The sequence below is a fragment of the Triticum aestivum genome, chromosome 7D (assembly GCF_018294505.1).
Source record: "Triticum aestivum cultivar Chinese Spring chromosome 7D, IWGSC CS RefSeq v2.1, whole genome shotgun sequence".
Taxonomy (NCBI): Eukaryota; Viridiplantae; Streptophyta; class Magnoliopsida; order Poales; family Poaceae; genus Triticum; species Triticum aestivum.
The window spans coordinates 522,950,033-523,022,121 of NC_057814.1; positions in this window are offsets into that span (position 1 = coordinate 522,950,033).

Genomic DNA, 72,089 nt, shown 5'->3' on the forward strand with positions numbered 1-72,089 from the left:
ATTCGAAATTTTGGTGGAAGCGCGCCAGGTGGAACGCGCCGTGGAAAGCGGAGTAGATAAGTAGGGCGTTTCGATTTCCGCGCCACCTTTTTCGCCACGTATCCCATGTGCAACTGTTAAGGGATTTGACAGGATCGCCCGGACCCACGCGTCAGCCACTCGGAAGTAGGCCCTTAAAAGCGGCGAGGCCGAGGCATCCACACTGTGTGTGCTCATTCTCCTTCTTCTTCCTCTTGCTCCTTTACCTCGCTCGGCTTCTCCACCCTCGACGCCGCCGCTCCGCCGCCATGGGGAAGGAGAAAACAGCAGCGCTGGAACGCGCGAAGAAGACGAATCGGGGATCTTCATCGCGCTCGGGGCTGCCGTCGGGTTGGATCCAGGGAGATTGGATCCGATCCTCACTTCAGCAGGAAGACTTGGATGATATGGCCGAGCTAGGGCTGATCGTCCATGAGTCTGCGCGGCTGCCGGAGGGGGAAACGGAGCCACATCCGCGACCGGGTGAGTGTGTTCTGCTCGCCACTCATGTCGACCGCGGCTTCTCGCTTCCTCCACACCCCTTCTTTCGAGGTTCCTTGAATTTCTTCGGGGCTCAACTCCATCATTTCACTCCCAACACCATCACTTATCTTGCCGCATTCGTGTCCATGTGCGAGAATTTCCTGGGATGTCGACCGCACTGGGTCTTTTCAAGCACATTTTCACTATCCGCTCCCAAACAGTGAAGAAAGCGAACTCGAACACCGAGAAAACCCATGTTATCCAGATGTGTGGGGGTCTGGGTATTCAAAAGAGGAAGAGGAGTTCCTTCCCCTTGATGACTCTTCCTGAGCCGGTCAGGGGCTGGCAGTCGACCTGGTTCTATTGCCAGGATATCGCGACCCCAGGTCACTCGACTGGACTTCCCCCTTTCTCTTTTGATCATGTTCAGACTCCATCTTCGTCGAAAGTAACCGCCGCGGAGAAGGCGGGGACGGGCATGTTGGTCGAGAGGGTAGTTCAACTGATCAACCAAGGTGTCACCGGCATGGATCTGCTGGAGGTTTTCCTCAGTCGGTGCATTCAACCACTCCAAGCTCGTGACCACTCCATGTGGATGTACTCCGGGGCTGGTGATACCGCTCGGGTTCATCCGGAGGAGGTGACGGCCAAAATAGTGGCCGAGTGGCTGAGCGGCATCACCGGGAACAAGGACAACCCCAGGGGCGCCAGGAGAGTCAAACCTTTCAGCGACAGCAACCAGCCAGACAAGGTTTGGCCATTACAACTGATTGAATTTGGATGTGTTTTCTGACTGTTTGTTGATCCGACTGATTTCCACTCGGCTCCCTGTTTTGTAGATTTATACAGAGATGTACTCAATGCCCAATGGCGAACAAGCTCTGGAGCAGTACCATGAAGGCGAGGACAGCGCGGAGGAGAGCGGCGAGTGGGAGTCACCAACCGACGATGATGAAGATGAGAGTGATGAGTCGGACGGCGAGGAGGTAGCCGACTCACCACCTCGTTCTGAACGTCGATCCAAGCAGCACCATGATCCCGCGGGCAGGCGCGGCAAGGTTGTGGCCTCGAGCGCTCCATCTAAAAGGCGCGCTCGGTCTTCGACTCCAGAATTGGCTGAGAAGGTCACGAAGCAGCCCAAGATCAATCCTTTGAACGCTCGGAAGACCTTGCCTAGAATCAAGATGGACGTTCCTGTTGCTTCTAGGTAAATGTTCTCCCCGTATTTTCTTGTTCTGACCGATCCTCTTGTACTGACCGAGTGGATGATGAACCTTTACAGCCCGGCCTCGGCCGCGACTGATATGGATATCGACAAGACCCCAGACAACAAGGAAACCGACGTCGCAGCTACCTCCAAAGCCAGTAAGTCTACCCGATTTGAGTTTATTTGGACGACTGGATTGTTTGTCAGCTATCTCCTTGACTTTCTCTCTTTGTTGCAGCGCCACGGGACGTTGTTGTGCTCCCGGACGATGAAGAAGAAGTACCGCTGAGGGGAAGGAGGAGGAGGGACAAGGAACTGAGCGGGAAAGTGCCTGAGGCCCAGGTTCCTCAGTCGACTGAGATGCCTGGGACGGCAGTCGAGCGATCGTCAGATCCGGCACATACCAACGTCACTTTCGCTATCCCGCTATCGACTGATTGCCCATCAGGATCAACTGCTCAGACTTCTGCTGTACCAATACAACCCCACGCATCAGACCCAGCGGTTGCTCCGACTGCTCTGCCATCATCGCTTTTCACTGCGTATCAAACCCCGGACGACCCACCGTCTGCCGCCAAGGAAGCTCTTCTTCAGTTGAACCTTGTGATGGGGCAAATGAAAGTGGTGCATGAGGCCAGTCAGGTGGCCTTCAACGCCGGAGCTGCTCTGCAGACCAATGTCCAGGTTAGTTGATTTCCGATTGATCATATTTCTCGTCCGATCACCCACTGGGGTGTGACTGTTTTGAAGTTGCACGAGTCAATTTGAGTCGTCTTGGATTGAATCTTTGAACTAGTGGGGGCACTCTTAGTGCACCCACTGGGTGTAGTCCCCGAGACCATAGTTGACTGCGGGCAGTCGACTGTGGTCTGAGAAGCCGAATTTTGTCACTCGGTCTGGACTGGCCAGGTCGAATGACACCAGAGCCAGTGGGGGCACGCTAAGTGCACCCACTGGGTGTAGTCCCCGAGACCGTGGTTGACTGCGGGCAGTCGACTATGGTCTGAGAACTGTTTTTTTACTCTCGCACTGGGCAGACCATGTCGAGTGTTTATTCAAACCAGTGGGGGCACGCCAAGTGCACCCACTGGGTGTAGTCCCCGAGACTGCCGTTGAATGTTTGATTCGGCGGTAGTCTTAGAGTAGCTATCACTGTGATGTCTTTTTATCTCGGTCAACTGATATGGCTTAAACTGCAGAAATCTTGTGATCTTGGGGCTCAGCTTTCCGCAATGAACAAGCAGCAAATCAGCCTCAACCTTGATCTGGAATTGGCCCAGAAGAATCTCAAGACTGCTCGTGATGAAGTAGCTGCCATGGGAGGTAACCAATCGTCAACTGTCTTTCTCACTGCCGGCCCTTTTCCTTTCCATTTTTGAACCGAGTGACTCCACTCGAGCAGATGTATGTAGTGAAAACCGTCAACTCCAAGCCCGTCTGAAGAATGTTATTTCTTTAGAGAAAATGAAGCAGGCTTTGGAGAAGAAGGATCTGGATCTTGCTGCTGCACAGAAGGAAGCACGAGAGAAAACGACACTTGCTGACAAGAAGCTTGCTTCAGTCGGCAAGTTAGAAGAGGAGAACTCCAAATTGAAGACTGCTATCTCTGACGCTAATCAGGAGGTCGAGCGACTGAAGAAAGACAAGGACAGGCTGACTGACGAGCTTGGGAGCCTCCAGGCCAAGAAGGGTGAGTTGGAGTCTTATCTGGGCCAGCTTGCTGCAAAGCTGGTCCTAAAACTTGAAGGTACTGATGATTGACTGGCTTATTACGGTCGACTGTCCAGCTTGATTATATCGTCGATCTCATCATTTACTTGACTGTGTAGAGCTTTGCCAAGACTTTGAAGCAGAAACTGGGTGGGTCGAGATGGGTCTCGATCCCATAAATTGTCCAGTCAAGGATGATGTTGCGATGAATGTGCTGCGGTTGGAATCTCGCATGGATAGCGCGGTTGCTTATCTTGCTCGCCTGAAGGCAGCGATGACTCGGGTTGATGCTGAACTCTGGCCTCAGGCGGAACTGTCTCAAGACCTCGAGTCTCTGATGGCTCGACTGAATCAAATACCTGACCGAGTGCAAGATTGGAAGAAGTCATCTGCTCGCTGTGGCGCTGATGTTGCGTTGTCCTTGGTCCGAGTGCACTGCAAAAGATGTCAAAGAAGACAAGCTGGTGGAGCTCAAGGTTGCTAACACAAAGAGGCACACCTTCCAATCCTTCATGGACACTTTCCTTGACGCTGCTACTCGCATTGCAGACAGCATAGACCTTGACAGTTTCTGCGACCCAGCCAGTCCTTCTCCTGATGCGTGACCGAAAAACATTATGCTCCACCTTTATTTGCCTCGGAATGCTGAGTGATTGTGTAATCATTAAACTTCTTCGGGCTTGATGCTTGAATACTTTTGATCCGTCGTCCGGAACTTTACGATTTATCTGAACTTGGTTTATCTCTGAATATGCTTGTGTTTGCCTTCGAGTGGATTTTGCTTCTTCAATTGGAACAATCTTTGTACTTGAAATGCAGCTATTGTACTTAAGGCGCAGCTCCAAAGGAGAAGGTCGCAGTCGACCTGCACCTCGTCGTCCTTGCGGATAGGGAGGGAGCACACATTGTACTTGTGGCGCAGCTCTGAAGGAGAAGGTTACAGTCGACCTGTACCTCGTCGTCCTTGCGGATAGGGATGGAGCGCACATTGTACTTGTGGCCCAGCTCCGAAGGAGAAGGTTGCAGTCGACCTGCACCTCGTCGTCCTTGCAGATAGGGATGGAGCGCACATTGTACTTGTGGCGCAACTCCGAAGGAGAAGGTTGCAGTTGACCTGCACCTCGTCGTCCTTGCGGATAGGGATGGAGCGCACATTGTAATTGTGGCGCAGCTCCGAAGGATAAGGTTGCAGTCGACCTGCACCTCGTCGTCCTTGCGGATGGGGATGGACTTCAAACTTAGGCGAGTACTAGACTGCAGCTAAGCCCCCGAGTGGGAGGGTTGCTCATCACTCGGTAGGATTTTACAAACATAGGCGAGTACTGGACTGCAGCTAAGCCCCCGAGTGGGAGGGTTGCTCACCACTCGGTAGGATTTTACAAACTTAGGCGAGTACTGGACTTCAGTTGAGCCCCCGAGTGGGAGGGTTTCTCACCACGCGGTAGGATTTTACAAACTTAGGCGAGTACTAGACTGCAGCTCAGCCCCCGAGTGGGAGGGTTGCTCACCACTCGGTAGGATTTTACAAACTTAGGCGAGTACTGGACTGGAGCTAAGCCCCCGAGTGGGAGGGTTGGTCACCACTCGATAGGATTTTACAAACTTAGGCGAGTACTGGACTGCAGCTAAGCCCCCGAGTGGGAGGGTTGCTCACCACTCGGTAGGATTTTACAAACTTAGGCGAGTACTGGACTGGAGCTAAGCCCCCGAGTGGGAGGGTTGCTCACCAATCGATAGGATTTTACAAACTTAGGCGAGTACTGGACTGCAGCTAAGCCCCCGAGTGGGAGGGTTGCTCACCACTCGTAGGATTTACAACATAGGCGAGTACTGGACTGCAGCTAAGCCCCCGAGTGGGAGGGTTGCTCACCACTCGGTAGGATTTTACAAACATAGGCGAGTACTGGACTGCAGCTAAGCCCCCGAGTGGGAGGGTTGCTCACCACTCGGTAGGATTTTACAAACTTAGGCGAGTACTGGACTTCAGTTGAGCCCCCGAGTGGGAGGGTTTCTCACCACGCGGTAGGATTTTACAAACTTAGGCGAGTACTGGACTGCAGCTCAGCCCCCGAGTGGGAGGGTTGCTCACCACTCGGTAGGATTTTACAAACTTAGGCGAGTACTGGACTGGAGCTAAGCCCCCGAGTGGGAGGGTTGCTCACCACTCGATAGGATTTTACAAACTTAGGCGAGTACTGGACTGCAGCTAAGCCCCCGAGTGGGAGGGTTGCTCACCACTCGATAGGATTTTACAAACTTAGGCGAGTACTGGACTGCAGCTAATTCTGAGTGGGAGGGTTGCTCACCACTCGGTAGGATTTTACAAACTTAGGGGAGTACGGGACTGCAGCTAAGTCCCCGAGTGGGAGGCTTGCTCACCACTCGATAGGATTTTACAAACTTAGCGGTACTGGACTGCAACTAAGCCCCGGGGGGGCCCCCGGTAGATTAACGTAGGGGTACGGACTACAACTAAGCCCCGGGTGAGAGCTTGCTCACCACTCGGTAGGATTTTTCAAACTTAGGCGAATACTGGACTGCAGCTAAGCCCCCGAGTGAGAGGCTTGCTCACCACTCGGTAGGATTTTTCAAACTTAGGCGAGTACTGGACTGCAACTATGCCCCCGAGTGCGAGGGTTGCTCACCACTCGGTAGGATTTTACAAACTTAGGCGAGTACTGGACTGTAGCTAAGCCCCTGAGTGGGAGGGTTGCTCACCACTCCGTAGGATTTTACAAACTTAGGCGAGTACTGGACTGCAGCTAAGCCTCCGAGTGGGAGGCTTGCTCACCACTCGGTAGGATTTTTCAAACTTAGGCGAGTACTGGACTGCAGCTAAGCCCCCGAGTGGGAGGGTTGCTCACCACTCGGTAGGATTTTACAAACTTAGGTGAGTACTGGACTGCAGCTAAGCCCCCGAGTGAGAGGCTTGCTCACCACTCGGTAGGATTTTTCAGACTTAGGCGAAACGGATTCGCGGCAAAGACACCCACTTGGGGATTTCAGACGCAAACAAAATTAACAACAACCATTTAGGAAGACTGTAAAGCTCTTGTCTTTGATAAAAAAACTACAAAGGTATTTCTTATTACATCTCATCCGAATGAGTACTTAAGTAAAAAAGGGGTGGAGCAGCTCCGCGTTCCAAGCCCGTGGCTCGTCTTTCTGATGCTCGACATTGTAAAGAAGGTATGCTCCATTGTGGAGAACTCTGGTGATAATGAAGGGACCTTCCCAAGCAGGGCCGAGCTTGTGTGGTTTCTACTGATCCACTCGAAGAACCAAGTCTCCCTCTTGAAAGGCCCGACCCCTCACGTTTCTGGCGTGGAATCGACGCAAGTCTTGCTGATAAATGGTCGACTGGATTAAGGCCATCTCTCTGTCCTCCTCTAGGACATCGACTGCGTCTTGTCGGGCCTGTTCTGCTTCTTCCTCAGAGAAGAGCTCGACTCGGGGTGCATTGTGAAGCAAGTCACTCAGAAGGACAGCTTCAGCTCCATAAACCAAGAAGAATGGAGTTCGGCCAGTCGACCGATTGGGAGTTGTCCTCAATCCCCAAAGAACTAATGGAAGTTCATCAACCGAGGCGCCTGCTGTGTGCTTGAGATCACGCATCAGTCCGGGTTTCAGTCCTTTGAGAATCAAGCCATTTGCTCTTTCTGCTTGTCCATTCGACTAGGGGTGGGTGACTGAAGCATAGTCGACTCGTGTGCCTTGGGAAGCACAGAAGGCTCTGAACTCATCAGAATCGAAGTTCGACCCGTTGTCAGTGATGATGCTGTGCGGAACTCCATATCTGAATGTCGATTCTCCGATGAAGTGGACGGCAATACTGGCTTCAAGATTCTTGATAGGCTTGGCTTCAATCCATTTGGTAAACTTGTCGATTGCTACAAGCACATGAGTGAAGCCGCTCCTACCAGTCCTCTGGGGTCCAACCATATCCAATCCCCAAACAGCAAAGGGCCAGACGAGTGGAATAGTCTTCAGGGCTGACGTAGGCTTGTGGGAAATATTGGAGTAAAACTGGCAGCCTTCACATTTGTCGACTATATCTTTCGCCATTTCATTTGCTCGTGGCCAATAAAATCTGGCTCGGTATGCTTTGGCCACAATGGTCCGAGAGGACGCATGGTGACCACAGGTCCCCGAGTGGATGTCGTTGAGGATCACTCGACCTTCTTTTGGTGTGATGCATTTCTGGCTAACTCCGGTTACACTTTCCCTAAACAGTTGTCCTTTTATCACAGTAAAGGCTTTGGATCGACAGACGATCTGTCGAGCCTCTTCTTCATCCTCTGGGAGTTCTTTCCTAAGGATATACGCAATGTATGGCACTGTCCAATCAGGAGTGATGACCAAAACCTCCATGATCAGGTCGACCATGGCTGGGACTTCGACTTCAGTTGGATCTGTGGCGCTCTTAGGCTGCGGGGGCTCTTCAGTGAAAGGATCTTCTTGAACTGAAGGTGTATGAATGTGTTCCAAAAACACATTGCTGGGAATGGCTTCCCTCTTGGAACCTATCTTTGCTAGATCATCGGCTGCTGGATTTTTCAGTCGGGGTATATGATGGAGCTCTAACCCCTCAAATTTGTTTTCCATCTTCCTCACCGCATTGCAGTAACCAGTCATAGCTGGGCTTCTGACGTCCCACTCCTTCATCACTTGATTGACTACCAAATCTTAGTCCCCATAGACCATGAGGCGACGGATGCCGAGTGAGATGGCCATACGTAACCCATATAAGAGTGCTTCATATTCTGCTTCGTTATTGGAGGAATCAAAGTGAATCCGGAGAACATATCTGAGCTTGTCTCCTCGGGGAGATACCAGTACCACCCCAGCACTGGAACCATTCAGCATCTTGGAACCATCAAAGAACATGGTCCAGTGCTCCGAGTGGACTTGAGTCGGCAGTTGCTGTTTGATCCACTCGGCGAGGAAATCTGCTGTTGCTTGGGACTTGATAGCTTTATTTGCCTCAAACTTGATATCCAAGGGAAGAAGTTCAATCGCCCACTTTGCCACTCGACTAGTTGCATCTCTGTTGTTCAGAATCTCTGATAATCACTACTAGGAAAAGGCCTGCTAGTGGCGCACCTGTGTTGCCTACTAATGGCGCACTACAGGTGCGCCACTAGCATCACACCATTAGAATTTTTTACTAATGGCGCACCACAGGTGCGCCATTAGTATCTGGTATACTAATGGCGCACCAGGCAGTGCGCCATTAGTACATCACACAGTGCGCCATTACTATCTGACTTAGTAATGGCGCACCACATAGAAGTGCGCCATTACTAACATTTTTTTTCATTTTTTTTCATTCTTTTCTTAATCTCGGGTCACTATGGCTTAATCTCGGGTCAATATGCTTAATCTCAAGTCAAATCGCACTCCGTGGTCAAACTTCCCAAAAGATCACCCATCCTCACACTACTCCAGCCCAAGCATGCTTAACTTCAGAGTTCTATCCAACCCCAGCACCAGCTCACTTAACACGCACTATCCCCTGGTGCGCCATTACTAGTTTTGAAAAAAAAAATTAAAAAATTTGTTAGTAGTGGCGCACCGTGGATGTGGTGCGCCATTAGTATTTGGACACTAATGGCGTGCCAACACATGGTGCGCCATTAGTATATAGTAGTGGCGCACCACATGTGTGGTGCGCCATTAGTGTCCATATTATCTATAGCCCTTTTCCTAGTAGTGAATGGAGCGTCGCTGATGACTGTAATGGAGTGGTCAGAGAAATAATGTGCAACCTTCTTCGTGGTCATATAAATCCCATAAACAAGCTTATGATAATGTGGATATCTTTGCTTTGATGGAGTCAAAACTTCAGAAACATAATATACTGGGCGCTGAACTTTATAGGCTATTCCTTCTTCTTCCCGCTCGACCGTAAGTACTGTACTAACGACTTGTCCAGTGGCTGCAATGTAAAGCAGTAAAGGCTCTTTGCTGATTGGGGCAGCAAGCACCGGCTGGGTGGAAAGCAGGGCTTTGAGCTCTGCAAATGCTGCATCGGCTTCAAGAGTCCACTCGAACTTATCAGACTTCTTCATCAGTCGCTAAAGAGGCAATGCCTTTTCACCGAGGCGAGAAATGAATCGACTTAAGGTGGCCAAACAACCTGTAAGCTTCTGAACATCGTGCACACGCACAGGGTGTTTCATTCGGAGAATGGCACCAACTTTCTCTGGGTTAGCGTCGATCCCTTGTTCGGAAACGAGAAAACCGAGTAATTTTCCGCCCGGAACTCTGAATGTGCACTTTGATGGATTAAGCTTGATATCATACCTTCTGAGGTTGGCAAAAGTTTCAGCAAGTTCAGCCGGCAGGTCGAAACCTTTACGTGACTTGACCACAATCTCATCCATGTACGCTTCCACATTCCGACTGATTTGAGTGAGTAAACACTTCTGAATATTCCTCATAAATGTGGCTCCAACATTCTTCAGGCCTAATGGCATGGTGACATAACAGAAGCACCCAAATGGAGTGATGAAAGCTTTTTTTATCTCATCGGGTCCATACAGTCGGATCTGATGATACCCGAAATAAGCGTCCAAAAAGGACAAGCGCTCACACCCTGTAGTCGAGTCGACTATTTGATCGATGCGGGGGAGAGGAAAGTGATCTTTCGGGCAGGCCCGATTGATATGCTTGAAGTCAATGCACATGCGAAGTGAGTCGTCCTTCTTGGGGACCATGACAACATTGGCTAGCCACTCGGAGTGGTAAATTTCTCGGATAAACTCAGCTGCTAGGAGCCGAGCTACTTCTTCACCGATCGCTTTTCTCTTCTGTACGGCGGACCGTCGAAGATGTTCTTTGACTGGTTTCACTTTTGGGTCGACTCGCAAACGGTGCTCAGCCAGCCCCCCGGGAACACCTGGCATGTCAGAAGGTTTCCATGCAAAGATGTCCCAGTTCTCATGGAGGAACTGGATGAGCACTTTTTCCTATTTGGAGTCGAGCGTTGTCGAAATGTGAGTCGGAGCAGCATTGGGATCAGTCGGGTGAATACGAATCGGCTTCATTTCACCAGACGACTGAAATGCTGAATCGGTGGCAGGCTTCTTAGCTCGCAACAAATCTCTCGGATCTGCATTCTTTTGATACTCCTGCAATTCCACTACTGCCATTTGTGCATCGGCGATCTTTGAGCCCTTCTGGAAGCACTCTTCTGCCTTCTTCTGATTGCCAGTGATAGTGATCACTCCTTTGAGACCAGGCATCTTCAATTTGAGGTACACGTAGCATGGTCGAGCCATAAAACGTGCATAAGCCGGCCTGCCTAGAATAGCATGATAAGCACTCTGGAAATCGACGACTTCAAACGTCAACTTTTCTTTGCGGTAATTGTTGGAATCACCGAAAACCACATCAAGGGCGATCTGGCCGAGTGACTCAGCCTTCTTGCCAGGAATAACCCCATGGAAACTCATATTGCTTTCACTAAGTCTGCACATCGGAATGCCCATTCCTTTCAAGGTCTCCGCATACAGTATATTCAGGCCACTGCCACCGTCCATCAGAACCTTAGTCAACCGAGTGCCTTCGACGACTGGGTCGACCACCAACGCTTGCCTCCCAGGGGTGGCTATGTGTGTTGGGTGATCAGACTGGTCAAATGTAATGGCAGTCTGAGACCACTTCAAATAACTGGGCGTCGCTGGGGCGACCATGTTCACTTCTCTATTGATGACTTTCAGTCGACTTTTTCTCTCAACATCAGCAAAAATCATCAGAGTTGAATTGACGTGAGGGTAACCATCATCGTCCTCTTCCATATCTTCAACCTTGTCTGATTCTTTCTCTTTGGGCTGTTTCTCTCAGAATTGCTGGATCAGGAGCCGACATTGTCGAGTGGTATGCTTCGGGTAAATGAGATTACCCTCCTCATCTTTTTTATTGTGAATGTGGCATTGTAAATCCAACACATCATTTCCATCTTGATCTTTTACCTTCTTGGGGTTCCATGGCCCTTTGGGCTTCCCCTTGAACTTTCCTTGAGTCACGGCTAAGGCTTCTCCGGGAGCAGCTGGCTCGGCTTTGCGCTTCTGCTTCCGGCTGGAGTTCCCTCCCCCGGTTTCGTGGGCGACTGTTTTGTGCTTGCCACTCCGGAGTCGATCCTCCTCTTCACCATTAGCATACTTGGTGGCAATTTCCATCATTTGACTCAGAGACATATCTCCGGTCCGACCGAACTTCAGATTCAATTCCCGATACTTGACGCCTTCCTTGAAGGCACAAACTGCTTGGTGATCAGACACATTCTCCACCGTGTGCTACAACGTGATCCATCTCTGGATATAATCTCTCAAAGTTTCATTCGACTTCTGTACACAAGACTGTAACTCTGTCAGCCCTGCTGGTCGTTTGCATGTACATTCAAATGTTCTGACAAACACCCGAGCGAGCTCTTCCTAGCTATAAATACTGCCAGGTCCTAGTTGATTCAACCACGCTCTAGCCGAGCCCTCTAACATCAGTGGAAGGTGTTTCATGGCCACTTCATCATTACCACCACCAATCTGCACAGCCACTCGGTAGTCCTCAAGCCAAGTGTCGGGCTTGGACTCACCAGTGAACTGGCTGACTCTAGTCGCCAACCTGAAGTTGGGAGAAATCACTGCTGCTCTGATGGCTCTGCTGAAACACTCAGGACCCAAAACATGCACCCTGCTGCCGGTTGGGTAATCTGTATCGTGGCCATCTCTGTGTGCTCTGTTCCTGTCAACCAGACCTTGAACGAGAATGGATCTCGCGTCAAAGCCCGGCTCTAGGGGGTCGACTGGAATCCTTCGCCCACCATTGTGAGGGCGTCTGTCATCGTGTTGCCGAGGCGCGTATGACCCACTCCTTGGGGGAGGCGTGGGTACTCGACGACGATCATACTGCTCACGGTTCCTGTACTGATCTTGTCGATCTCCACGTCCCTCACGCCTTGGAGCCGATCTTGGGCTGTGAGCCGACTGAACTGTGTCTGCCATCACAGATCTACTACGAATCCTATTCCGAGACTGTGACACTGCTGTGTTCTGCTCCCCCGCCGCCCGGAGCAAAGCCCGGATCTGCATCAAACCCCTACCAGCCTCCAACTGGGAAGGCTGAATCGATTCTGCTATTCGGGCAGCAGCCGTGAGATTCTGGATCGGAGCTCGATATACCTGGGTTGGAGGTGGAAAGAGTTGACGTTGACTGGATTCAGGAACTCGCTGGCGAGCACGCTCGTCGCACTACTAGGAAAAGGGCTATAGATGGAATGGCCACTAATGGCGCACCAGACATGTGGTGCGCCATTGCTATATAGCAGTGGCGCACCATGTGCTGGTGCGCCATTAGTGTGAAAGACACTAATGGCGCACGAGACACACGGTGCGCCATTAGTAACAATTTTTTTTATTTTCCAAACATACTAATGGCGCACCAGGGCACAGTGCGCCATTACTAGTTCTAACTAGTAATGGCGCACCAGCCACATAGTGCGCCACTACTATATATTTTTTATTTTTTTGCAAAAGTACTAATGGCGCACCAGAGAACAGTGCGCCATTACTAGTTTAAACTAGTAATGGCGGCTGTTCCCTGGTGCGCCATTAGTGTCTTTTTTTTGCAAAACTACTAATGGCGCACCACCAGCAGGTGCGCCATTAGTAATGAGGGTTACTAATGGCGCATTAGGTGGTGGTGCGCCATTAGTAACCTGGGACGAGCTAGATATTTTGGACAGCCACACCTACCCACTCACTTTCCCCACTTCATTCTCTCCACCTCCTCCTCCAAGCTTGTCTCGGCTGCCTCCTCCTCCTCACCTCATTTGCACCATAAATTCATCCATTAAATTACCTTTTTTTGATAGGTAAGTAAGGGGGAAGCTATATTTATGTTGTTCTCCCTCTCGAACAACGTGCACATGCACATTTTATGGCCTAGCTAGATCTATGTATGTTAGTGGTGTTGCATATGTTTGTGGTGTTGCATATATGTTTGTGTTTGCAGGTACCAGTATTTGAAATGCGATAGTTGCCAATATTTTGCCGGAATGTTGATTCATTTCCGTTTCGGCGAGAATTTTGGCACTATGCATTCTTTTTGGTCCTATTTTTAGGGAAAGTCATGCCAAATTTTTTCTTGGTTCTAAAATATCGTTTTGCTCTACCCCGCAGGCAACCATGGTCCGCACGATGACCGAAGGCATCGTGAATAGGTTTTTGAGCTCCGCGAAGGCCGAGATGCTTGAAAAGAACGAGACGGAGATAAGATGTCCGTGTCGAAGATGCAAGCTGAAGAGCCTTATTGCGGACCCGGATTCCGGGCAGGTGCGGGACCACCTGCTCTTGCGTGGTTTCATGGATGGCTATCGGTGGCAAGGTGATGAAGATGACTATGAAGTCGTCCATGGGGGTCGGGCAAGAAATGAGGATGGGCAGCAAGACAACCACCGCGGCTCGGGCGGGCGAGAAGACGAAGAATCTCCAGGACATGATCACGACGGTGATGCTGTACACAGTCATCATGTAGAAGATGCCGGACATGATGATGAGGAAGATGCGGGAGCAGACGAAGGGCATGATCATGAAGATGAAGATGCCGGCGGAGCAGACGACGATGGACCATCGATGGGCTGGGTGCAGGACCCTCATATTCAAGAGCTGCTTCTCAAGCAGACGGATAACGCAAGAGCTGCCGCCCGAGAGAAAGCCAAGCTGGATCAACTGGAGATAGACGCGGTTACTCCATTGTATGAAGGATGCAGGCCCGAGGATACCCGCCTGAAAGTAACGCTCATGGCTCTGGAGATGAAGGTAAAACACAAAATGACCGACGCATGCTTCGACGAGAACATGTCATTCTGGCACGAACGTCTTCCCAAGGGGAACAAGTGCCCGACCAGTTTCGAGGAGGCGAAGAAAATCGTGTGTCCTCTGGATTTACCGCACGTGAAATACCATGTGTGCATGAACAATTGCATCATTTATCGGGACGAGCACGCGGAGTCTACCATATGTCCGGTGTGCGGCGTCACTCGATACAAGAAGAGGAAGAAAGCTCCTCGAAAAGTGGTGTGGTACTTTCCGATCACTCCTCGTCTGCAGCGGTATTTCGCGGACCCTAAGGTAGCAAAGCTCCTGCGTTGGCACGCGGATAGGGAGGAGAAGAAGCGAGAAGATGACGCAAATGATCCGGAGATAAATAAAAAAGACAAGACGCTGAGTCACCCTAAGGATGGGAGCCAGTGGCAAGCGTTGAACTTCGAACACCCAGAATTTGGGAACGATCCAAGGAACATCGTGTTGGGCGCGAGCACCGATGGAGTCAATCCGTTTGGCAGCCAGAGAAGCACACATAGCACCTGGCCTGTGTTTGTGTGGATGTACAACCTTCCCCCCTGGTTGTGCATGAAGAGGAAGTACATTCACATGAGTATGCTAATTGAAGGGCCGAAACAACCAGGGAACGACATCAATCTGTATCTGGGGCTGCTGAAAGAGGAGCTAGACACGCTGTGGAAAACGCCAGCCAATACGTGGGACGCCGCAGAGAAAGAATATTTCCCTATGAGAGCCGCACTGCTCACGACGGTGCACGACTATCTCGGTTACGGATATCTCGCGGGGCAGGTGGTCCACGGATTTTCTGGATGCGTCAGGTGCATGGATGACACAACGTATCGCCAGCTAGATAGAGATCCCGGGTCTTCGAAAACCGTGTTCATGGGACATCGAAGGTGGCTTCGCGACGATGACCCGTGGAGGAAACGCAAGGATCTGTTCGATGGTGAAACCGAACCCCGAAGACGCCCGCGTACGAGGAGCGGCGAGGAAATAGACGAGCTGTTGAAAAATTGGAAAGATTGCCCACTGCCGGGAAAGAAGCAAAAGGCGCCAGAGCCGGGAAAGAAGCGAAAGGCGCCAGAGCCACTGCTGAAGGTATGGAAAACGAGGTCTGTTTTCTGGGACTTGCCGTACTGGAAGATCCACCGTGTGCCTCACAGCCTTGATGTCATGCATATCACGAAGAACGTGTGCGAGAGTCTGCTTGGTACCCTGCTCAACATGCCAGAGAGGACCAAAGATGGGCCGAAAGCAAGGGCAGACTTGAAATCAATGGGCATCAGGGAGGAGCTTCACGCTAATGATGATGATGATGATGAGGCGAAGCAGGACACGGAAAGTCGTCGCAAAGGCAAAAAGGCCAAGAAGACCGGAAATGACTTCCCTCCCGCGTGCTTCACTCTAAGTCAGGAGGAGATCGATCAGTTTTTCACCTGCCTCGTAGGAGTAAAACTTCCTTACGGTTACGCGGGGAAGATAAGCAGATACCTAGACTCAGCGAAGCAGAAGTTCAGCGGGATGAAGTCTCACGACTGTCACGTGCTGATGACGCAGATACTTCCAGTTGCAATCCGTGGGATCATGGACGCGCACGTCCGTGAAACGCTATTTGGCCTATGCAACTTTTTCGACGTCATCTCTCGGAAGTCGGTTGGCGTGAGGCAACTCAGAAGGCTACAGGAAGAGATCGTGGTGATACTATGCGAGCTTGAGATGTACTTCCCGCCCGCATTCTTCGACGTTATGGTGCATCTGCTGGTCCATATCGTGGAGGATATCATCCAACTCGGGCCGACGTTCCTGCACAGCATGATGCCGTTCGAAAGGATGAATGGTGTCATCAAAGGATACGTTCGCAACATGTCACGTCCAGAGGGAAGCATAGCCAGGGGCTTTCTGACCGAAGAGTGCATCTCCTACTGCACGAATTATCTAGGCATCGAGAACCCCGTTGGTCTGCCCGTCAACAGGCACCTCGGCAGGCTCGCTGGATGGGGTCACCGTGAGGGTCGCCGCGAAATGCATGTCGACTTCGATGGTCGACTCGCCGACTTTGAAAGAGCAAACCTAGTCGCGCTACAACACATAGACGTGGTCGATCCTTGGGTGGTAGAGCACAAAACGTTTATTGAGAAGACGTACAATGACCGAGGCCAACAGAGGACGGACGGAGATATAATCAAAGAGCACAACTCATGTTTCACGCGTTGGTTCAAGCAGAAGCTTCTGTCGTACCCTTTACATGAGGATTCTTCCGCGGAAGAACAACTCATATTCGCCTTGTCACAGGGCGCCGAGCACAACCTGATGACGTATGAGGCGTACGATATCAACGGCTACACATTCTACACCGAGGACAAGGACATGAAGAGCGATGGTTATCAGAACTCCGGGGTAACGATGGAATCCTACACCGGTAACGACAAGGACAGATACTACGGAAGGATCGAGGAGATCTGGGAGCTGAGCTACGCTGGAGAGAAGGTCCCGATGTTCCGTGTCAGATGGGCCAAGAGCGTCATAAAAGAAGACCGGTATTTCACCACCATGGTTATACCCGAAGCCAAATCCAAGACCGCAGGCGCGAACGTCACCGCGAAAAATGAGCCATGGGTACTGGCTTCCCAAGTGGACCAATGCTTCTTCATTACCGACCCGTCAAAGCCCAGTCGTGTTGTCGTGAGGAGAGGCAAAAGGAAGATCATCGGAATGGATGGAGTTGCCAATGAGCAAGACTTCGACAAGTACGGCGACCCGAAGATGGAACATGACGACGACGATGAAGTATCAGCATACACCACAAGAAGAAGCAGGACCACCCTACCTAAAGGACGTCCGTTCAAGAGAAGAACTCCATTTACGAAAAATAAGGGCAAGAAGATTGTGAACAGATAGCTAGCTAAGATCGATTGTATTTAAATTGTAGCCTTCATTTCTCGATTGTATTTCATGGGCACTTTTTGAACTCATGAATATTTTTAAATTTCATGGACACTCGATCTCGATCCCCCTCCATCTCGATCGCTATCCCACCTCGCCAGATCCGGTCCCCCTCGCCGCCGAGCACCCCCCGCACCCTCTACCCCGCTCCACCGGCCGCCGTCGCCGACCCCCCGCACCCTCCCCCGCTCCACCGCCGCCGACGACCCCCCCGCACCCTCCCCGGCCCGCTCCACCGTCACAAATGAATGCAACTAAAATTGCAAAAAAACAAATTTGATTATATTTTCAAATAATAAATTTGATGATTTTTTTCATATTCATAAATATTATTACTGTTTTTATAAAAAATTATTACTGTTTCATATTCATATTCATTTTCTAAAAAATTATTAGATGCAACAAAAAATAATAAAAAAAATATTACTAATGGCGCACCTCTGGCTGGTGCGCCATTGCTATATAAAAAAAGTTTACTAATGGCGCACCGATCGTGGGTGCGCCATTGCTATATAAAAAAACATTCTAATGGCGCACCGCTTCGTGGTGCGCCATTAGTAAGCTTCCCCCCACACTAAAATCCCCAACTCTCACATTCTCTCTAATCCCTCCCCTGCCTCATCTCACCCGCGCCCGACCACCATCGACCACCACCGCCCCCGTGCTCGCCGTCCCCGGCCGTGCTCGCTGCCCCCGCCGCACCCGACCACCACCGCCCCCAACGCCCCCTCCCCGAGCCGAGCGCCGCCTCCCTCGCCGTCCCCCTCCGCCCGCGCCCGTGCCCTCGACGTCCTCCCGCCCAACCGCCCCCTCCGCCCGCGCCCGCGCCCTCGCCGTCCCCCTCCCCCGCGGCCCCACCTGCGTCAACCTCGTGCTCGCCGTCCAACACCGCGCGGCCTGCCCAGGAGGACCGCCGCCATCTTCCTCTTCTTCACCCCCCCGGCGTGAGCTCGGCGGCGACAAGGAGTGGCGACCGCAACGACCCCGTCGCCGGCGTGATTCTCCCCCGACGCTGGACTGGTCAGGCCCCGCTCCTCCCCCTCTTCTTCACCCCCCCGCTTGTCCTCTTAATTTCTATTCTCTTTGGTTCATTAATTTGTAGTACTGTTCTTGGTCTGGTTCTCTGGATAATTTCTAGGGTTCTTGGTCTGGTGCCAAGATTGGTCGTGTTTGTTAATAGTACAACTTAGCTCACATGTCTTCCAGAGAGATCCCTGTTCTAGGATCTGAGCTCTCTCTTCTCTGAATTCAACTAAGGCATGAGGAACAAGGGGGGAGATAGCTACTGTCAAAATTTTTAACACTGCCTTACTTGTTTGTCAAATACAGTTAGCTACTGTCAAAAATTTTAAAACTAGGTCTGAATTTTTAACACTGCCTTAACAAATTACTAACTGTCCAAAAATACAGTTAGCTACTGTCAAAAAATTCAGTTAGGTACAGTTAGCATCATATAAGAAAATGGCCATAATGTGCCCTGATAATGATTTATTTTGTCATAAAAATAAATAGTGTACTGCCATGATAATGACATGGTCCTGTGTTTGCAAGCTGTCATAATGTTTTCATTCAAAAACCATGGAAAAACACTCATCCAAGTTTCCAGAATGGCAGCATATTTTCAGAATGAAACAAAACAAAGTTCCTCTGTACATACATATATGGCTTTGCCACAATGGTACACTAGAGTGAAAGAAGAAGCATAGGCTTAATTGAGCTGTGGAGTTCTTGTTACCTTGTCTGTCCGTCCTCGTTAGTTACATGTATCTCTCTGTTTGTGTTTCTGCGTAACAGGTTCGATCGCGGTTGGAGAAAAATTGAGGCGTTTGTTGGCTCCAAGACAGTGTGATACAGGTATATACATGTGCTCTGCTTACTTGTTTGGTTTGCAATAGTTATCATCTGACAAAGTATGCTTAGTTGTTTGGTTTGCAACCCATATTTTATAGTTGATAATACATTTCCCAGATCTGCTTGGTTGCAATCTTTTATCTGAACGCGGTCATTATAAGTTTATAGCTTTCCCACTGTCAGGCTTGTTCCAATAAGTAGATGCACTTGCTCCTTTCTTACATATTTGTGCCTGACGAACGCGGTCATCAAGTCTACTTCCATGTTGCTGCTAGTAGTAACCTGACAGCACAGCCATACTTAGCCACTGTTCATTAACAGCAAGTCAACAACAACATCAGTAAAATTCAGTTAACAACAACATCAGTAAAATTCAGTTAATTAACTGAAGAAGAGAAGAGAGAAAGTAGAGAGCAAGAGGAGTACTTGCATTAACTGAAACGTTTTACTTTAAACTTGCAAAATTGCAGTACTCCCTAAAACTACTGCAAGCAAGAACTACTGTTGGAGGGCACTACTGTAGGGATATTCTCTGGTCTACTGAAACTTGCTGGATGTATGTTCAGAAACGTGTTAACAGGTGTATTATTTACAGTAGTTGTTGCAGATGGTTTCTCTTGTCTTAACTGAATAATCATGTATTACATAGTGTTCTTGTTTTTCTTCATAGTTTGCAGCATTTTCAGATGTACACTGTTTTCCTATGTCTCAAAATGTTCCTAATTTGATATTTGAAAGTAAGTGTGTGGTTTGAAATTTTGATCTGATTATGGCATCTAGAATTATGTCAGTTTTGTTTTGTAACTAGAAGACCAAAGTGTGTTACTCACCTGGGATCTTAACTGTTAAGTTTGTAATATTCCTTATATTGAAATCGAACATGATGGTGCTACTTGATATTTTTGAGACATGGCATCTCCCATGACTGAATCAGCAACAAGGGGAGTTGATTCCATTTCTTGGTTTCTGTAAGAATTTAATGGACCTGGGCCTAGTTAAGTATAGGCTTGGGCTTGTGGTTGAATGCTACCGTTGTCGTAGCCATGTATTTTCAGAATTGAGCTAAAGATTTGGGGGTAGTATTTCTGATTTTAGAGCACCTTTGCTGGATGTATTTTACAGCAGCTGTCGGAATCAAAACAATGCTTGTGGGTTGTCCTATTAAGTTGAGTGAGTCATTAGAGGGCAGATAGGGTCACCCACACCAATTAATGTTTATGAAGAAGAAGAATAAACCTGCTGCTGCTGTTATGCTTGTATTCACTGCTGCTGCTGCTGCTGTAGTTGTGATGATGTTGTACTTGTGATGATGCTACTTGTGATCTTCTGAAATGACCCATTGGCGACTTCATTACGCGGGGATAATGATTTTGCATGTACCCCGAGAGGCCCTTGAGTTTGCCGGAATGTCGATTAACTTCCGTTCTGGCAAATTCGGGTACTCCATATGTCCTATTTCCAGCAAAGGTCATGCTGAAATTTTCCGTGAATTTTAGGATGACTTTGCTAAAAATAGGACATATGGGGTACTTGCGACTAATGCATGGGCCGGGGTATCCTAGTACTTAATTAAGTAGGATCAACTGCCTCTTGTGTTATACATATAGAAGTGTGATATGTTTACTGTCTCTTGGTGTTTGTCCTTAATTAAGTAGGGTATATTATTAGAAGATACCCATATATATCAGTCAACCTAGGGTGCCTCGGCATCGATAAACCGTAAATGATGAAAACTTAACTTAGCATTTAGGGTGCCTCGGCGTCGACAAACCCTAAATGATAAAACCTTGGCTTTTAGGGTGCCTCGGTGTCGATGAGAACCTAAATGATGTACGCTTAGGCTTTTAGGGTGCCTCGGCGTCGACAAACCCTAAATGATAAAAGCTTAGCTTTTAGGATGCCTCGGTGTCGACAAACCCTAAATGATGAGACCATGATCTTGTTCCTTGACAATAACCAACTTTTTGACCAAACTTTTTTCCTATTTAGAGCGAAACATGGCCCACAACGATGAGGCCGGCGGTTCGGGCGGCAAGCAATTCTGGGAGCTGTCCCAGGAGATGGAGGAAGAACCTCACCGCTATGAGGACGCCGCCGCGGAAGACACCGATCCTGACTACACAACCCCTAGTGGCGTCGGGGATGACACCACTGATGGTGCCGCCGAGGATGCCACCACTGATGATGGCGGCGCACGCACAGATGGCAGCCAACCGAAGAGGCAACGGAAGGACCGGCGCCCGAACGTGCTCGGCACCGTCAAGGAGGAATTTACTGAAGTGAACTCCGACGGGCATCCAACGGCGCCCAAACATGTAGTCAAGGGGTACTCGGTTCAGCTCGGGTGCATTCTCCGGAGCACCGTCTCGATCAACACCGAGAACCTAAGGCATAAGGACCGAGGGAATTTGCGCAGCCTCCTCTTCACGAAGCTGCACGAACGATACAAGTTCCCCGCTGAGTTTGCAAACACACGCCTCTCAGGGAATAAAGTGAACAGTGCCGCCCTCACGAGGATGAGCACGGCCCTGTCTACATGGAGAAGCACGGTGAAGGCAATGATTGAAAAAGGTGATAGTTATGAGAAGATCAAGGCGAAATATCCTTTGATGAGCGAAGATGACTACAAGGAGTTCAAGATCAAGTGCGAGAGCAGCGCAACCTCCGAATCAAGTCAGTGGGGGAAAGAAATGCGGGAGTTGAACTTAGGGGTCCACCAACTCGGTCCCGGCGGTTACAGAGTGGCGGAGCCTATATGGGACAAGGAGGACGCGGAGCGTGCCGAGCAAGGCCTACCGCCCCGCTTCGAGAAATTACGTGACAAGCAGACCAGGAACTTTGTCAGGGCCCGGTACAAGGAGGACCCGGTAACAAAGGAGCTTACCACGGATCCGAAGACCAGGGCGCTTGAGCTTGTTCTGGTAAGGAATACACCCCCGCGTAATTAGCTCCATATGGTTGCATTCTAATTAATGAAGCCAAATTTCTAAATGGTTCACATTCCTTCCGCAGGAGGCTGAAAGCAGTAGCGCGGGGTCATCTCAGAGCTCCCCTTTTGACACCCCTTTAAATAGGGCGTTGAACGTAATGAAAAACAAGGATAAGCTCAGTAAGCCGTCGTCAGCTGGTCGTGTGGCCGGCAAAGGCTTGTCCACAAAATGGTCGTCATACTATACCGCTGGTGGGCGAAAGGAGAAAAAGACCAGCTCGGAAAGCCAGTCGCGCGAGGTTCAAGAACTCAAGGCACAAGTGGCGCGGATTCCGGAGATTGTCCAAGAGCAAGTGCAACAACAACTGGGAACGACGCTCACCGCCATTGTGCCTACCTTGATTCAGGGGCTGACGACGTGGATTGCGGGCGGCCAACAGGGGCCTCCCCCGGTTCCCAGCTTCACGGCCAGCAACTCGCACAACGCGCAGGCGGCGCCATTGGTGTCTCCGGCGGAGGCGGTATTCGTGTCTCCGGCGCCGGCACGGGCATTGGAGCTTAATGCACCCGGGTGTACGCCGGCCGGCACCTCGCCAGCAAGCGGCCCCTCCGTCAGTTGCACGCGCACGCCCGCCGTTGGCGGTGCCTCGACATTAGCCGAGCTCGACGGCATCACGGTAACTAAGCCTCTCGGCCGATGACTTCATCTCCTTGCCTTTGACTGGGCATCCCTGACGCCCTACATGTTTTCGCAGGGCGCCACCGATGTTCCTTGCACTCTCCTGCACTTCGTGGGCGGCGAGTTGGTCGATGTCGCCAAGGGCAGAATCGTTCAACCGGGCAACCGCGTGTTCCACGGTAGTCCGATGCCACCCACCTTGTATAGGGTTGAACTGGTTCGGGTGCTGCCAGGCTGTGACAAGTTGTTACCTCCGATTCGACCCGCTGGGGCCGACGAAGATGATGTGATGACCCTCAGCGCCTGTGTAAGCTGGCCCCTGCTTTGGCCGAAGAGCCAGATTCGTTTGAGGGCGGGGGACACCACCCCACAGACAAGACCACCAGTCGTGCCAGCGCCAAGCCATGGCAAGAACGCCGCAACGCTACCGCACATGCCGGACATCCCTATGGCATAGGATCCGGACATGCATATGGCACAGGATTCGGACGACGACGACAACGACGGCGGTACATTTTCCAACGTCGATAAGTACTTTGTCGAACATGGGTACGGTGGCGAGTTCTGCGGGCCTCCTTCTCAAGAACCCAACCCTGAAAAAGACAACCGCGATCTAGCTGGTACGGCGGAGAAACCCAATTGCAACAGGCGTCGTCTGGCGTTCAGTTCTCAGGAGATGCCTCTAGCTGCCGCCTTCACCGAGCCTCAGATAGCTGAGGTGCCAAATATTATCAGCCCCAACACGCTCAAGAAGGCGGTCTGTGAGCAGAACTCGATCCCATTACAGCAGATCGGGAAGAAGGGACGGAAACGAAAGACTAACAAGGGCGCTAGTGCGAGCCAGCCGGCACCGAGTACGATCCGTGCTCAGGACGGGCCACCTTCACCTAAGGATATCTCGAGGAGGGTGCATGTGGCGGGTAGGCGATGCTACCGACAAATATGCTCAATGCTGCAACCGGTGCTATGCGGAGTCTCCATGATAGTGTTCTTTCTTTGGAGAAGCGGCGTCTCAGAGAGAATGATGTGGCATACCCGGTTTTCGTGGCCAAGGTGCCAGAGGGCAAGGGCTTTGTGGATAGCGCCTTCATCCGCTGCACTACACCTTCGTTCGGCTGTTTTCGCTGAGTATGGAGATGTGGACCATTAGAGACAAGACCCCGGACATTGTGATAGTCGACCCCTTCTACATGCCTGCCAAGATCTTGGGCAGCACTGGGGACCGGCAAGTCGCGAGTTCACACCTCGAAGGCGTCATTCTGGCAAACCCAGATAAGGATAACTTCCTCGTGCCTTACTTTCCCGAGTAAGTCATCTCCTAACCGCCCAGTAACATATGATTTCTTAGATTTCGATCGTTCTTTTTTTTTCTAACATTCTGTGTTCTGTGCAGTGACACACATTGCGCACTCATCCTCTTAAGCACGAAATATTCCATGGCCACGTATTTCGACCCGGACCATGACTCCAAGATAGACTACACAAATATCAAGAAAGTTCTTGATGATGCTCTCCCCGGCTACGCCGCATCTGGAGGCACCTTTAAGAGGCCATCTCGTAGGTACGGCAGGCACGTGTTCACCCACAATACGACGTTCCCCTGCGTCAAGCAGCCGCCTGGCGGTCAGAAGGATGCCTACTACGCCCTCCATCACATGCGGGCGATCGTACGGGACCATAATCACCTTCTGCTACCAAATAATCTCAAAGATTGGGCCGCAAGCTTGGCGGCAATCCAGGACGCGGACATCCGACAAGAATTCTTTCGCATCCAGTCGGAGTTTGCAGAAATCATCCATCAAGATGTCCTTCGTACCTCGGGGCAGTTCTACCTCAAATTTCAACCGTCCAACAGTGAGATAGACACAACGCTACAAATGCAGGCTGACAACGCCCGCGACTTCATGACCATCACGACAGACGGCGGCTTCATCCACGCTCCGGTCCCATGAGTCGAGTCGAAAGTAGTGATGCTATGTGTAGTTCTGAAACATTGATTAGCTCATGTTGTAATTAAACTTTAATGAACTTGTATGTCTCTTTGGTTTGGACAGTCGTTCAACTTAGATGTAATCGATGCTATTTATTAGTAGGACCATGAATCGTGCTATTAATGTCTTGCTTTTCTCTTCCGATCCTTTTGTTGCATACTTATATATTGCTTATGTATTGTCTGTTGTTTGGCTAGTGCATAGAGATGCCGTCGTATGTCGTGTACAAGGGTAAGGTTCCCGGAGTCTACGACGACTGGGAGGAGTGTCGGAGACAGGTTCACCGTTTCAGCGGTAACAGTTACAAAGGGTACACCACTAGGGCGGAGGCGGAATCTAGATACGCGCGCTATCTAGCGGGAGAGAGGAGGGAGCGTTGGAGGAACCGGATGAAGACCAGTTTCATCGCGATGATGCTCATCGTGATGACCGCAGCTCTCTTCTATGTGATGGTAGTTTAGATGATCGATATCGACTTGTAATGTGAAGACAAACTCGCTACTCGCGGTCTCGAGACTTGTAATGTTCTATCTTTGTTCGGTCTTTTGAATTCGGAGACTAATATGATGAATTGTATTCGGAGACTAATCTTCTATTGTATTCGATGAATCTGCTGTTGCTGTGTGGTGCTGCTTATATTCTGTCCAATAATATATTTTGTAATCTGTGCAAAAATCAGAAAAGAAAAAAAATCCCTAATATACATACTAATGGCGCATCACCCCAACGTGCGCCATTAGTATGCCAAAGGATACTAATGGCGCATCACACCGCAGTGCGCCATTAGTATGCCAAAGGATACTAATGGCGCATCACCCCGCAGTGCGCCATTAGTATGCCAAAGGATACTAATGGCGCATCACCCCGCGGTGCGCCATTAGTATGGCTAGGCACATGGGTAAATATGGCCCCCTGGGAGGCATACTAATGGCGCACCGTGGCCTATACTAATGGCGCACTGCCAGGTGCCCCATTAGTATACCAGATACTAATGGCGCACCAGTGGTGCGCCATTAGTAAAAAATACTAGTGGCGTGGTACTAGTGGCGCACCAGTAGTGCGCCATTAGTAGGCAAAACTGGTGCGCCACTAGTAGGCCTTTTCCTAGTAGTGTCGAGTGCGTGCTGGAGATTCTCCAGTCGAGTGCGCTCAGCCAAGTTGGCCAGGCGCACCTCCTCCAAGGCCCGGGCCTCGGGGGTTTCTCCAACGATAGCAGTGTGAAGTGCATCCATGTTACGGCAGCGAAGCTCTTCTCTCTGCTGCGAAGAGAGGGACTCGGGGCGATACTCCTTGTGGGCACGCGACGGATCGCCTCCGCCATCACCACCGTCGACGCGGGGGAAGCCAGGAGGACGGTGCGGTCCGTTGACCATCAGGACTTCCGCCGCAGGGTCACTGCCGTCGCACTCGGATGCAGTCTCAACGGAGCCAGTCGAACAGGCCATAGAGAGTTTCGTCGGGCTCGATTGCCGCGACTTGAGGGGTGGCCAACTGGCGAGCCACCGCGTGCCTCACCCACCGCTGGAGCCTCGACCTACCGGAACGCTTGTGCCGGCGGGCTGCAGGGAGTGAAGACGCCACAAGAGCCGACCGATACTGGGTCGACGGCTGCCGCAGGAGGACGCCGTGGACGCACGCGCGAAATGCATTGCCCCGCGGACGGGGAGCACCTCGACGTCGAGTGGAGCCTCTTGGAGCCAAGCGGAGTCGTCGGCGACGAACACGAGCGCGCTGAGACGGATCTCGCGGCCCTCGGTCAATCCTCCGCCTGAAACCATGCTGATGGGGATCGGAAAAATTGCAACTTCCCCAACAAGTCACTAAAACACCTGCCCCACGGTGGGCGCCAACTGTCGTGGTTCTAAGTCTGACAGTAGAATGGCGGGTAGGGATGTAAAGGCAAGGTCCTAGCTATGGAGAAGCTGTATGCACGAGTTTTTCGAGTTCAGGCCCTTCTAGGAGGAAGTAACAGCCCTACGTCTCGGAGCCCGGAGGCGGTCGACTGGATTTTATGCGTGTGTGTTACAGGGGGCGCGAACCCATGTGCCAGTGGAGGGGGGTGGCTTATATAGAGTGCGCCAGGACCCCAGCCAGCCCACGTTACAAGGAGTTCAATGTTCATAAAGTAGGAGCGTCACAGGTAACGTCTGTAGTAAAGTAATATAAATAACTATTAAGTCTAAGAGTAAATGCCCGACCGTTGCTGCGCGGAGTGGCTTTAGTTCTTCTGCACGTTGAGTGGTTTAGTGGCCGAGTGACATAAACAAGGGGGGTCTCCGAGTGAATGGTAGGTCGAGTGGATTGCACTCGACACCTTTGTTGGGTCCCCTCTATTTACTCCTGAACCTCTTTGCTTCTAGGACAAGGACCTTAGGTAGGAGGTATAGATCAGGCCTATTACCCTATCCCAGGTCTATGTCCTCATCAGGACCTACGAGATGTATTGGAAAGCAAAGCAGGACATACAAGATCGATCTACGGATCACGGGGTCGCGCCCCAACGCGTGACGATGATCGTCACGCCGGATACACTAAAAGCAAATCTGGCCGGGCCGAATACGGCAGACAAGACTCGTACGAACTGCGTCGTGACATAGCCCAGAGGCGCTGCACACCCCCTATGCTTCACCGATGAAGTAATGGATCATAAATTCCCAGAAGGGTTTAAACCCGTGAACATTGAATCATATGATGGTACTATAGACCCCGCGGTATGGATAGAAGACTTCTTCCTCCACATTCACATAGCCCGCGGGGATGATCTACATGCCATCAAGTACCTCCCGCTAAAACTCAAAGGGCCGGCTCGGGATTGGCTGAATAGCTTGCCGGCAAACTCCATCAGAAGTTGGGAGAGCCTGGCAGATGCATTCCTGGACAATTTCGAGGGCACTTATGTGCGACCACCGGATGCGGACGATTTAGGTCATATAACTCAGCAGCCAGGGGAATCCGCCAGAAAATTCTGGACCCGGTTCCTAACTAAGAAGAACCAAATTGTTGACTGTTCGGATGCAAAGGCCTTAGCGGCATTTAAGCATAACATCCGTGACGAGTGGCTCGCCCGGCACCATGGTCAAGAGAAGCCAAAATCCATGGAAGCCCTGACGATGCTTATGACCCGCTTTTGCGCGGGCAAAGATAGCTGGTTGGCTCGTAGCAACAACACAGCAAGCAAACCTGGCACATCAGAGGCCAAGGATAGCAACGGCAAACCACGAAGCAACAAACACAAGCGCCGCAAATATGGTGAAAACGCCGAAGATACGACAGTTAATGCCGGGTTCAGTGGCTCAAAGTCCGGTCAGCGGACAGGGCCACTCAAAAAAAATCCGGGTCCATCCAGTCTGGACAGCATACTCGATCGCAAATGCCAAATTCATGGCACCCCAGGAACGCCAGCCACCCATACCAACAGAGAATGCTGGGTCTTCAAACAGGCCGGTAGGGCAGGCGCCAAAAACAGAGAAGGGGGGTCTCAAAGCGATGGTGGTGACGAGGAGCCCAGATCACCAAACACAGGAGGGCAAAAGAAATTTCCCCCACAAATCCAAATGGTGAACGTGGTAAACAACACCCAAATTCCCAACCCGGACCGGATACGCACCCTTAGGGATGCCGACTTAACGAAACTTGTCGTCCCATAATATAAACTAGGGTTGGTCATCTTCAACCGCACGGATCGTCCGGTTAACGCCAATCAGGGCAATCCAGCCGCACTAGTCCTCGACCCAATAATTGATGGGTTCCACCTCACACGAGTCCTTATGGACAGAGGCAGCAGTCTAAACCTGCTTTACCAGGACACAGTGCGTAAGATGGGCATCGATCATTCGGTGATCAAACCCACTAAAGCCACTTTTAGAGGCATTATACCAGGTGTGGAAGCCAGCTGTACAGGCTCCATCGCCCTTGAGGTAGTCTTCGGATCACCAGACAATTACCGTACCGAAGAGTTAATCTTTGAAATCGTCCCTTTCCGCAGTGATTATTAGGCACTGCTCGGATGAACCGCATTCGCTCGATTCAACGCGGTGCCACATTATGCCTATCGTAAGCTCAGAATGCCCGGTCCACGCGGCGTCATCACGGTTCATGGCAATGACAAACTTTACTTCGGCACCAATGAGTACACCGCTGCCTTAACAGCAGAAGCAACAAGCAGCACCTTGCAGCTGAACCTTGAGTCGACGGCCAGGCTCCCAGACACCATCAAAGGACTCCGAACTACTTCGCGGAAGGATAGCCTGGCTCGTCCGGAGCTCAGTTAAACACTCCGGCGAAGGCCAGGACAGGCCACACTCAGCGGCTCAACCGCTCTCCGGCACGCAAACATTTCTTACACTTACTTAGCAGGTTCACCTTTGCGCCGAACAGGATGGGCGATACGGAGGCAGCCCGAACGCGCAAAGGAATCCTTAGATATTCCCCGCGATGACCATCCGATTATATTCCGGATCCACACGCAGCTTCTTCTTCCCTGGTCTCAGCAGGTTCCACAGTCGTATTTCTTTCCCATTATTACCTGTCTTATACGCATCGACGTACTATTCAAATAAAACATGTGGATTTGTATGACGCTTTTCTGCTGTCATTTATTATTAAAACTCTTTTGTCGAATGGCATCCGTACACCTCGATATGCCTTTAAACGTACCAGGGGCTTCGTTTTACCCACAGTACGGCAATAAAGTCCGAACACCTTCGTGGAAGTTCGGCACCCTGAACTTATAACACTATATGCATCAGCTCCGAATCATGTCTTGGGTCAATAGTTGGGTTTGCCCGGCTCCCATGTTTTGGTACCTTACGTTCCGCTATATCGGCTAAGGTAGCACTGGGAGAACTACTGCGATTGTGTCCCGGTTCTTCCGGACGAGCACCTCGGTAGAGAAAGCCGAAAACTGACTGTCATGATACGGCGAGAGCTGGTCAGCTGTTCGAGAGGTCGTAAAATCTTTAAGGATTTCTCTCGCATAATGCCATAACCAATGCAGCGTGCGATGGATCGGTTTTTCCTCCGATCAGGTGCTTATAGAGCCCCTAGTACGGTCTTCCGAATACCAGGGGCTGCGCCTACCTTACTAAAGCTCCTATGGCTAAGTGAGAGTGATAAAGCCCAATAGTCCGATTGCCTGGTTCATTGTGCTGAGCACCTCCTTCGAAGGACCCAAAAGTGGGATAAAGAGTGCTCAGGTTTATCCCGAATACCCCCGTATTTCTTACGTGGGGGCAGAAGCCGACGACTGGCCAACTCTCAGGTTTAATATATAAAACGGCCGCACAGGAGGGCAAACTTTTATATAATAGGCAATAAATAAATGACCTTGTTCAAACATTACAAAGGACAACATGATTGGAATTCATGGAAATATAATGTCCTTGGTGCATAGCTCCGCTACAAGGTAGGATCCTTTCAGGACACTTTCATAATATAATTCGGGCTTGCGGTGCTCCTTCCCCTCTGGCGGCCCTTCGGTCATCAGCTTCTCAGCTTCCATCTTCGCCCAATGCACCTTTGCGCGGGCGAAGGCCATTCGCGCACCCTCTATGCAGACCGACCGCTTCATGACGTCAAGTCGAGGGCAAGCGTTTACAAGCCGCTTCACGAGCCCGAAGTAGCTGCATGGAATCGGCTCGGCAGGCCATAGCTGGATAACCAAATCTTTCATGGCTAGTTCCGCCGCCTTATGCAGTTCGATCAGCTGTTTCAGTTGATCGCCAAAAGGCACCGGATAATTCGGTGCCAAATACTGCGACCAGAAGAGCTTATCTGCAGTGTTCCTTTCTTCGGCTCGGTAGAATTGGGCGGCATCCGATATGCTGCGGGGCAGCTCCACAAATACCCCTAGAGAAAATCCGAATTCAAAATTCGAAACATAATCTTCTGCTCAAATACTTGCTATAAAAGGGAAAAGCCTTACCCGCCGCGATCTTCCTCGCCTCTTGGATCCCCTGCAGGGCGCTTTGGGTTTCCCCCGGGCATCGCTCGTGGCCTGATGCGCCTTGGTGAGTTCAGATTCTTTCTCTGTTAAACTCTGCTCCAAGGTCTCGCATTTCTTCACGGCCTCTTGCAGCTCCTGCTCAGCTTTAATAACCCTGGCCTCGTACTTCTCACGAAGAGCCTGCTCTGTGGTTGCCCTTTTCTCGGCCTCGGCCACAGCCTTCTTCAGGGCCTCGACTTCGGTCACCATCCCTAGTGCAAATCATGAAGCCTATTTCATCATACTGAAAATTCATTCGAAGTAAACGCGAACAAGACTTGCGCATACCTTGTTTATCTCCCAACTGCATTTTTAACTGGCCAAGTTCTTCTTTGGCCTGCTCCAGAATTTGATTCAGTCCGGAGTCCTCCGCAGTATGAGAGGCAGCAGCCCCTACAGACGCCTGCTTATGACAGAAGGGAAATAGATGTCATCCAATGAGTCTTCCCGTGAACCTAAATTTGATCCTCTGTCCGGTTCTTTCTTTCACCAAACAGTGTATCAGGGGCTACTATCCATACCATGACACTCTTCGAAACCTCATAAAACATACCTCATAACCTTTTATAAGGCCGATACAGGCTTCATTCAGTCCACTCTCAGCAGACTGAATCTTCTCAATCACCGCACCCATAAGGGCACGGTGTTCATCGACGATGGAGGCGCTCTTCAGTGCCACCAACAAAGCATCCGACACCTCTGGTTGGACAGAGATTGCCGGTGGAACAGGCATACCCCCTCCAGTTGAGAGAGGCTGCCTGCTTGATTCTGGAGCCGTGTCGGTCTCTGGAATTGCATCCCGCTGGGAGTCGAATTCAAGATGGCCCCCGCCGTCAGCTCCCGTGGGAATTTTCTCCCCCATGTGTCTGGCCCCTGAAGTTTGACCTCCAGGCGCCACCTTCACGGTCTTTCCCTGTCCTCCTTGGCCGGGGTCCCTCTGGGACGAAGCCTCGGTGTCATTCACATGTTTGGAGGAAGGGGCCTTCGGGGGCGTCCCGCTCTCCATAGCATCCGAGCTCAGCGAATCCTCTGATGAGGATTGTTTGGTACGGGACCTCGCTGGACTACAAAAAATATGGCTCAGGTTAAAATATTATTCCATGATGAGTCTGGACGCATAAACGTACTCGGATTCAATATACTCATGAATTCACCTGGGGCTGGGCCCTGGGATCCCATGCCGGGCCGCTGTCGGCGGCGGCAGTAGACTCCTCCGGAAGAGGAGCTTTTCCCCTTTTAGGCGACTCGGCCTCCAAGTGTGCGGAGGCCGTCCTCTTCTTTCTTCCCCCCGCAGAGGATTCATCTTCCTCCTCCTCGTCCTCTTCAGAGGCGGAACAGGCATCAGAGCCTTCGGATATTGTGTCCGAAGTGCCGCGGCGACGAAGGCCGCCCCGGGTCTTTTTGGCCTCCTTCTCGGTCGTCTTCTTCGGCACCTTGTAAGGCGCCGGGACCAGCATCTTCGTCAGAAGTGGGACGGCCGGTTCTTCGGGCAGCGGGGCCGGACAATGGATCTGCTCCGCCTTCTTCGTCCAGCCCTAGGAGAGTTGTAGAAAACATATTAAGCGCTTCCTTTGGGTTATGCGGATAAAAAGTATGATGACTTACCGAACTTGCAGGGCGGGACAGTTGGTACCCGCGGTCTTCGGCGGAGTCCAGCCATGATTTGCTAGACTTGAAAAGCACCTTCCAGATGTCTTTGTGCGAGGAGCCAAAAAACTCTCACAGGGTTTGGTGCTTGGCCGGATCGAATTCCCGTAGATTGCAAGTCCGGTGTTGGCAAGGCAGGATCCGGCGAACTAACATCACCTGGACTACATTGACAAGTTCAATGTTCTTGTCTCCCATATCTTTAACGTGTGTCTGGAGCATCGACAATTCGTCGGACGAGGACCAGTCCAGGCCCTTCTTGACCCAGGATGTAAGCCGCAGAGGGGCTCTGGATCGAAACTCGGGAGTAGCGGCCCATTCCATGCCGCGCGGCTCGGTGATGTAAAACCACTGCTGTGGCCACTCCTTGACAGAATCATTAAAGGTGCCTGTGGGCCATGTGACGTTGGGCATCTTGCTCACCATAGCGCCCCCGCACTCGGCGTGCTCGCCGCCCACTACCTTGGGCTTCACATTGAAAATCTTCAGCCATAAGCTGAAGTGTGGCGAGATGCGGAGAAAAGCCTCGCACACGACAATGAATGTCGAGATGTTGAGGAAGGAATTAGGGGACAAATCGTGAGGATCGATCCCATAATAATACATGATGCCGTGAACGAACGGGTGGAGGGGAAACCCTAGCCCGCGGACGAAGTGAGGGAGGAATACAACTCTCTCGTGGGGTTCCGGAGTAGGGACGATCTGTCCCTCCATCGGGAGACGGTGGCTGATTTTCTTGGCCAAATACCCGGCCTCCCGAAGCTTTTTGATATCCTTCTCCCGGACGGTAGAGGCCATCCACTTGCCTCTTGCTCCGGATCTAGACATTTTCGGAAGGCCTTTGTGGGCAGAGAAGATGAACGCTTGGGCCCTGGAGCTCGAGTGAAGGGGAATGGATCGGGAAGCAGAAAGTGTGGGTGCGAAAGGGAGTCCTTATCCCCTTATAAAGGCAGCAGGGATTCTGCGCCTGCCTGGTAAACGCGTTTATTCCCCAAGCGCCGTAATTGATGGCGCGGTTGGGTTACCCACACCCGTATTGATGAGAATCCCATGATAAGGGGACACGATCTCTGCTTCGACAAGACGTGCCAAGGAAACCGCCTCGCAATATGTGCAGTGGCTGGTTGAGAAAAACGGTTCGAATAATGACCGGGCCATAGTATGATGTCATGCTGCAGAATGTATCAGCAGATTAGATTTGTGGAAATATTATTCTCTCTACGGTGGTATGTGGAATTTGTTTTGCAGAGTCGGACACTGTCCTTGCGTTCGAAATCTTCCATGGAGTATTCGGAGTAGGAACCCACCTTGCAATGCCGAAGACAATCTGCACGCCGGACTCATCATCATTGAAGACCGGTTCAGGGGCTACTGAGGGAGTCCTGGATTAGGGGGTCCTCGGGTAGCCGGACTATATACTTTAGCCGGACTATTGGACTATGAAGATACAAGATTGAAGACTTCATCCCATGTCCGGATGGGACTCTCCTTGGCGTGGAAGGCAAGCTTGGCAATATGGATATGTGGATCTCCTCCGTTGTAACCGACTCTGTGTAACCCTAGCCCCTCCGGTGTCTATATAAACCAGAGGGTTTAGTCCGTAGGACAACAACAATCATACCATAGGCTAGCTTCTAGGGTTTAGCCTCTACGATCTCGTGGTAGATCAACTCTTGTAATACTCATATCATCAAGGTCAATCAAGCAGGAAGTAGGGTATTACCTCCATCGAGAGGGCCCAAACCTGGGTAAACATCGTGTCCCCCGCCTCTTGTTACCATCCGCCTTAGACGCACAGTTCGGTACCCCCAACCCGAGAACCGCCGGTTTTGACACCGACACATAGTCCATCGAATCTTTACCCAAAACATGAAAACTTCACAACACAAAACTTAACAGAAAACTCGTAAGCTCCGTTAGTATAAGAAAATAAATCACCACTTAGGTACTGTTGTGAACTCATTATAAATTAATATTGGTGTAATATCTACTGGATTCCAAATTCTCTGTGGTTCATGCCCTCCGATACTACTCATAGATTCATCAAAATAAGCAAACAACACAATGAAAACAGAATCTGTCAAAAACAGAACAGTCTGTTGTAATATGTAACTCTTGAATACTTCTGTAACTCCAAAAATCCTACCAAATTAGGAAAGCCTGAGCAATTTGTGTACCAATCCAGAGAAAAAAGAATCAGATCAAAAGCACGTTTCTGTGAGAATTATCAAAACTAATTTACTGGGCGGAGAAGTTTCTGATTTTCAGCAGGATCAACACAACTATCACCGTAAGCTATCCTAAAAGTCTTACTTGGCACTAACACTAATTAAAACATAAAACCACATCTAAACAGAGGCTAGATGAATTCTTTATTACTAAACAGGAGCAAAAAGCAAAGAACAAAAAGAAAATTGGGTTGCCTCCCAACAAGCGCTAACGTTTAACGCCCCTAGCTAGGCATGATGATTTCAATGATGCTCACATAAAAGATAAGAATTGAAACATAAAGGGAGCATCATGAAGAATATGACTAGCACATTTAAGTCTAACCCACTTCCTATGCATAGGGATTTTGTGATCAAACAATGGAGCAAGAATCAACTAGCATAGGAAGGCAAAACAAGCATGACTTCAAAAATTTCAACACATAGAGAGGAAACTTGATATTATTGCAATATGTAGAAGCATATGATCCTCTCTCATAATAATTTTCAGTAGCATCATGAATGAATTCAACCATATAACCAGCACATAAAGCATTCTTTTCACGATCTACTTGCATAGAAATTTTACTATTCTCCACATAAGCAAATTTATTCTCATCAATAGTAGTGGGAGCAAAGTCAACTAAATAACTATCATGTGAAGCATAATCCAATTGAAAATTAAAATCAGATGACAATTTTCATGGTTACCTTTATTCTTTATAGCATACGTGTCATCACAATAATCATCATAAATAGGAGGCATGCTTTCATCATAATAAATTTGCTTTTCAAAACTTGGGGGACTAAACATATCATCTTCATCAAACATAGCATCCCCAAGCTTGTGGCTTTGCATATCATTAGCATCATGGGTATTCAAAGAATTCATACTAACAACATTGCAATCATGCTCATCATTCACATATTTTATGCCAATCATTCTATGTAATTCTTCTTCTAGTACTTGAGCATAATTTTCCTTCCCATCATTTTCACGAAAGACATTAAAAAGATGAAGCATATGAGGCACCCTTAATTCCATTTTTTTGTAGTTTTCTTTTATAGACTAAACTAGTCATAAAACAAGAAACTAAAAGATTCGATTGTAAGATCTAAAGATATACCTTCAAGCACTAACCTCCCCGGCAACGGCGCTAGGAATTGTTTGATGTCTACTACACAACCTTCTTCTTGTAGACGTTGTTGGGCCTCCAAGTGCAGAGGTTTGTAGGACAGTAGCAAATTTCCCTCAAGTGGATGACCTAAGGTTTATCAATCCGTGGGAGGCGTAGGATGAAGATGGTCTCTCTCAAACAACCCTACAACCAAATAACAAAGAGTCTCTTGTGTCCCCAACACACCCAATACAATGGTAAATTGTATAGGTGCACTAGTTCGGCGAAGATATGGTGATACAAGTGCAATATGGATGGTAGATATAGGTTTTTGGTATCTGAAAAAATAAAAACAGCAAGGCAACAAGCCATAAAAGTGAGTGTAAACGGTATTGCAATGCTAGGAAACAAGGCCTAGGGTTCATACTTTCACTAGTGCAAGTTCTCTCAACAATACTAACATAATTGGATCATATAACTATCCCTCTGAAGGAAATATGCCCTAGAGGCAATAATAAAGTATTATTTATTTCCATATATCATGATAAATGTTTATTATTCATGCTAGAATTGTATTAACCGGAAACATAATAGATGTGTGAATACATAGACAAACAGAGTGTCACTAGTACGCCTCTACTTGACTAGCTCGTTGATCAAAGATGGTTAAGTTTCCTAGCCATTGACATGGGTTGTCATTTGATTAACGAGATCACATCATTAAGAGAATGATGTGATTGACTTGACCCATTCCGTTAGCTTAGCACTCGATCGTTTAGTATGTTGCTATTGCTTTCTTCATGACTTATAGATGTTCCTATGACTATGAGATTATGCAACTCCCGTTTATCGGAGGAACACTTTGTGTGCTACCAAATGTCACAACGTAACTGGGTGATTATAAAGGTACTCTACAGGTGTCTCCAAAGGTACTTGTTGGGTTGGCGTATTTCGAGATTAGGATTTGTCACTCCGATTGTCGGAGAGGTATCTCTGGGCACACTCGGTAATACACATCACTATAAGCCTTGCAAGCATTGTGACTAATGAGTTAGTTGCGGGATGATGTATTACGGAACGAGTAATGAGACTTGCCGGTAACGAGATTGAAATAGGTATCGAGATACCGAAGATCGAATCTCGGGCAAGTAACATACCGATGACAAAGGGAACAACGTATGTTGTTATGCGGTCTGATCGATAAAGATCTTCGTAGAATATGTGGGAGCCAATATGGGCATCCAGGTCCCGCTATTGGTTATTGACCGGAGAGGTGTCTCGGTCATGTCTACATAGTTCTCGAACCCGTAGGGTCCGCACGCTTAACGTTACGATGACAGTTTTATTGAGTTTTGATGTACCGAAGGAGTTTGGAGTCCCGGATGAGATCGGGGACATGACGAGGAGTCTCGAAATGGTCGAGACGTAAAGATCGATATATTGGACGACTATATTCGGACTTCGGAAAGGTTCCGAGTGATTCGGGTATTTTTCGGAGTACCGGAGAGTTACGGGAATTCGTATTGGGCCTTAATGGGCCATACGGGAAAGGAGAAAAAGACCCCAAAGGGTGGCCGCACCCCTCCCCATGGGCTAGTCCGAATTGGACTTGGGAGGGGGGGCGCCCCCTTCCTTCTTTCTCCTTCCCCCTTCCCTTCTCCTACTCCCACAAGGAAAGGAGGAGTCCTACTCCCGGTGGGAGTAGGACTCCCCCCTTTGGTGCGCCTCTCCCCTTGGCCGGCTGCCTCCCCCTTGCTCCTTTAAATACGGGGGCAGGGGGGCACCCCATAGACACAACAATTGATCCTTGAGATCTCTTAGCCGTGTGCGGTGCCCCCCTCCACCATATTACACCTCGATAATACCGTTGCGGAGCTTATGCGAAGCCCTGCGTCGGTGGAACATCATCATCGTCACCACGCCGTCGTGCTGACGAAACTCTCCCTCAAAACTTGGCTGGATCAGAGTTCGAGGGACGTCATCGAGCTGAACGTGTGTAGAACTCGGAGGTGTCGTACGTTCGGTACTTGATTGGTCGGATCGTGAAGACGTACGACTACATCAACCGCGTTGTGATAACGCTTCCGCTGTTGGTCTACGAGGGTACGTGGACAACAATCTCCCCTCTCGTTGCTATGCATCACCATGATCTTGCGTGTGCGTAGGAATTTTTTTGAAATTACTACGTTCCCCAACAGTGGCATCCGAGCCTGGTTTTATGCGTTGATGCTATGCACGAGTAGAACACAAGTGAGTTGCGGGCGATATAAGTCATACTGCTTACTAGCATGTCATAATTTGGTTCAGCGGTATTGTGAGATAAAGCGGCCCGGACCGACATTACGCGTACGCTTACGCGAGACTGGTTTCACCGTTGCGAGCACTCGTTGCTTAAAGGTGACCGGCGGGTGTCTGTCTCTCTCACTTTAGTTGAACTGAGTGTGGCTACGCCCGGTCCTTGCGAAGGTTAAAACAGCACCAACTTGACAAACTATCGTTGTGGTTTTGATGCGTAGGTAAGAACGGTTCTTGCTAAGCCTGTAGCAGCCACGTAAAACTTGCAACAACAAAGTAGAGGACGTCTAACTTGTTTTTGCAGGGCATGTTGTGATGTGATATGGTCAAGACATGATGTGATATAATTTGTTGTATGAGATGATCATGTTTTGTAACCGAGTTATCGGCAACTGGCAGGAGCCATATGGTTGTCGCTTTATTGTATGAGATGCAATCGCCATGTAATAGTTTTACTTTATCACTAAGCGGTAGCGATAGTCGTAAAAGCAAGTAGTTGGCGAGACGACAACAATACTACGATGGAGATCAAGGTGTCGCGCCGGTGACGATGGTGATTATGACGGTGCTTCGGAGATAGAGATCACAAGCACGGTGCTTCGGAGATGGAGATCACAAGCACGGTGCTTCGGAGATGGAGATCACAAGCACAAGATGATGATGGCCATATCATATCACTTATATTGATTGCATGTGATGTTAATCCTTTATGCATCTTATCTTGCTTTGCTTGACGGTAGCATTATAAGATGATCTCTCACTAAAATTTCAAGATAAAGTGTTCTCCCTGAGTATGCACCGTTGCGAAAGTTCTTCGTGCTGAGACACCACGTGTTAATCGGGTGTGATAGGCTCTACATTCAAATACAACGGGTGCAAAACAGTTGCACACGCGGAATACTCAGGTTAAACTTGACGAGCCTAGCATATACAAATATGGCCTCGGAACACAGAGACCGAAAGGTCGAGCGTGAATCATATAGTAGATATGATCAACATTGTGATGTTCACCATTGAAACTACTCCATCTCACGTGTTAATCGGACATGGTTTAGTTGATTTGGATCACGTAATCACTTAGATGATTAGAGGGATGTCTATCTAAGTGGGAGTTCTTAAGTAATATGATTAATTGAACTTGAATTTATCATGAACTTAGTCCTGATAGTATTTTGCAAATAATGTTGTAGATCAATAGCTCATGTTGTTGCTTCCCTGTGTTTATTTTTGATATGTTCCTAGAGAAAAATTATGTTGAAAGATGTCAGTAGCAAAGATGCGGATTGGATCCGTGATCTGAGGATTATCCTCTTTGCTGCACAGAAAAATTATGTCCTTGATGCATCGCTAGGTGACAGACCTATTGGAGGAGCAGATGCAGACGTTATGAACGTTTGGCTAGCTCAATATGATGACTACTTGATAGTTGAGTGCTCCATGCTTAACGGCTTAGAATCAGGACTTCAAAGACGTTTTGAACGTCATGGACCATATAAGATGTTCCAGGAGTTGAAGTTAATATTTCAAGCAAATACCCGAGTTGAGAGATATGAAGTCTCCAACAAGTTCTATAGCTAAAAGATGGAGGAGAATCGCTCAACTAGTGAGCATGTGCTCAGATTGTCTGGGTACTACAATCGCTTGAATCAAGTGGGAGTTAATCCTCCAGATAAAATAGTGATTGACAGAATTCTCTAGTCACCATCACCAAGTTAGTAGAACTTTGTGATGAACTATAGTATGCAAGGGATGACGAAAGTAATTCCCAAGCTCTTCGTGATGCTGAAATCGACGAAGGTAGAAATCAAGAAAGAGCATCAAGTGTTGATGGTTAACATGACCACTAGTTTCAAGAAAAGGGCAAAGGGATAGAAGGGGAACTTCAAAAAGAACGGCAAGCAAGTTGCTACTCAAGTGAAGAAGCCCAAGTCTGTACCTAAGCCTGAGACTAAGTGCTTCTACTGCAAAGGGACTGGTCACTGGAAGCGGAACTGCCCCAAGTATTTGGTGGATAAGAAGGATGGCAAAGTGAACAAAGTTATATTGGATATACATGTTATTGATGTGTACTTTACTAGTGTTTATAGCAACCCCTCGGTATTTGATACTGGTTTAGTTGCTAAAGTAGTAACTCGAAACGGGAGTTGCAGAATAAACAGAGACTAGTAAAAAGGCGAGGTGACGATATGTGTTGGAAGTAGTTCCAAGATTGATATGATCATCATCGCACACTCCCTGTACTTTTGGGATTAGTGTTGAAACTAAATAAGTGTTATTTAGTGTTTATGTTGAGCATGAATATGATTTGATCATGTTTATTGCAATACGGTTATTCATTTAAATTAGAGAACAATTGTTGTTCTGTTTACATGAATAAAAACCTTTTATGGTCATACACACAAACAAAAATGATTTGTTGGATCTCGATCGTAGTGATACACATATTCATAATATTGAAGCCAAAAGATGCAAAGTTAATAATGATAGTGCAACTTATTTGTGGCACTGCTGTTTAGGTCATATTGGTGTAAAGCGCATGAAGAAACTCCATACTGATGGGATTTCGGAATCAATCACCACAGGAATCAGCTATTTTGCCGTCTGCCACAGCGGACGGCAAAGGCATGAACGGCGGACGGCAAAAGGCTCCGGCAAAGTAGGCTACGGTAAACAGCTACTTTGCCGTCTGCTTCCTGGCGGCTGACGGCAAAGGCCCTTTGCCGTCTGCCGCAGACGGCAAAGAGAGCGGACGACAATAATTGCGCTGTCAGTCCGTTAAGTGGCTAACAGCAGGCCTTTGCCTTCCGCCGCAGACGACAAACTTTCTAGTGTCTTTGCCGTCCGCGGCAGACGACAAACTTTCTAGTGTCTTTGCCGTCCGCCTTATGATGTCATCTACACGTCACTACATGGCAGCCTTTGCCGTCCGCCGCTGACGGCAAAATTGTTTACTCTTTGCCGTCTGCCACTGTAGGCAAACTGACCAAATGGGTCAGCTCCCAGAAAGCACAGCTGCATGCCACGTGGCTTCTTTGCCGTCCGCGGCAGACGGCAAAGAGCCCGTTGCCGTCGGTGGCAGACGACAAAGAGCCTGCATATTGGCTCTTTTTTCTGTTTTTTATTAAATCCAACAATTTTCACAGCAAATATATATGACATATATAGATATATTTCACAGGCATTCATATCACATATATCCAGCACATAAGTTCCATACATTGATACATAAGCAAGTTCAATCCATACATATTACATAAGCAACTTCCATCCATACATATTACATAAGCAAGTTCCATCCATCAATTCATACATAAACAAGTTCCATCCATACATAAACTTAGGACTAGAACAAGAAGAGTAGCTTCCATGAAGTGAATGAAATCTGCAAAATGGCAAAATAAGAAAGTTAGAAATAGGTGACTAGAACAAGAAGAGTAGAACAAGAAGAAGACTAGAACAAGAAGAGTAGAACAAGAAGAAGACTAGAACAAGAAGAGTATGTCATTTATGAGCTAACTTACGTGAAATGGATCATATTTGAGCTAACTAAGTTGAAATGGGTCGTTTATGAGCTAGCTCAGGTGAAATGGATCATTTATGAGCTAACTTAGTTGAAATGGGTCGTCTATGAGCTAACTAAGGTCAAATGGATCATTTTTGAGGTAACTAAGTTGAAATGGATCGTTTTTTAGCTAACTTAGGTGAAATGGATCATTTATGAGCTAACTTAGTTGAAATGGATCGTTTTTGAGCTAACTTAGGTGAAATGGATCATTTATGAGCTAATTTAGTTGAAATGGATCTTTTTGAGCTAACTTAGGTGAAATGGATCATTTAAGAGCTAATTTAGGTGAAATGGATCGTTTTTTAGCTAACTTGGTGAAATGGATCGTTTATGAGCTAAATTAGTTGAAATGGATCGTTTATGAGATAACCTAGGTAAGATGGGTCATTTTGGAGTTAACCTAGGTGAAATGGGTCATTTTAAAGCTAACGTAGGTAAAATGGATCATTTAGGAGCTAATCTAGGTAAAATGGGTCATTTTTTAGCTAACTTGGACGAACTGGATCATTTATAAGCTAACCTAGGTAAATGGGTCATTTTAGAGCTAACTTAGGTAAAATGGATCGTTTATGAGCTAACTAAGCTAATTATGCAATTTTTGACATAAGTAAGCTAACTACAGATCGTTTTAGAGCTAACTTAGGTAAAATGGATGGTTTTGGAGGTCAGTAAGCTTATTAAGTCATTTTGGAGGAGAAGAAGCTAAGTCTAGGTCATTATGGTAAGCATTGGAGGAAATAAAGCTAAGTCTAGGTCTTTATGCATGTGTTAAGCAAAACACTAGATAAACTTACCAAGATCCAGGAGGTGTAGGAGCGGGCTGGCTCGTGTCGGTAGCTGGAGAAGGATCGTGCGATGCTTGTCTGGAGTTACGCTGCACCAAAGATCATTTCCAATGTCTTGTTAGCATGATGACACTCAAATGTTAAGACTAGCAAGTAATGTCCATTCAAATTAAACTCACCGTGGTCCCAGGAGCAATCACTGGCATCGGCGGAGCGGTCTGACCGGTCTTCTCGCACACAGACTGCACATTTGGTTTTGACGACTCAGTCATACTAGTTAGTAATGAGACAAACACTACATGAATGTTTTGGCTAATCTGCAGAAGAAACTTACCACAAGGAGCTCGTACATGGCCCTTGCCTGCATGTCATTCCGTGCCCTCTCCTCCTCCATCATCTTTGTCGTCCTCTCCTCCAACTCCCGCTGCCTCTCCGCCGCCTCCGCCAGAAGTTTCTCCGTTCTATCTCTCTCTCACTCTGTATAGCAGCCTGCAACACCACTCACATGACCATTTGTAATCATTGATGGAAGCGCACACAATGTAATGGAGAAAGATAACTGAGTACGTATCACTAACCTTGATGGCGAGTTGCACTGGCCGTTCACGAGGCCTTATCTCAGGAGCGGAGCTCGACTGGCGCGCCTTGATCTCCGGGAGAGTGCTAGGACAACGGATAAGTCCATCTCCAATGGCTATGGAGCCATGGGACCTCCCGCCACCAGATATCATCACCAGCTCTGGATCAATGGGACCCTGGCTCGGGTTAAAGTCCTCCCCTTTCCTCGCCTTCCCCTCATCCCTATATCTCATGAGCTTGTTGTGGGAGGAGATGTTGGTGAAGTTGTTTGCATCATCGAGGTCAGACTGAGAGAAAGCCTTGACTTTTTTGAAAGAGGCAGTGTGGGCCATGGCATACAGGTCGTACACCTCTGGCACCTTATCCACCTTATTGTGGCGTGCCTGAAAGAGAGAAACAATGTAAATTAGTAATTAAAGGGCTCAAGCTAGCATGATGAATGAATTGCATGAATCATGAAGCAAACCACATACCCAGTTGCGCCCGAACTGATATAAGTTGGAGCTGCCTTGATGGTGTGGCACACCTTCCATTTGGGCACGTTTGTCCTTGGCCTCGTTGTGGAGGGCTAGCCATTCTTTTGAGCACCACTCATTGACCAACACCTCCCAACAATCTGTCCGGGGGGGAGATTGAGTGGAAAGACAAATACGGGCCAACAACTGTATTGGGCTGCCGTCATACCAAACACACTGAACCCATCCGTGCTGATGCCGACTCGAGGATGCCTCGGATCTGCCGCTTTGTCACCACGTAATTCATCAAACTTTTTCCACGCAACACCATCCGATGTGTGTACAATCATCAGATTCCCATCTGCATCTAGTTCGGTTCTTTTGCCCGTTTTGTGCCATGTCATCTGTCTGGCCGTCTCTTCGACCATGAAAAGACGTTGAAGTCTTGGTACGATTGGCATATACCGAAGAACACTAACGGGGATTTTGGTCTGTGTCTTCTCACCCATACCATTGTCTACCACAACATACCTGGAAGACTTGCAAATGGGACAATAGTTCAAGTCCGCATAGTCAAGCCTAAACAAGACACATCCTTTCTCACAGGCATGTATCTTATCATAGGGCATCTTCAGTGCACGGAGGATTTTGTCCGACTGGTACATGTTTGCAGGCATTACATGGCCTTTGGGTAGAAAGCGTCCAAATACTGTCATCATTGCATCGTAGCATTCTCTGCCCAAGTTGAACTGAGCCTTCACAGCCATTACTTGTGAGATGGCATCCAACTGACAAAGCTCAGTGTGCTCATGGAGCGGACGTTTTGAAGACTCCAACATTTCATTGAAGGCCTTTGCAGATTCCTCCATCTCCTCGTCCGAATCCCGAGCATCATCAAATCTTGCACCATGTTTTCCATCCCGGTACCATGCTCGTCGGTGCGACGACGATCCACCTCAGCCCGGTCACGTTGGGCAGACTCACCATGAAATGTCCACACCGTATAATCGGGCGTAAAACCACTCTTCTGCAGGTGTTTGCCCATTTCAGCCTCTGTCCTCTTTTCCCAATTGCCGCACCGTAAACAGGGGCACCAGGTTTTCCTCTGGCCATTTGCAAATGTGGCTCGCACAAACCCCTTGTTTTTTGTGAACCATTCAGTGCTCCATTTGTTCTGACCAGTGTGACCGGTGTACATCCACGCACGATCACTCATCTTGACTTATAGAGCTACTAGACACACAACAAATATATATATATATAATTCACCATGTATATATTCATCAGTTGATCTACTTTGTCAATTTTATTACGTCCATGCAACCTACACTCTAATAGGTAATGATAGGTCCTAATCCCACCCGAGTATGTTTAGATTGGGTTCATTTTCCCATGCTATGCTCCGGATCCTACGCAAAATTTCGGCAACACCTCCCCGCTGTTCTCCTGATACACGTCTCTGCAATAAACAGAGAGGATGTGTACCCGGAGAACAACAGGGGAGGCACTGACGAAATTTATGCCTCGGATTCGGAGCAAAGCATATGGGAAAACGAACCCAATCTAAACATACTCGGGCTGTCCATGGATAGCGTTGGACAATTCAAAAGAATCAAGGTTATAAATATGCAAATGCATGCATATTTATAACTATGACGCTTTCGAACAGGAGACACATATTGGTTACGCATACTGATGATTCAAGACACATATATAGCTAGCTATCAAGTTTCATCGAAATAGATCAAATAATTAATGGGGGAGGAGGACATGTCATTTGTGCTCACTCACGAACGAAGGGGTAGAGCTCGTCAAACGCACAGCGAGGTTGTCGAACACCAAACCTCGCAGCGATGAAACAACTGCACATTTAAAACTACCCGATGAACACAATTATATATGATGTTTTTCATAACAAAATCAAAAAATATATGACCTAACTAATAATTCACAAATATATGACCCCGTCGGCTTCTGGAAGGCCAAAGAACACCTTTTCGGGAGGTGTCAGGGGTCGGGGTGTCGTGTCGATGTCGGGGTGCCGTGTCGGGTTCGGGGTCGGGGTCTCGGGGTCGGGGTGCCGGGTCGGGGTCGGGGTGCCGTGTCGGTGTCGGGGTCGGGGTGTCGGGTCAGGCTCGGGGTCGGGGTGTCGGGGTCGGGGTCGGGGTCTCGGGGTTGAGGTGCCGGGTCCGGGTCGGGGTGCCGTGTCGATGTCGGGGTCGGGGTGTCGGGTCAGGCTTGGGGTCGGGGTCTCGGGGTCGGGGTGTCGGGTCGGGGTGCCGGGTCAGGGTCGGGGTGCCGTGTCGGTGTCGGGGTAAGGGTGGGTGTGGTGTCAGGGTGTCGGTGTCGGGGTGTCGTGTCGGGGTCGGGGTGTCGTGTCATGTCGGGGTGTCGTGTCATGTCGTGTCGGGGTGTCGTGTCGGGGTGTCGTGTCGGCGTCGGGGTGTCGTGTCGAGGTGTCGCGTCGGGGTGGGGGTGTCGGTCGTCGAGGTCGGGGTGTCGGTGGTCGGGGTGTCAGGTGTCGGGGTGTCGGTGGTCGGGGTTGGGGTGTCGGTGGTCTTCTTCTTCTCCTCCTCTCCTCTAGCTTTCTCCTCCTCCTCCTCCTCTCCTCTTTCTTCTTCTTCTTCTTCTTCTTCTTCTTCTTCTTCTTCTTCTTCTTTCTTCTCCTCCTCCTCCTCCTCTTCTTCTTCTTCTTCTCCTTTTTCCTCTTCTTAAACCTAGCACTAAGTAACCTAAAACAAAACAGGAAAAAACTACACCTAAACCTAGCTATTCTTCTTCTCCTCCTCTTCTTCTAATTATTCTTAGTTTTTTTCATTACTAAACATAAACCTAAAACTAAACTAAACCTAAGACCAAACTAAAAGTAATCTAAACTAAACTAAATATAAAACCAAACTAAAAGTAATCTAAACTAAACTAAATCTAAAACTAAACTAAAAGTAATCTAAACTAAATACCAGAAAAAACAGAAAAAAAGGAGAAGAGGGTGGGGCTCACCTGCGGCAGGGGTGGGAGGCCTGTGGCATGCTGGCAGGGCCCAGGGGCGCCGGGTGGTGGGGTTGCTCGCCGACGGAGGGGCGCTCGCCGACGGAGGGGCGGCGGGGTGGCGCTGGCCGGGCGGAGGGGTGGGGGGGGCGACGAGGCGGAGGGGGCGACGGGGCGGAGGGGTGGGGGGCGACGGGGCGGAGGGGGCGACGGGGCGGAGGGGTGGGGGGCGACGGGGCGGAGGGGGCGACGGGGCGGCGGGTGGGGGGCGACGGGGCGGAGTGGGCGACGGGGCGGCGGGTGGCGGGGCGACGGGGCGGCGGCGGGCGGCAGGGGGCGGGGGTGGCGGTGGGCGGCGGTGGCGGTGGGGTAGGATGTGGTGGCGGGGCGCGTCGGGGAGGAGAGAGAGGGAGAGAACAGAGAGTAACGGGCGGGGGGGTACGGGCCGTTAGGTACTCTCCTCTTTGCCGTCCGCCTTTTTCTCTCTTTGCCGTCTGCTAGCAGACGGCAAAGAGGTGGGGTGTTAAGTTTTTCCCAAACGGGCGGGGGGTGGGGGCCACCTCTCTCTTTGCCATCTGCCAGCGGACGGCAAAGATTCTTTGCCGTCTGCTAGCAGACGGCAAAGAGCTCGCAGATGGCAAAGACCTGTTTTGTCGTCTGCTATTTCTTTGCTATCTGCTTTTGGGTAGCTGATGGCAAAGAGCTTCTTTGCCGTCAGCTAGCAGACGGCAAAGAGCTGGCAGATGGCAAATTAGCTGATTCTAGTAGTGAATTGATTATGAATCACTTGATGCTTGCGAACCATGCCTCATGGGCAAGATGACTAAAACGCCGTTCTCCGGAACTATGGAGAGAGCAACAGATTTGTTGGAAGTCATACATACAGATGTATGTGGTCCAATGAATATTGAGGCTCGTGGCGGATATCATTATTTTCTCACCTTCACAGATGATTTGAGCAGATATGGGTATATCTACTTAATGAAACAAAAGTCTGAAACATTTGAAAAGTTCATATGATTTCAGAGTGAAGTGAAAAATCATCGTAACAAGAAAAATAATGTTTCTACGATCTGATCGTAGAGAAAAGTATTTGAGTTACGAGTTTGGCCTTCAGTTAAAACAATGTGAAATAGTTTCACTAGTCACGCCACCTGGAACACCACGGTGTAATGGTGTGTCCGAACGTCGTAATCGTACTTTATTAGATATGGTGCGATATATGATGTATCTTACGGATCTACCACTATCGTTTTGGGGTTATGCATTAGAGACAGCTACATTCACGTTAAATAGGGCACCATCAAAATCCGTTGAGACGACGCCTTATGAACTGAGGTTTAGCAAGAAACCAAAGTTGTCGTTTCTTAAAATTTTGGGGTTGCGATGCTTATGTGAAAAAGACTCATCCTGATAAGCTCAAAACCCAAATCGGAGAAATGTGTCTTCATAGGATACCCAAAGGAGACAGTTGGGTACACCTTCTATCACAGATCCGAAGGCAAGAAATTCGTTGCTAAAGATGGATCCTTTCTAGAGAAGGAGTTTCTCTCGAAAGAAGTGAGTGGGAGGAAAGTAGAACTTGATGAGGTAACTGTACCTGCTCCCTTATTGGAAAGTAGTTCATCATAGAAATCTGTTCCTGTGACTCCTACACCAATTAGTGAGGAAGTTAATGATGATGATCATGTAACTTCAGATCAAGTTACTACCAAACCTCGTAGGTAAACCAGAGTGAGATCCACACCAGAGTGGTACGGTAATCCTGTTCTGGAGGTCATGTTATTTGACCATGACGAACCTACGAACTATGAGGAAGCGATGATGAGCCCAGATTCCGCGAAATGGCTTGAGGCCATGAAATCTGAGATAAGATCCATATATGAGAACAAAGTGTGGACTTTGATTGACTTGCCCAATGATCGGCGAGCCATTGAGATTAAATGGATCTTCAAGAGGAAGACGGACGTTGATAGTAGTATTACTATCTACAAAGCTAGACTTGTCGAATAAAAGGTTTTTGACAAAGTTCAAGGTGTTGACTACAATGAGATTTTCTCACTCGCAGCGATGCTTAAGTCTGTCCGAATCATGTTTAGCAATTGCCGCATTTTATGAAATCTGGCAAATGGATAAACAAAACTGCATTCCTTAATGGATTTATTAAAGAAGAGTTGTATATGATGCAACAGAAGGTTTTGTCAATCCTAAAGGTGCTAACAAAATATGCAAACTCCAGCGATCCATCTATGGACTGGTGCAAGCATCTCGGAGTTGGAATATACGCTTTGATAAGTTGATCAAAGGATATAGTTTTATACAGACTTGCGGTGAAGCCTGTATTTACAAGAAAGTGAGTGGGAGCACTACAGCACTTCTGATAAGTATATGTGAATGACATATTGTTGTCGGAAATAATGTAGAATTATTCTGCAAAGCATAAAGGAGTGTTTGAAATAAGTTTTTCAAAGAAAGACCTCGGTGAAGCTGCTTACATATTGAGCATCAAGATCTATAGAGATAGATCAAGACGCTTGATAAGTTTATTCAATGAGTACATACCTTAACAAGATTTTGAAGTGGTTCAAAATGGAACAGTCAAAGAAAGAGTTTCTTACCTATGTTACAAGGTGTGAAATTGAGTAAGACTCAAAGCCCGACCACGGCAGAAGATAGAAAAAGAATGAAAGTCATTCCCTATGCCTTGGCCATAGGTTCTATAAAGTATGCCATGCTGTGTACCAGATCTATTGTATACCCTACACTGATTTTGGCAAGGGAGTACAATAGTGATCTAAGAGTAGATCACTGGACAGCGGTCAAAATTATCCTTAGTGGAATAAGGATATGTTTCTCGATTATGGAAGTGACAAAAGGTTCGTCGTAAAGGGTTACGTCGATGCAAGTTTTGACACTAAATCTAGATGACTCTAAGTCTCGGTCTAGATACATATTGAAAGTAGGAGCAATTAGCTAGAGTAGCTCCGTGCAGAGCATTGTAGACATAGAAATTTTCAAAATACTTACGGATCTGAATGTGACAGACCCGTTGACTAAAATTATCTCACAATCAAAACATGATCACACCTTAGTACTTTTTGGGTGTTAATCACATAGTGATGTGAACTAGATTATTGACTCTAGTAAACCCTTTGAGTGTTGGTCACGTAGAGATGTGAACTATGGGTGTTAATCACATGGTGATGTGAATTATTAATGTTAAATCACATGGCGATGTGAACTAGATTATTGACTCTAGTGCAAGTGGGAGACTGAAGGAAATATGCCCTAGAGGCAATAATAAAGTATTATTTATTTCCTGATATCATGATAAATGTTTATTATTCATGCTAGAATTGTATTAACCGGAAACATAATACATGTGTGAATACATAGACAAACTGAGTGTCACTAGTATGCCTCTACTTGACTAGCTGGTTGATCAAAGATGGTTAAGTTTCCTAGCCATTGACATGGGTTGTCATTTGATTAACGAGATCACATCATTAGGACAATGATGTGATTGACTTGACCCATTCCGTTAGCTTAGCACTCGATCGTTTAGTATGTTGCTATTGCTTTCTTCATGACTTATACATGTTCCTATGACTATGAGATTATGCAACTCCCGTTTACCGGAGGAACACTTTGTGTGCTACCAAACGTCACAACGTAACTGGGTGATTATAAAGGTACTCTACAGGTGTCTCCAAAGGTACTTGTTGGGTTGGCGTATTTCGAGATTAGGATTTGTCACTCCGATTGTCGGAGAGGTATCTCTGGGCCCACTCGGTAATACACATCACTATAAGCCTTGCAAGCATTGTGACTAATGAGTTAGTTGCGGGATGATGTATTACGGAACGAGTAAAGAGACTTGCCGGTAACGAGATTGAACTAGGTATCGAGATACCGACGATCGAATCTCGGGCAAGTAACATACCGATGACAAAGGGAACAACGTATGTTGTTATGCGGTCTTACCGATAAAGATCTTCGTAGAATATGTGGGAGCCAATATGGGCATCCAGGTCCCGCTATTGGTTATTGACCGGAGAGGTGTCTCGGTCACGTTATGATGACAGTTTTATTGAGTTTTGATGTACCGAAGGAGTTCGGAGTCCCGGATGAGATCGGGGACATGACGAGGAGTCTCGAAATGGTCGAGACGTAAAGATCGATATATTGGACGACTATATTCGGACTTCGGAAAGGTTCCGAGTGATTCGGGTATTTTTCGGAGTACGGGAGAGTTATGGAAATTCGTATTGGGCCTTAATGGGCCATACGGGAAAGGGGAAAAAGACCCCAAAGGGTGGCCGCACCCCTCCCCATGGGCTAGTCCGAATTGGACTAGGGAGGGGGCACCCCCTTCCTTCTTTCTCCTTCCCCCTTCCCTTCTCCTACTCCCACAAGGAAACGAGGAGTCCTACTCCCGGTGGGAGTAGGACTCCCCCCTTTGGCGTGCCTCTCCCCTTGGCCGGCTGCCTCCCCCTTGCTCCTTTATATATGGGGGCAGGGGGCCACCCCATAGACACAACAATTGATCCTTGAGATCTCTTAGCCGTGTGCGGTGCCCCGCTCCAGCATATTACACCTCGATAATACCGTTGCGGAGCTTAGGCGAAGCCCTACATCGGTGGAACATCATCATCGTCACCACGCCGTCGTGTTGACGAAACTCTCCCTCAACACTCGGCTAGATCGGAGTTCGAGGGACGTCATCAAGCTGAACGTGTGTAGAACTCGGAGGTGCCGTACGTTCGGTACTTGATCGGTCGGATCGTGAAGATGTACGACTACATCAACCGCGTTGTGATAACGCTTCCGCTGTCGGTCTACGAGGGTACATGGACAACAATCTCCCCTCTCGTTGCTATGCATCACTATGATCTTGCGTGTGCGTAGGAATTTTTTTGAAATTACTACGTTCCCCAACACCCTCAACATGCAACAAAGAGTCACTGCAAAGTCACTAATAGCACAGAACGAACGAAGAGATTATTGTAGGATACGAAACCTCCTCAAAGTTATCCTCTCTGATCGATCTATTCAAGAGTCCGTAGTAAAATAACATGAAGTTATTCTTTCCGTTCGATCTATCATAGAGTTCATACTAGAATAACACCTTAAGATACAAATCAACCAAAACCCTAATGTCACCTAGATACTCCAATGTCACCTCAAGTATCCGTGGGTATGATTATACGATATGTATCACACAATCTCATATTCATCTATTCAACCAACACAAAGAACTTCAAAGAGTGCCCCAAAGTTTCTACCAGAGAGTCAAGACGAAAACGTGTGCCAACCCCTATGCATAAGTTCACAAGGTCACTAAACCCGCAAGTTGATCGCCAAAACATATATCAAGTAGATCACGTGAATATCCCATTGTCACCACAGATAAGCACATGCAAGACATACATCAAGTGTTCTCAAATCCTTAAAGACTCAATCCGACAAGATAACTTCAAAGGGAAAACTCAATCCATTACAAGAGAGTAGAGGGGGATAAACATCATAAGATCCAACTATAATAGCAAAGCTCGCGGTACATCAAGATTGTGCCAAATCAAGAACACAAGAGAGAGAGAGAGATCAAACACATAGCTACTGGTACATACCCTCAGCCCCAAGGGTGAACTACTCCCTCCTAGTCATGGAGAGCACCGGGATGATGAAGATGGCCACCGGTGATGGATCCCCCCTCCGGCAGGGTGCCGGAACAGGGTCCCGATTGGTTTTTGGTGGCTACAGAGGCTTGCGGCAGCGGAACTCCCGATCTAGGTTTCTTTCTGGGGGTTTCTGTATTTATAGGAATTTTTGGCGTAGGTCTCACGTCCGGGTGGTCTCCGAGTCGTCCACGAGGCAGGGGGCGCGCCCTGGGGGTAGGGCATGCCCTCCACCCTCGTGGACGGCTCGGGATTCTTCTGGCCCAACTCTTTTACCCCGGGGGCTTCTTTTGGTCCATAAAAAATCATCCAAAATTGCACGTCAATTGGACTCCGTTTGGTATTCCTTTTCTGTAAAACTCAAAAACAAGGAAAAAACAGAAACTGGCACTGGGCTCTAGGTTAATAGATTAGTCCCAAGATCATATAAAATAGCATACATATGCATATAAAACATCCAAGATGGATAATATAATAGCATGAATACTTCATAAATTATAGATACGTTGGAGACGTATCATAGGCATGGATCTGTCGGAGGTGTTCCTCGGTCGACGCATCCAACCTCTGCAAGGTCACGACCACCCCATGTGGATGTACTCGGGCCCAGAAGACACTGCTCGGATCCACCCAGAGGAGGTCAGCAAGGAGACGGTGGCTCAGTGGCTGCGAAGCATCACTGGTAACAAGGATAACCCCCGCAGAGCCAAGAGGATCTTGCCATTCGACGCTGGAAACGCTCCAGGAGAGGTCGGACGCGATTTGTCGAGTGTTTATGTCTTGTATTCTCTAATATGCAGCTATTCTGGAACCCGACTGATGCTTGTGACTTGTGTCTTGCAGGTTTTCACAAAGATGTACTCGCCTGCGCCGAATGGAGAGCAGCACCTTGGAGGAGCAGAGAGCGAAGGCGGGAGTGCCGATATGACTATGCAGACGACAGTGATGACGGCAACGAAGTCTCTAACGACAGCGAAGAGGTCGAGTAAACACCACGCTGCGAGCGACGCTCCAAGCAATCACAAGACCCTACAGGCGGCCGCGGCAAGGCAGCGGCGTCAAGTGCGAGGATTCCGAAGTGCACTCCGGAGCCAATGGAGAAGACCGCAAAGCAAGCCAAAGTCGCTCCACCCAAACCTTGGAAGGCTTTGCCCAGGATCAAAGTGGTTGTGCCCGTTGCTTCGGCGTAAGTGTTTCTTTTTTCCTTTTCCTTCATAGTTGTTGTGGACCTTCTTACTTGTTTGACCGAGTGAGATTCTGGACCTCCAGGGCTGCTACTTCTGTGATGTCTCCCATGGAGATCGACGGGGAGCAGGCTGACGCGGATACCACGGACATGGCCACTTCTTGAGCAGGTATGATACTACAGACATGCTTACGCCTTGTCAACTGTTTTGGCGATCGACTGGAATCTTACTGTCGAGTAATTGTAGTGCCAACAGACGTTATCCAACTTCCGGACGATGATGAGGATGAACCTCCGAGGAGTGCAGGGAGAAGAGGCAGGGCCTTGAGCAAGAGAGTGGCTTCCAGCCGGGCGTCTCGCCCACCGACCGAGCCTGTTGTTCAAGAACTTGGTGACACGTCTCGAGCTGCTGTTTCATTTGCTATCCCTCTGTCGATTGACCTGCCTCCAACGTCGATTGTCCAAACTTCGGGTCCAACTGGGCAACCCCAAACTCTGATCCCTCCAGCTGCGTCATCGACTCCAGCGTTGACTCAGTTCACTATGCATCACGTCCCGAAGGATCAGACAGGAGCTGCCAAGGAAGCCATGATCCAAGCCGGCCTAATGATGGACCGACTGAAGGTGGTGTATGAGACCAGTAAGGCCGCTTACGACACCAGTTCTGCCCTCCAGACCAATGTCCGAGTAAGTACGATAGTAAGTTGACTTCAGCTTGAACCTTGCTCTGCTAGGACATGCTATCAAAAACTGCTGATTTATTATTCGTAAGATGTTCATGGATGAGTGTTTTGGAACCTTTAATGTGCATCTATCATGGGTCTGTGCCTTGAATCTGTACACCCACTGGGTGTTTTGTTTTGACGTTTAGTTCTTCCACTTGAGTTAGCCAGGTCATGTCGAGTGGGTACCTGGTCCAGTGGGGGCACACTGAGTGCACCCACTGGGTGTAGTCCCCGAGACCGCCATCGAATGTTTGATTCGGTGGGGGTCTTTAGAATATGTTTGTTTGTAGCTCTTCACTCGGGCCGGGCAGGCCGTACCTAGTGGGAAATCGAATCAGTGGGGGCACGCTGAGGGCACCCACTGGGTGTAGTCCCCGAGACCGCTGTTGATTGTGGGCAGTCGGCGGGGGTCTGAGAACAAGGGATTCTTTTTGCTTCTTCCACTCGGGCTGGGCAGGCCATACCTAGTGGGAAATCAAACTAGTGGGGGCACGCCGAATGTTTGATTCGGCGGTGGTCTTAGAACTCCTTTAATGAAAGCAATCTGAACTTGCTCTTCTTTACTCGGAAGTAAAGGGTCTTTCTTTTCGTCGACTGAATTGTCTTTCTTGTTGATTGCAGAAATCTTGTGAACTTAGGACTCGGTATGCGCCCTGGAGAAGGAGAAGATCCAACTCCAACTTGATCTGGAACTTGCCAAGAAAAATCTGAAGGATGCTCAGGATGAAGTAGCGACCATGGGAGGTAACAGCTTGCTGACTGTATGCTTTGATATTTCTTCTTTTCCATCCTTTGAACCGAGTGACTCCACTCCGACAGATGTGCGTAGTGAAAACCGTCAACTCCAAGCACGACTGAAGAATGTTATTTCTTTAGACACCATGAAGAAGGCATTGGAGAAGAAGGACACTGATCTTGTGGGGGCGCAGAAGGTGGCACATGAGAAGACTGAATTAGTAGAGAGAAAGCTAGCTTCAGTCGGCAAAGTCGAGGAGGAAAATGCCAATCTGAAGACTATTGTCGATGAGGCAAAGAAAGAAACTACGCAACTAAGAGAAGAAAAAGCGGCCCTAGCTGACAAGGTGGATGAGCTCACTCGGAAGAGGGACGAGCTAGAGGTTTACTTGGGCGGTCTTGCGAAGAAGATGTACATCATGCTTGAAGGTAAATCTCTTCGTCTGAGTGAATTCAGAAGCTTCCACATAATGCTGCTGCTGACCCATATTTTCTTTCTCTGTGCAAAGTTCTGCCAGAATTTCGAGCAGGAGACTGAACAGATTGAACCAGGCTTGGACCCCACAAAGTCACTCGTCAAAGACGAAGCTGCGATGAATGTGATGTGACTCGAAGCTCGTCTCAATAGTGTCTTAGGGTCCATTGCTCGATTGAAGGTCCCACTGACTCAGATAGACAAGGAGCTATGGCCAGAGGACACTCTTCATAATGACCTTGAGTCGTTGATGACTCGCCTCAACGAAATCCCAGGTCGAGTGCAAGCTCGGAAGAAGTCGGCTGCTCGTTGTGGAGCTGATGTGGCCTTATCACTCATTCGAGTCCACTGCAAGGAGGCCGGGGAGGACAAACTAAAAGCTCTCCAGGTGGCTAACACAAAGAAACTCCAGTTCGAGGACTTTATGGAGACCTTTATTGATGCAGCCACTCGGACCGCAGACAACATTGACTTGGATACCTTCGTTGAGCCAGCGAGTCCTCCTCCCGCCGAGTGAAAAACTTTAATGATTCGAATTTATTTGCCTTGGGATGCCGAGTGATCTTGTAACCATTAAACTCTTTCGGGCTTGTCGCCCGAGTACTTTTGTTTGCGGTTCTGAAACTTGACGGATTTATCCAAACTTGGCGGGTTTATCCGAATATTGCTTTTCCTGCTTCCAGAATGTTTTGTGTGATCGGATTTTTTGACTTAGGCGAAGCTGGTTGTGGCTAAGCCCCCCGAGTGGGAGGATTGCTCTCCAGTCAGAGTTGTTTTTAACTTAGGCGAAACAGGTTCGCGGCTAAGCCCACAAGTGGGAGGATTGCTCTCCACTCAGAGTAGTTTTTGAAACTGAGGCGAAATAGGTTCGCGGCTAAGCCCCCGAGTGGGAGGATTGCTCTCCACTCAGAGTAGTTTTTAACTTAGGCGAAACAGGTTCGTGGCTAAGCCCCCGAGTGGGAGGATTGCTCCCCACTCAGAGTAGTTTTTTTAACTTAAGAGAAATAGGTTCGCGGCTAAGCCCTGATGATAGCTGGAACTACGTCGGTATTTCCCCGGAGAGGGAGGGATGATGTAGCACAGCGAAGGTAGGTATTTCCCTCAGTGATGAAACCAAGGTTATCGAACCAGTAGGAGAACCTAGCAACACAACGTAAATAGCCCCTGCACCCAAATAACAACACCTCGCAACCCGACGAGTTAAAGGGGTTGTCAACCCCTTTCGGGTAACGGCGCAAGAAATTGCGTGCTGACGGGAGAAAGTTGTGATAGATTGAAATAATAGATCCCAAATAAAATAAAGTGCAAAAAAATATTTTTGTATTTTTGGTTTAATAGATCTGAACAAAAGTGCAAAGGAAAAGTAGATCGCAAGGCAAATATATGAGAAAGAGGACCCGGGGGCCGTAGGTTTCACTAGTGGCTTCTCTCGAGAAAAATAACAAACTGTGGGTAAACAAATTAATGTTGGGAAATTGATAGAACTTCAAATAATCATGACGATATCCAGGAAATGAACATTACATAGGCATCACGTCCAAGATTAGTAGACCGACTCCTGGCTGCATCTACTACTATTACTCCACACATCGAGCGCTATCCAGCATGCATCTAGTGTATTAAGTTCATGGAAAAACGGAGTAATGCAATAAGAACGATGACATGATGTAGACAAGATCCGTTTATCTCTATGGCGGTAGATATAGATCTCTTCTTTTTATCCTTAGTAGCAACGATACATACGTGTCGGTTCCCCTTCTGGCACTGGGATCAAGCACCGTAAGATCGAACCCACTACCGGGCACCTCTTCCCACTGCAAGATAAATAGATCAAGTTGGCCAAACAAAACCCAAATATCAGAGAAGAAATACGAGGCTATAAGAGATCATGCATATAAGAGATCAAAGAAACTCAAATAACTTTCATTGGTATAAAAAGATATAACTATCATAAACTCGAAGTTCATCAGATCCCAACAAACACACTACAAAAGAGTTACATCATATGGATCTCCAAGAGACCATTGTATTGAGAATTCAGCGAGAGAGAGAGAGAGAGAAAGCCATCTAGCTACTAACTACGGACCCGAAGGTCTACAAAGAACTACTCACGCATCATCGGAGAGGCAGCAAGGGAGGTGGTGAACCCCATCCGACACTAGTAGAAAACTGGGCTTCGGTCACAGGGCAATATTCACATTAGTCCCGGTTCAGTCATGAACCGGGACTAATGCGAGCATTGGTCCCGGTTCGTGCGGCCAGGGGCCTGCCGGGCCTCGTGGGGGCATTGGTCCCGGTTCGTCTGGCCCCTTTGGTCCCGGTTGGTGGGACAAACCGGGACCAATGGGCCACGCTCCTGGCCCACCACCCTTTAGTCCCGGTTCATACCACAAACTGGGACTAAAGGGCTGGTCCTAGTTGCGGCCAGTGTTTAGTCCCACCTCTCCAACCGAAGGGCGCTCACACCAGTTTATAAGCCCGTCCCTCTCTGCCTTGTTGTGCTCCTCTCAAAGTGAAAATAGATGCCCTTATACAGGGAATTTGACCTAAATTCATAGTAAATTTCTTTGAATTTCATAGAAATTTATTATGAACTTAGGTTGAATTTTCTCTATATGCGCATCTATGTTCATTTTTTTATAGTAAATAAAATAAATAAACCTTAATAAAATAAATAAAAATAAATAAACCTTAATAAAATACAATAAAATAAACTATAGTAACTAAAATAAATAAACCTTAATAAATTAAATAAAAATAGCAGCAGTAAAATAAATAAAAATAGCAGCAGTAAAATAAATAAAAATAAAATAATTAAATTAAAATACATAAGTAATTAGAAATAAAATAAATAAGTTTTTTGTTGTAAGTAGAAACAAAACAAAACAAATAAAGCAAAAGAGAAAACAAAAAACAGAGAAAAAAAATTATGCCACCTACTGGGCCACCACGGCGTGAATACGACTTGAAACCCATCCATGGGCCAGGATTTAGGCCTGCAGAAGGCCCAGTAGGCCCCACAGGCAAAGAGAACGGTTAGGCCCGAAAGCCTGCAGTTGAGAGGAGCTCGAGAGGGTGGGCGCAGCAGCGCTTATAAACCACTCTCGAGCCCTCTCAACTAGCGAGGTGGGACTAAACTTTTGACGCGGGACAACACAAGGCCTTTGTTCCCGGTTGGTGCCAACAACCGGGACTAAAGGGGGTCAATTGTCCCGGTTCGTGGCACCAACCGGGACCAAAGGCCTTTAGTCCCTGTTGGTGCCACAAACCAGGACCAATGAGTTGCCTATATATACCCCATCGCCACAGCAGAGCACTCTACAGTGCTCTGTTTTTTCTGGCCGGCGAGGGGAGGGCATTTGGGTTCTCTAGCTCACCTCCTATGCACATGAGGTGTTCGATGAAATGTCTGAGCCACACTAGTTAATCTTTCTCCTCTCGAAACTCGACCTCCGAGCTCCATTTTCCCTGAGATCACCACTGTGGTGAGTCTCTTGTTCTTATCTTCTTTCTGAAAGGAAAAAATTCTTACTTTAGATAGTTACTTGTCTAATTGTGTTACTTTTATTATTCCTTCTGATTACATAGTGCGATGCTTTTGGTATCCGCCCCCGTCGGCCCTCGTCCTGTCTATGATTCGGATGTGGTATATATTATCTTTTTATAAATATTTGGTTCATTTATTGTTTATGAGAAATATACCGACCAACGTGACATAGATTTTATTTATCTAGGAGGTGGTTGAACCAGAAATTCTAACCGACCCTATTGTCGAGAGGTTAAATTTAGTTGAAGCAGAAAACAATTACTTGAAGGAAAAAATAAAAAAAATTGAGGAGGAGAAGATGATATTGGAGTTGCATGTTGCGGATGTCGTCGATGATCACAAGATCAAGATGGATGCAATGCGCTTGAAGATTAGAAAGATTAGAAAATATGCCATTCATACTGAGGCTTTATATCATTATGCCATTGGATCAATTCTTACCTTGGTTGCGATTATGATCGCATTTGTTTTCGCATTGAAATGTTTTACATAGTTTCAATGTATGGTTTAATTAATTAGATGCTCTGGAGAGCTATATATATGTTGTTAGATGAGAACTATGTATGTACTTTGGTTTTAATGTGATGATGAACTTCTATTAATTTGGTCACTTAATTATCTATTCATGATGTTCTGTAATGGTTTTTGACACACTTAATTATATATAATGCACGCAGATGAACCGGCAATGGATGTACGGTGACAGACACACCTCCGAGTACATTAAGGGCGTGCATGATTTTCTCGAAGTGGCTGAGGCAAACAAGCAGAATGGTTTTATGTGTTGTCCATGCCCTATATGTGGGAATACGAAGTCTTACTCTGACCGGAAAATCCTTCACACCCACCTGCTTTACAAGGGTTTCATGCCACACTATAATGTTTGGACGAGGCACGGAGAAATAGGGGTTATGATGGAAGACGGCGAAGAAGAAGAGGACAATGACAACTATGTGCCCCCTGAATACGGTGATGCTGCAACGGGGGAAGCTGCTGAAGATCAAGAGGAACCAGACAATGTGCCCAATGATGCTGCAAGGGGGGAAGCTGCTGAAGATCAAGAGGAACCAGTGCCCGATGATGATGATCTCCGCCGGGTCATTGTCGATGCAAGGACGCAATGCGGAAGTCAAAAGGAGAAGCTGAAGTTCGATCGCATGTTAGAGGATCACAAAAAGGGTTGTACCCCAATTGCGAAGATGGCAACACAAAGCTCGGTACCGTACTGGAATTGCTGCAGTGGAAGGCAGAGAATGCTGTGCCTGACAAAGGATTTGAGAAGCTATTGAAAATATTGAAGAAGAAGCTTCCAAAGGATAACGAATTGCCCGACAGTACATACGCAGCAAAGAAGGTCGTATGCCCTCTAGGATTGGAGGTGCAGAAGATACATGCATGCCCTAATGACTGCATCCTCTACCGCGGTGCGTACAAGGATCTGAAAGCATGCCCGGTATGCGGTGCATTGCGGTATAAGATCAGACGAGATGACGCTGGTGATGTTGACGGCCAGCCCCCCAAGAAGAGGGTTCCTGCGAAGGTGATGTGGTATGCTCCTATAATACCATGGTTGAAACGTCTGTTCAGAAACGAAAAGCATGCCAAGTTGATGCGATGGCACATTGAGGACCGTAAGAAAGACGGGAAGTTGAGAGCACCCGCTGACGGGTCGCAATGGAGAAAAATCTAGAGAAAGTACTGGGCTGAGTTTGCAGCTGACCCAAGGAACGTATGGTTTGGTTTAAGCGCGGATGGCATTAATCCTTTCAGGGAGCAGTGCAGCAATCACAGCACCTGGCCCATGACTCTATGTATGTATAACCTTCCTCCTTGGATGTGCATGAAGCGGAAATTCATTATGATGCCAGTTCTCATCCAAGGCCCTAAGCAACCCGGCAACGACATTGATGTGTACCTAAGGCCATTAGTTGAAGAACTTTTACAGCCGTGGAATGGAAACGGTGTACGTACGTGGGATGAGCACAAGCAAGAGGAATTTAACCTTCACGCGTTGCTGTTTGTAACCATCAACGATTGGCCCGCTCTCAGTAAACTTTCAGGACAGACAAACAAGGGATACCACGCATGGACGCACTGTTTAGATGACACTGAAAGTATATACCTGGACAAATGCAGGAAGAATGTGTACCTGGGCCATCATCGATTTCTTCCGACCAACCATCAATGTCGAAAGAAAGGCAAGCATTTCAAAGGCGAGGAAGATCACCAGAAGAAGCCCGCATGCGTACCGGTGATCACGTACTTGCTATGGTCAATGATTTACACGTAATCTTTGGAAAGGGTCCTGGCGGACTAGCTGTTCCGAATGACGCTGAGGGGCACGCACCCATGTGGAAGAAGAAATCTATATTTTGGGACCTACCCTACTGGAAAGAGCTAGAGGTCCGCTCTTCAATCGACGTGATGCACCTGACGAAGAACCTTTGCGTGAACCTGCTAGGCTTCTTGGGCGTGTATGGGAAGACAAAAGATACACCTGAGGCACGGGAGGACCTACAACGTTTGCACGAAAAAGACGGCATGCCTCCGAAGCAGTATGAAGGTCCTGCCAGCTACGCTCTTACGAAAGAAGAGAAAGAAATCTTCTTTGAATGCCTGCTTAGTATGAAGGTCCCGACTGGCTTCTCGTCGAATATAAAGGGAATAATAAATATGCCAGAGAAAAAGTTCCAGAACCTAAAGTCTCATGACTGCCACGTGATTATGACGCAACTGCTTCTGGTTGCATTGAGGGGGCTTCTACCGGAAAACATTCGATTAGCCATTGTGAGGCTATGTGCATTCCTCAATGCAATCTCTCAGAAGGTGATCGTTCCAGAAATCATACCAAGGCTAAGGAGTGATGTGGCGCAATGTCTTGTCAGTTTCGAGCTGGTGTTCCCACCATCCTTCTTCAATATCATGACGCACGTCCTAGTTCATCTAGTCGACGAGATTGTCATTCTGGGGCCCGTATTTCTACACAATATGTTCCCCTTTGAGAGGTTCATGGGAGTCCTAATGAAATATGTCCGTAACCGCGCTAGGCCAGAAGGAAGCATCTCCATGGGCCATCAAACAAAGGATGTCATTAGGTTTTGTGTTGACTTCATTCTTGGCCTTAAGAAGATAGGTCTCCCTAAATCGCGGTATGAGGGGAGACTGACTGCAAAAGGCACGCTTGGAGGGGACTCAATAATATGCAGGGACGGATATTCTTGGTCTCAAGCACACTACACAGTTCTACAGAACTCTACCTTGGTGACCCCGTATGTCGATGAACACAAGAACAGTCTGCGCTCCAAACACCCGGAGTAGTGTGACGACTGGATTACATGTGAACACATCAGGACTTTCAGCAGTTGGTTGGAAACACGTCTCAGAGGTGACACCACTGTTTGTGATGAGTTGTACTCGTTGTCCAGGGGACCATCTTCGACTGTATTGACTTACAAAGGATACGAGATAAATGGGAATACATTTTACACGATGGCCCAAGATCAAAAGAGCACCAACCAAAACAGCGGTGTCCGCTTTGATGCAGCAACCAAGAGGGGAAAGGACACATATTATGGTTACATAATGGACATATGGGAACTTGACTACGGACATGATTTTAAGGTCCCTTTGTTTAAGTGCAAATGGGTCAATCTGTCAGGAGGCGTGGTACAGGTAGACCCACAGTACGGAATGACAACAGTGGATCTGAACAATCTTGGGTACACTGACGAACCATTCGTCCTAGCCAATGATGTGGCACAGGTTATCTATGTGAAGGACATGTCTACCAGACCGAGAAAAAGAAAAGATAAGGAAGAGAATACATCATACGATGAGCCAAAGCGCCACATAGTTCTTTCAGGAAAAAGGGACATTGTGGGAGTGGAGGGCAAGACAGACATGTCTGAAGATTATGAAAAGTTTCATGAAATTCCTCCCTTCAAAGTCAAGGCTGACCCAAGCATCCTGATAAACGATGAAGATTATCCATGGTTACGGCGCAATAAGCAAATGACACAAGCGAAGAAAAAGTGAAGACTTTCTCCCGCAACTATTATGATGACCATGCCAACTTTGTAACAGACGAGTATGATACCATTGTCCATTTTGTACACGAAGTGCATCTAGTTTTTGCCGTAACCCTCTCAACTTTCTTGCACATGCTATGTGGATGAAATGATGATACCATGCCAACTTTCAACCTTTTCAGAGTTCATTTGAAATGTTTTTCAATTTTATGGTCTTATAGCTCAAAATAATTAGTAAATGCATGAAAAATAACGGGCCAAAAATTAAAAATTATGCCACCTACTGGGCCACCACGGCCTGAATACGATTAGAAACCCATCGATGGGCCAGGATTCAGGCCCATAAGCCTGCTTTAGAGAGGAGCTCGACAGCTCAGGCGCACCACACCTTATAAACAGGTGCGACTCTCTCTCAGCTAGCGAGGTGGGACTAAACTCCCACCACCACGCCGCTGTGCAAGGCCATTGGTCCCGGTTGGTGGCACGAACTAGGACCAATTCCACCCTTTGGTCCCGGTTGGTGCCACGAAGCGGTACTAATGAGGCTGTGGCCCCATGAGCACCTTTAGTACCGGTTCGTGGCACGAACCGGTACTAGAGTTTCTTACTAAGCAGTTTTTTAGTCCCACCTCACTAGCTGAGAGGCACTAGGAGCGGTTTATAAGCCCTGAGTGCAGAGACGATGAAGAAGAGGCGCAATGCTCACCTTCACGTTGCTTAGCTTCAAGCCTTGAGGAATAAGGTAGACTGCATGGAGCTATGTGCAGTGCAGTCAACACTATTCCGAAAGGCTTGAAGCTAATCAACGAGCATTGCGCCTCTTTTTTATTTTTAATAACTTATTACAACTCCTTCTTGTGTTACGACAAAATAAAATAAACTTTAATAAAATTTATGAAACTAAAATTAACAAAGTATTTTCTGTTCAAAACATTATAAGAAACCTCTAGTATTATTGAAACTAAAATCATATAAAATTTATGCAACTAAAATTATCGAAGTATTTTCTGTTCAAAATCATTAAAAGCAAAAAGAATTTTCATACAGAACTTTTTTTGATAGAAACTTTAATAGCAAAAAGAACTATCATAAAGTAAAATAAATAAGTAATTAGAAACAAAATAAAATAAAATAAATAAGTTTTTTGTTGTAAATAGAAACAAAACAAAATAAATAAAGCAAAAAAGAAAACAAAAAACTAAATACAGCAAAAAGAATTTTCATAAAGAACTTTTTTTGATAGAAACTTTAATAGGAAAAAGAATTATCATAAAGTAAAATAAATAAGTAATTAGAAACAAAATAAAATAAATAAGTTTTTTGGTTGTAAGTAGAAACAAAACAAAATAAATAAAGCAAAAAAGAAAACAAAAAAACTAAATACAGCAAAAAAATTGTTGGGGCACTGCCAGCTGGGCCTTCCAACCCTCGGGTTTGCAAATACAGGCCCAGAAGGGCTAGAGGGCTCAACGGGCAGCGCGCCAAAGTTAGGCCCAGAAGCCTGCTATAGAGAGGAGTTCGAGACAGCAGCCGCGCCGGGGCTTTTAAACTGGTGCGGGCGTCCCTCGGCTAGCGAGGTGGGACTAAACTTTTGGCCGCGACGCGGGCAGCAAGAGGCCTTTGGTCCCGGTTGGTGCCACCAACCGGGACTAAAGGGGTGCATTGGTACCAGTTCGTGGCACCAACCGGGACCAATGCCCCCCTTTAGTCCCGGTTGGTGCCACCAACCGGGACCAAAGGGCGCCGCTTCCCGCCCTTTGGGCTGCTGAAAAGAGGGCTTTGGTCCCGGTTGGTGGCACCAACCGGGACTAATGCCTACCTTTAGTCCCGATTGGTGCCACGAACCAGGACTAAAGGCTTTGCTATATAAGCAAACACTTAGGAAATTTTTCAGAGTTCATCTGCAGTTTGCCCCGACGTCGCCGACGCCGCCCGCCGCCCCGACGCCGCCCGCCGCCCCCGCCGTCGCCGTCACCCGTGCCCGTCGTCGCCGTCGTCGTTGCCCGCGCCCTCGCCCCTGCCCCGACGCGCGCCGCCCTGGCCCGTCCCCGTCGTCGCCGTCGCCCTGCCCCGCCCTTCGCCTCCGTCGCCCCCTCCCCCGAGCGCGCACCCACTGCCCCGTCGCCATCCTCGCCGCTGACCCCGCGGTCCTCCTCACCTTGGTCCGGCCGGCGCCCTTTTTTCATATATATGCTTGTTTTATTTCATATATATGCTTGTTTTTTATATATATGATGATATGTTCATGTATGAGTATATGTATGTATATATGTTCTCTGTGTATATATATGTTCATGTACATATGCAAAAGATAGATTTTTAGAAAAGTTAGGATTTTTTCTGTTCATAGATTTTTTGGTGATATTAATTATTGTAGAATATGCAAATGTTTGTATATTCATATGAACAATGCATTAGGCAAAACCTTTACTTTTTTTGAAATTTTCTATTGGAACATTTTTATGAATGAGAGGAAAATGGAAAATAAGAAGAGGAAGAAAGGAGAAGAAGAGGAGAGGAAGAAGAGGAGAAATAAATAAGAAGAGGAAAAAAGAAGAAAAAGAAGAGGAGAAGAAGAAAGGAATAGAAGAGAAGAAGAAAAAATAGAAAAAAAATCTATTTTTTTCTTCTTCTCTCCTCTATTCCTTTCTTCTTCTCCTCTTTTTTTTCTTCTTTTTTCCTTCGATCTTCTCCTCTATTCCTTTTCTTCTTCTCCTCTTTTTATTTCTTCTTCATTTTCTTATGTTTTATCGGGTCTGTCATCGTCGATATACCCCTCTCCCGATAACTTCAACACGAGGGGGGGTCGATATACCCCCTCCCCGATAATATTATTTTCCCATGTACGTATGTCGTCGTTGTTGATATAACCCCCTACCGATAACTTCAACACGTGGGGGGCGGTCGATATACCCCCTCCCCGATAACATTATTTTCCCATGTATGTATGTCGTCGTTGTCGATATATATAACTCCCTCCCAGATAACTTCGACATGATGGACAGTCGATATTTATACCCCCTCTCGACCCTGATAACTTATACCACGGGAGCACCCCCCGGCCCTCTCGCTCGACCAAAACTCTCGAGGACACCCAAACCCTACAAAAAAACGATGTCGGTCTCCTACCCCCTCCCGCCGCGCCCCTACCCTTGAAGCGTTGCCGAGGCCACCCCGAACCCAGAATAAGCTAGGTCTACGTTTGCACTAACCACCTGCTGTCATGTTTGTGTAATAATTGCCATGTTGTAATATTTGCAGAAACAATGGAGCACAGACGAGACGAGCAAGCAGAAGAGGTGTTGGGGAACATAATCTTAGCCGGAGGTGATATCTTGTCTTATCTTAATGACAATGATGGTCTGGAAGAACAGGTGAGGAAGCAGGCTACGGTGATCGAAGAGTGGAGGAGGAAAGACATGATTATGATGGCTCCGGTGACCCAATGCTGGTGCAAGAAGGAGCCCGTGGTGACGGCTCCGGTGACCGAACAGAGTCCGGCCAGGTAAATATATTAGTTAAGCCTGTGCTGACTAGCTAATTGATGCATTCATTGTTTTGGTATGTACACATATTAATTAACACTCGTCTTTCTTCTTTTTTCTAGCACTCTGGATCGAGCACAACTTCGGTAAAGAGACGAGGCCCGAAGAGAAAGTTGCGCTCGGATGAAAGGTTTGAGATCACAGCAATCGCGCGCGACGGCCAACCGATTGAACCCATCCGGACAAAGGATGCATTTGCTGCTCAGTGCGGGGTTCTAGTTAGGGACAAGATCCCGATCAGCATCCACCAATGGTATAAGCCTAAGAAGGAAGACCCTAAGGTGTCTTATGTCAATGATATGCAGAAAGATGATCTTTGGACTGAGTTGAAGGCAAATTTCACCCTACCACCAGAGGAGGATCCGGAGAAGCCAGTTAAGGAGCAATTAATCAAGTCTCATGCTCTTAAGAAGATGGCACACCTATTCAGGAGGTGGAAGAATGAGCTGAAAACGTTTGTCCACAAAGAAGAGACACCAGAATTCATCGGCCGGTATGAGAAGATCAGAGATCACTGGCCCGCATTTGTGGCCCACAAGACATCAGAAAAGAGTAAGAAGATGTCAGCGACAAACAAGAAGAATGCTGCGAAGAAGAAGCTTCACCATCGCACGGGGTCAGGTGGCTACCCCAAAGCCCGGCCTAAGTGGGCCAAGGCTGAGAATGATCTGCTTGAAAAAGGGATCGAACCACAGACAATGAACTGGACAGACCGTTGCCGGACTTGGTTCTTCGGGGCTGGCGGAACCTTGGACCCTGTATCAGGGAGGTGTGTTTGGACGAACGAGCTTTTGAGAATACCAGTCAAGAAGATTCAGCAATATATCGATGCAGCGCAGGAAGGGACGTTCGTTCCAGACAGAGAGAACGACGAGCTCACAATGGCCCTTGGGAATCCTGAGCACCCTGGACGGACACGAGGCACCCCAGGCTCCGTTCCGTGGAAGGCTGGTTTTCCGGACGCAGGTGGTTACAAAAGCCAGGAGAGGAGGAAAAAATGTAGCAGACCCAAATTCAGAAGCTGCGCGAAAGGGTTCAAGCGCTAGAGGAACGAGACGGCAATCGACATGCCGAAACTACCCCCGAAGCTACCCCGCCATCTCAGCGGAGAAGCAGCGTGGCTTCCACCGAGCTGCTTCAGCCAGAGCATGTCTTGACGGCTCCTTCTAGCTACCCCGTGGATGCTATCACGGAGTCCCAACATTGCCACCTTATGGCGCAATGGCAGAACTTCAAAGTCAAGGCGGCTGTTGGCTCTGTTTTACCTCCTGAACCCGGCGTAACCTACCACTGCCGGCCGATTCCAGAAGGATATGCTAGGGTGATGGTGGATGGAATAACGGAGGGATTTGAGGACCTCCAGCTTGACCACCCTACCGGTGAAGGGGAGACTCGGCTGGGTTTAGCTCTGAAGACTCCGTGCCTATGGCGGAAGGAGCTCATCAACCTTCCGAACTGGACGGCTCCGGCGAGTAAGGGCACTCCGCCTCCTCCTCCGCCTCCTCCTCCGGCGAGTGATCAGGGCACTCAGCCTCCTTCTCCGGCGCGTGGCGGCACTCCGCCTCCTCCTCCGGTGAGTGATCAGGGCACTCAGCCTCCTTCTCCGGCGCATGGCGGCACTCCGCCTCCTTCTCCGCCTGCACCGGCGCGCCAGAGCAGCCAGCCTCCTCCTTCTCCGCCTCGTCAGCAAGGGCGGAAGAGACCCGCTGCCGCTCCGGCTGTTCCGGCGTGTCGTAGTACTTCTCCTCCGCCTCGTAAGCAAGGAAAGTAGACAGCTGCAGCCGCTCCGTCTGCTCTGCCGGCGTCTAGCAGTACAGCTGCCAGAGGCGGGAGGCAATACGGATTCGGTCCTTCTCTGAAGACTCCAGAGAAGTTACCATACGAGAGGACCGAGGAGGAAACCAGGATGATCGTGCGAGCCGAAGTGACAAACTTCTTTAAAGGGGTGAAAGCAAAGAAACATCCACCTCCGGAGGAGAAGGTAGATCCGGTGAAAGCAAAGTGCACTCTGGCTGCCCTGACAAAACCACCAAAGTCTCCGCCGAGAGGCAACCATGAGCGCATTCTTGCAAAGACATATGCCGAAGCGGAGCGGTCGGGAAGTACTGTCAGTGATCAAAGGTTAAAAGAACGACGAGCTGGGAAAAAAATTGCCAAGCTCGGCGAACAAGTGAACCAATCGTGCCCCCCGCTCAAGGTGTCAAAAGACATCGTCGCTAATGATCCGAGGATGGTGGCCGGTTATAGCAATCTTGGAGATTACCTGCCCGACGGTGTACATTATGAAATCATGGAGGTGGACGAACACAAATACCATTACGGGAAGCCTCTCGTCAAAGATGAAAGATCTCTAACAACGATGATGCAAAGATTACATGATTGGTACATGAAAACCTGCAGAGAGTCTGATGGGATGAATACTTTGACGCTGAGAGTTAAATTGGAGCATGACCTCGTTGGAATTGAACTGCTGAATGTTCCATTTGAGGATTTCTTCCAGTTTTACAATCAAAAGGCCCTCGATAAAACAACGATCACTTGCTACTGTCTATAAGTAGTACTACTTCTGTCATTAAGTCTCTCTATATAGGTCAGCTCTTTCATTGCATGTATTTATAATTATCCTCACTATATTATGCAGATTGAAGATCGCCGAATTGAAGAAAAGACAAATCGGTGATATTGGGTTCATTAACACAAATCTCATAGATGCATATACGGTTGAAAAACATGCCAAAGATGTAATACTCTTTCCTTGCAACTTCAAGTGAGTGTTACTGTCTGGTGCATATTCGGTTTCCCTTATTAGTCCAGGTTATGGTAATGTAATTGATGACTTATGCATGCATGCGCAGCTTCCACTATATTCTCCTAGAGATTAAGCTTGAGCAGGGAGTAGTAACCGTCTTAGACTCGAGACGAAAAGATCCCCAGGAGTATGTGAACATGACTCAAATGCTCGAGAAGTAAGTTAAATCGATCATTATCCACCATATCAGCAACTTTGTTCATTTCCTGATATCAAGTAATTGTTTTCTTTGTCTGGCAGGGTTTGGAGAAAATTCACCACAAAAGCTCCGGGACTGCCGAAGAAGCTGCAATTTAAACACCCGAAAGTAAGTACTATAGTAGCATGTTCCGCGCATCTCCTAGTGATTCAAGCGCTAGTTTCATCAATACCATTTAGCATGCTTGCTTATCAGTTTGATTGACCTCTATTTCTTATAAAGTGGTTGTGGCAGGAACCCGGGAATAATTACTGTGAATACTACGTTTGCGAGTCCATCCGCTACACGACCTGTGAGCGGGGCTACTCTAACGAACAATATGAAGTGCGTAAGCAATAATATTCACAATTTTATTTTATTACCATCATTTGTGTTGACTTTCATTTATTCATATATATATGTATTGACCCCCTTCTTCAAATTAGATGTTTCGAAAGCGGGATGAACTCCTAGCACCAGATCGTATGCGAGCAATTCAAGAGGAATTGGCGGCATTCTTCCTTGACCACGTGATCGCTGAAAACGGAGAATACTATGTGGACCCTGTGTTCTTACAATTTAATTAGGAGATTGTATTGTAAGAGATAATTATTGTATATATGTAGCCGGTAGTGTCGGATAGATATACGAGAACTTGTTGTTCGACCAATCTCTCGGAGAAGGAGAGGTGGTCGATATCACTTCTCTCTGTATGCATATGTTCATGACGACCTTCCGTTTCCTTCATTTGATTACTAGCTAGCGTGTCTAGTCCTCTCCATACGTATATAGTACGTAGCATCGACCAAGCACGGAGATAAGAGAGGACACTTCTCTCTATTAATTAGCTAGCTAACACAATATATGAAACACCTAAATTAACCCCCCAACCCCCCCCCTTTCAAAAAAACAAAAACCCCAGCCCCTGAAATGCTGACGCGTGGATGCCTACACCAACCGGGACAAAAGGCCCTGCCTATTGGCCCCGGTTGGTGGCACCAACCGGGACCAAAGGCCCCCCTGCCTACGCTGGCAGCAGCGGCCACGTGGAGGACCTTCTGTTCCGGTTCGTGTAAGAACCGGGACTAAAGGGTTAGGGCTTTAGTAACGACCCTTTAGTCCCGGTTCGAAAACTGGGACAAAAGGCCCTTACAAACCGGGGTAAAAGCCCCTTTTCCTACTAGTGCGAGATGGTGTCTAGAATGGATCTGGTGGTTTTGGACTCTGCGGCGGTTGGATGAATATTTCGTCGACTCCCCTAGTGTCGTGGAATTGTCACGACAGATGTCCTAGTGTGAGGACTGAGTCGTGAGGCCAACGCATCTATGCGGTAGCTTGAGAGGGGTTGAGCGGAATCGAGAGACGCAACACAAGACAAGGGTTTAGACAGCTTCGGGCCCCAGGAAACATCATCTGGTAACAACCCTACATGATGTTTGAGGCTAGGTCTCATTATGATCATCAGGGAGTCGCCGTATAAGCCGTCTCTCCTAGTTGTGTCTAACCTTAAGATTATCTCCTTCCTCTTGGGGTGCCCTGCCCCTCCTTATATAAGTTGAAGGGGCGGGTTACATGTAGAGTCCATCTCGGACTAAGATTTAAACTATTCTGACTTCTCTTCATGGGCTTCTTAACATCTTGGGCTTCTTAACGTCTCGGGCTTATTAACCCTAGGCGACTCTGTCTGCCGGGTAATGACTGTCTGCTGGGTTATGACTGTCTGCCGGGTTATGACTGTTTGCCGGTTTACCACCTGGTTTATCATCTGACTTAACTGTGAGCTGGTTTATCACCTGGTTTATCATATGACTTAACTATCTGTCAGTTTATCACCTGCCGGTTTACCGTCTGGGTTAACTGTCTGCCGGTTTACCATCTTCCGGTTTACCAAGTCCCAGCCGGGTTATAACCCCAGCCGGGTCATACCGCGGGGTATATCCCCGACATTAGCCCCTAGTTTAATTTGGATTTATCCATGTTAAACTGATCCTGATCATCCTTAAGTCCTTTTCATTTCCTTCTTCTAGAAAATCCGGGTCAATAGGCCAGCTTCATAATCAATTTGCTGGCATTGGTTTGTCACAAAGAAATATTGTGAAGAATAATTCATTTGACTTAGCTCCCAATGCTTAACAAAAATATTGGTCTTTGAAATACTCATCTGATCTTCAGCCGGCTTAAGGATGTAGAACTTGCCGGTTTATCATTGCCAAAATTGCCGGTTTATAAATATTGATGGCACCGAGTCATAATTGTAGTTAACATCAAGATTGAAAATATACCTCTTATATGCCTATCACTTGTAGCTCCCAAGTCTTAAGAAGGTAGCGTAACAACAACTTAAGACTTGCTTCAATATAAATGTCACAACCTTGAAGAAATCCAATTTGTTCATCTCAGTCACTAATCATAAACTGAGTATTCCACATATGTAGCCCCCAAGTGCCGGTTGTCATGCTTGCAGCAACCTGGGACTTGAACTTGCCTTATGCTCATAAGAACTTTAACCAGTGTAGCCCCCAAGGGTCGGGTCATTATGCAATAATGAGCAAGGATTTTATATATACTTCATTGAAAATAATATCATATGACGTAACCCTTACCATGGGGCTTGAACCCACGTCCATAAGGTTAAGAGCTTTGTACTCTACCAACTGAGTAATGTACCTTTCAATATAATGGAATAAGGCTTGTGTACCTTGAATTTTCGACAGGAGCAATTAGTAGCCCCCAAGTGCCGGCTCATTATGATGTGATGAGTCGGATCTTCAATAAGGCCAGTAAAAATGACTTTGCATTAGCCCCCAAGTGTCATGGTGCATGCTTGCAACGACATGAGACTTGCATATTTGATGTAATCTCAACTTGAATAATGTAGCCCCCAATTGTCGGGTCGTAAGCCT